The sequence below is a fragment of the Haliotis cracherodii genome, unplaced genomic scaffold, assembly GCF_022045235.1.
Source record: "Haliotis cracherodii isolate W230 unplaced genomic scaffold, xgHalCrac1.p SCAF_14, whole genome shotgun sequence".
NCBI lineage: Eukaryota > Metazoa > Mollusca > Gastropoda > Lepetellida > Haliotidae > Haliotis > Haliotis cracherodii.
Genome location: NW_027266269.1, coordinates 27,594,762 through 27,666,850, shown reverse-complemented (window position 1 = coordinate 27,666,850; position 72,089 = coordinate 27,594,762). Strand labels below are relative to the sequence as shown.

General features: G+C 42.6%; 3 protein-coding genes and 1 pseudogene across 4 annotated transcripts; all 4 read right to left on the bottom strand.

The window, feature by feature from the left end:
• Window positions 1-8,625: 8,625 nt before the first annotated feature.
• On the bottom strand, window positions 8,626-25,690 carry LOC139461155 (serine beta-lactamase-like protein LACTB, mitochondrial). The gene is made up of 7 exons (XM_071242717.1): window positions 25,297-25,690; window positions 24,783-24,849; window positions 20,760-20,950; window positions 20,330-20,401; window positions 17,138-17,288; window positions 14,114-14,279; window positions 8,626-10,417 (listed from the first exon to the last, which is right to left on the bottom strand). Exons 1-7 carry the CDS (start codon window positions 25,636-25,638, stop codon window positions 9,829-9,831), a joined length of 1,578 nt encoding a protein of 525 aa, XP_071098818.1. The 5' UTR covers window positions 25,639-25,690; the 3' UTR covers window positions 8,626-9,828.
• LOC139461269 (putative uncharacterized protein FLJ46204) lies at window positions 18,753-20,252 on the bottom strand (annotated as a pseudogene).
• A 19,594-nt stretch (window positions 25,691-45,284) lies between the features above and the next one.
• On the bottom strand, window positions 45,285-55,643 carry LOC139460663 (uncharacterized). 2 transcript variants are annotated; one of them, XM_071242142.1, is made up of 3 exons: window positions 55,548-55,643; window positions 50,387-50,566; window positions 45,285-49,481 (listed from the first exon to the last, which is right to left on the bottom strand). In XM_071242142.1, exons 1-3 carry the CDS (start codon window positions 55,636-55,638, stop codon window positions 47,161-47,163), a joined length of 2,592 nt encoding a protein of 863 aa, XP_071098243.1. In that variant the 5' UTR covers window positions 55,639-55,643; the 3' UTR covers window positions 45,285-47,160. The 2 variants fall into 2 exon arrangements, with proteins under 2 accessions (XP_071098243.1, XP_071098244.1); XM_071242143.1 differs by having other exon boundaries at window positions 55,544-55,624.
• Window positions 55,644-66,456: 10,813 nt separating this feature from the next.
• Window positions 66,457-71,167, bottom strand: LOC139460884 (alpha-latrocrustotoxin-Lt1a-like). Its single transcript, XM_071242359.1, has 3 exons — window positions 71,065-71,167; window positions 69,680-69,844; window positions 66,457-67,595 (listed from the first exon to the last, which is right to left on the bottom strand). The coding sequence occupies exons 1-3, from the start codon at window positions 71,165-71,167 to the stop codon at window positions 66,457-66,459; spliced, it is 1,407 nt and encodes a 468-aa protein (XP_071098460.1).
• Window positions 71,168-72,089: the final 922 nt, after the last annotated feature.

The window sequence follows — 72,089 nt, the reverse complement described above, 5'->3', positions numbered from 1 at the left end:
ACATCTCAAGCCAAAAGTGACGTACATGAGTCCCATCGAGCCGAACTATCAAACCAAATTGACAGATGTACGTCCTATCGCGACAACATCACATGCCAAAAGTGACGATAACTCAAGCAAGTCCGATCTCCTCGTTCCGCACGTGCTCGGACATCCCGTGCCATGCAATACTTTTTTTTCGCGAAGCAAGATGCGTTTCCGCTATCTGTTCCCTCGTGGCATGTCTTCAAACCACCACCTGAACTAGAAATAAAGCGTGTGGCAGTTTTGATACTTTATAAAATATCCAGGTACTTAGCAAACCTTTATTATGGTCTAGTTGCCCGAACACCTGTAAAACATTTTATTAATCACTCAATCAATAGGAGACCAGTGAGACCGCCGCGTCTGTATCATATTTAGTGAGTGAGTGAGTGTGTTGGGTTTAGCGCCGCTTTTAACAGTACTCCACTTATATCGCGGCGTGTCAGCTCAATGTGGGAGGAAAGCCCGAAGTCTCGGACGTTTACCACTTCGATGAAACCCACGAGCACGGGTATGGTGCTGACAAACCTAGAAACATAATCGGGGCGAACCCACAATCAAAGGACGCAACTCTGCACAGCGAATCGCCGCGCCTCAGACGACTGGGCCACCCGTGCCCCCTTCATATTTAGATCTATGCATAAAGATTCAGAGTGGCGACACACTCTCCACAAGACTGGATGACAAGAGGGATTTCCAATAGTCAACTTTCCTTGTATGTCGAGCAATATTCCGCAGCACCAGCCTTTGGTACAATCGAGCATTTCTTTCTACGAAGATTTCAAAGCGCGCCATACGATTCTTACTCGATTTGTTTTGTTTGTTTGTTGTTTATCGTCGCACTCAGCAATATTCCAGCTATATGACGGCGGTCTGTAGATAATCAAGTCTGGACCAGACAATCCAGTGATTGACATCACGAGCATCGTTGGTTGGTTTGGTCGGTTTCTTGTTTAACGCCGCACTCCAACAAAATTTAGGATCAACAAGTCAGTGAGCCTGACCACCCGATCCCGTTAGACGACAAGCACAGTCGCCTTGTCTGTCAGCGGATGAGGGTGGTTGGGTAGCCTTGTGGTTGAAGCGTACGCTCGTCACGTCATTTTTATGAGGTCGTTTTATCATTTCATTCAAGGTACAAAAAAATCAGTATTCTAATATTGCGGCCATTTTATTTTTTATATCACAAGATTGTCTGAAGATATCACAGAATAACCCTTGATATCATAATTCCATTTCGTCTTTTAGAAATACAAAAATAATTTGCGATATCATAAAATTATAGTTAGACATATCAATCAATAAATATAATAAGTGACATCTGAAAATCAACAGTATTTATTGCCGTCATAAATGAATTTGTGAGTTGTGATTGCAGTTGACCAAGTCAAGAGCTTCGAAATGGAGGTGTTGCTGTGAGGAGCTTGCCTATTTATAGCGCTGATGCGGGCGAACATTGACAATCAATACAACGTCCGCTGTCGTAAAAAGAACGAAACAAATTTCTCAGCGAGCTGTCTATCAATCATTAAGGACGAAGTTTAAGAGAAAAAACCCATGTACCACTTTTACAACGAACAAGGTCAAATAAACTGACTAACATCATCCAGTTTTTTTAGACTAGCGTCAGGGTATTTCTCACAGGTCGTGGTATTTCCACATTCTCTTACAGCGCCCGAAATACAATAGACAGCATTTGCACGGTCATCTATCTACAATATCCAAAAGGTGAGTGAGTGATTGAGAGTGGGTGACTGAGTGAATGCGTGAGTGAATGAGTGGGTGGGTTGGTGAATGAGTGGGTGGGTGGTTGAGTGAGCGGGTGGGTTGATGGAACGAGTGGGTGGGTGGGTTAGTGAATGAGTGGATGGGTGTGTGGATGGGTGGATGAGTGAGTTGGTGGCTGAGTGAATGAGTGGATGGGTGGTTGAGTGAGTGAGTGAGTGGGTGGTTAAGTGAGTGAGTGGGTGAGTAATTGAATACCAGCTTAATGTGGGAGGAAAGCAACAAGTGAGGCTACCTCAGATGTTGATGAAGGCGATGGTCCCCGAACAAGAAGTGCGGCTCCCTTGAGATACTGTTCAAAACTACACGAACCCGTCTTATTCACGATCTCCTATTCACCCGCTAATATAATCACCCTTAGTTTAAAGGAAATCATCGAACGATAGCCAAAGGCTGGAAGATCTAATCTAGCAGCTGATCTGATCACGTCACGAAGGAATTCCCGTTCTACATGTGCCACCAGCGGCATAGCCACAATTTAAAGATATATATAATAAAATAATAAAGCAGATTTTATTACTTTATCATATATTACATGTAAACCGAGTGAATCTTTGCCTCATTTTTGTATATATATAAAAATACGTGTTCGTCAAAAATATTGCATAATTTTGGAATATCATTACATGTCACTTCCTAAATTGAAACAGTATGTTAATCCAGAAACTTGCATACGTAAAAGAATCTAGTGTGAAACCAACAAACAATCAACAAGTCCTATAAATCAACAAATGTATTAACTGAACTAGGTTTACAAATCAACACAAATTACTGCACGGCAATTACAATGGCCGTACACAATAGAGCGGTAGTACAATATTCAATGGCAATATATAATATCATGGCAGTGGTCAGTATCAAATACGAAAATGCAGTGGTGATAGCAGATGTCAGTGATAATAATATATAATCACCAAGCTACGACAGTGGTCAAGCTTCCAAGATAGGCTAGGCGGGGAATCTGGGGTGGTGAGCGATCCTCACATGAAAGCTGGTTCCGAAACGATATAAAGTGTGAGAGAAGAAATGTGTGAGAAATCCCTAACCATGCTCTTGTCCCACTAGATATACAGCCTAACAAGCTACTGAAAGTTTTTATACCGTGCCCCCACCAGCGTAGCAGCACTAGAACATTACAGAACTTTCCATGTTTCCATAACATACTATCACTGTCCGCTTTATACCGTACCGGACGTTTACACACCAGACTAGCATCTGAACACAGCAACTTCCTGACGAGTCACCACAGTCCAACCACAATGCAAATACCGAATCTCAACAGAAATAACGCAACACAGCGACAATCATTGTTAAACAATGAAATACACTGCCATGTCACACTGACTGACTGAGTGAATTAGTTGGGTTTAACCCCGCTTTGAACAGTATTCCAGTTACACCACAGCGTGTCAGCTTGATGTGGGAGGAATTGTGATCTCATTTACCACTTGTGTGAAACCCACGGGTAAGGGTGTGGGGCTGACAAACCTGGAAACATCCTCAGGGCGAACCGGTATTCGAACACACGATCATCGGATTCTGGTGGGCCAAAGGGATGCAACTCTGCACAGCGATTTACGGCGCCTTAAACGACTGGATCCCCCACGTCCCTTCGCACCGACAGACTGGCGTGAGAGACGGTAACATAATGACACTACACTGTCACCTTGACTGTATACAATGCGAATTGACTACCATGGAATCCAGCTATTGGTTGATTACTCCTCTCAACATTATACTCAATAACGCCCGCAAATCTGAAAATATTATATGTATTTATTACGCACATGTATATTCAACACTCATTTTACACAAAGCACTCGTTCAAATTCAACGCTCATTCATTCAACACTCACCTACATTCAACACTCATTTGCAATCTGTCTGATTTACATTTAAATTTATAAACTCCATTTTATATCCTCATTTACATTCAATCTATTTTACAATCAGCTCTCAATCCTATTCAACACTCAACTACATTCAAACCGATACACATTCAACACTCAACTACGTTCAAACTGATACAGATTCAACACTCAACTACATTCAAACCGATACACATTCAACACTCAACTAAATTCAAACCGAACACATTCAACATTCAACTACATTCAAACTAATACACATTCAACACTCAACGACATTCAAACTGATACACATTCAACACTCAACTACATTCAAACTATTACACATTCAACACTCAACTACATTCAAACGGATACACATTCAACTACATTCAAACTAATACACATTCAACACTCAACTTCATTCAAACTGATACACATTCAACACTCAACGACATTCAAACATATACACATTCAACACTCAACTACATTCAAACTGATACAGATTCAACACTCAACTACATTCAAACGGATACGCATTCAACACTCAACTAAATTCAAACCGAACACATTCAACATTCAACTACATTCAAACTAATACACATTCAACACTCAACGACATTCAAACTGATACACATTCAACACTCAACTACATTCAAACTAATACACATTCAACACTCAACTACATTCAAACGGATACACATTCAACTACATTCAAACCGATACACATTCAACACTCAACTTCATTCAAACTGATACACATTCAACACTCAACTACATTCAAACAGATACACATTCAACACTCAACTACATTCAAACCGATACACATTCAACACTCAAATACATTGAAACGGATACACATTCAACACTCAACTACATTCAAACTGATATACATTCAACACTGTACAAAAGGTCATCGCAAAACAAAACATTTATTTGTTGTAATAACATGCGAATGAAATGTAAATACATCTACTATATGACGATCTCGTTGTGGTTTGTACTTTTTGTGAGTGAGGGAGTGGGTTGGTGGATGGATTTGTGGGTGGGTGAGCGAGTCTTCACGCCGCTTTTAGCAAAAGTTCAGCAACACACGAAAAGACCGCAAAGATCCAGCGTAGAATAGGTCTTCAAAAACCCATGCTTGCCGTAAAAAGGCGTCTATGCTTGTCGTAAGGGGCGACTAACGGGATCGGGTGGTCAGGCTCGCTGACTTGGTTGATGCATGTCATCGTATCCCAATTTCGTAAATCGATGTTCATGATGTCTATCACTGGATTGTCTGGTCCAGATTTGATTATGTACATATCGCCGTCATATAGCTGGAATATTGCTGAGTGCGACATTAAACAACAAACAAACAAACAAATTTTATGACGTCTCATGAAATCTTCAGTCCATAAACAATTAATACAGATACCCTTCAGTTGTTTGCGACAATGCGTTCATAGGGTCTACCCCATTTTGCAGACAGGTACATCCGATGGGACCAACAGATTTACCTCACAGTGCAATACAGATTTTATCTCTTTAGATTTTCTTGCAGTGTAGAGGAATGCGACCTGTGCAATGTATGCAAGTATCAAAGGTGAGGTGAGGTGAAATTGGGTTTAACGTCGCGTCCAAGATTATTGCACTTATAATGCTCTAGTCCAGACTGATGCCGATTTATAGTGCTAGCTCACTGAGATACCATGCCGCAGTTGAACATGAATACCCCACTCAGACACAGTATACTGACTCCGAGCCGACCAGTCCTTGTTTTAGCCCCTTAATGCCGAGCGCCAGACAGGGTAACAAGTACAATCTTTTAACGTCTCTTTGTATGACGCGCCCCGGGATCGAACCCCGGACCTTCCGCTCTCCAGGCGGACGCTCTACCACTAGACTACGGAGGCGGTCCGAGGATCAAAGGGATTATTATCTGTTCTAAATGAAAGATACACACACACCTCAAACCTGTTTCTTGGATAGGCATTTAGAAGTTGGAGTGCTAAGTAAGGATAAGAGTTTATGCATAAACAACCTCTTTATTACACTATTATTGTTAAAGTTATAACGAAGTTGTCCATCCATAAATTCTTATCCTCTCTCATCCTTACTTAAACGCACCCCCCCCCCCTTTTTTTATATCGAAAAAAATCTTTATTTCTGTATAAATTACCACCAAAGACAATAAATAGATCTTAATTGTGCATCCCCCCTTTTCAAAAAAGCTGTATCCGCCCATGATGGACATCTGCATGTATTACAATATTATGTGATATATTACAGTTTAAGCATTGTCGCGATGCGAAGCAAATTCTCACATGGACACCAAGTTGCAATGGCGGAGACACCAATAAGCATAGCGGAGTTATGCCCCTTGTAATGTGTGTGTGCGTATTTGTACACCTCTCTGTCGCCCTCACAAGGGATGAAGGACAATCGATTAGCGCCATGTACTGCAAACTGTTACACATCGAATGTGTAACGTTATACACAAGCATATATATCCACTTTTTGTGAAATTATGTATGGTGGTATTGTGTTCTCTAATAAAACATAAAGCTGTCCAATAAATAAAATTGCCGCATAATATTTTTGCGGTAAAAAGGGATAAAAAGGGATATTTTTTTTTACAACACTCAGCAGTGGCTGTTTTTCGAACGAGTTTCATATTGGTGCTGAATAAACACCGTCATAGAGGACAGACAAATTCTGTATAATGTTATAGATAGAATGGATCTTTAGAAACCCATGCTAGCCTTAGGCGACTATGCTTGTCGTAAGAGACGACCAACTGGATCCGGTGGTCAGGCTCGCTGACTTGGTTGATGCATGTCATCGTATCCAAATTGCGTCGATTGATGCTCATGATGTCAATCACTGGATCGTCGGGTTCAGACTGGATTATTTACTGACCACTGTCATATTGCTGGAATATTGCTGAGTGCGGCGTCAAACAACAAACAAACATATAAATAAAGTGGCCACATAAATATTTAATTATTAGGGAAATGTATGATGTTAGGAGGTAGTGCTAATAAATGTATAAACATATGCATAGTGGATCCAGGTGCAATTGAGGTCACAATAAATTAAAGCATATCATATTAACATACACAATCCAATACTTACTACAAGTAAGTATGTAATTTGTCGCCTCAAATTGGATTGCCCACTAATTAAGAATATGGACTTCGCTTGTGGTTCTCTTTTATTGCATGCATGCGCTTCTAGGATCAAAGGATGTATAGTGTGAAAAGTTAACTGGTAGAACAATCGTATTTCCGGGACTTGCCGCGGATGTTTTCAAACAGATTATTAGAACTCCATTCAGCGATAAACGGTTGATTATGCAACAGAAGCGTTATGTGCAAATGAACAATGAACAACAATACAATCATGTCTGTGTAAAACTCTCAGTATTAAAAGTGTACATGAATTTTTTGAGCCATGCGTTACCGCACATAGTAATCGAAGTAGCGCTTTATCGAAGAGGGCAATAGCGAGCGATCACTGTATTAGGTAACTGTCCCTGGAACAAGCTGAGGAAATGCCATTTGAAGTCGTAGGGAATGTATGTGTCTGGAATAGTCTTACTGTAGTAGTACATCAATTCTAGAGAAGTTTCACTGGAGCAGTACATCAATTCTGGAGTAGTTTTACTGTAGCAGTACATCAATTCTGGAGTAGTTTTACTGTAGCAGTACATCAATTCTGGAGTAGTTTTACTGGAGCAGTAAATTAATTCTGGGGTAGTTTTACTGTAGCAGTACATTAATTCTGGAGTAGTTTTATTGTAGCAGTACATTAATTCTGGAGTAGTTTTACTGTAGCAGTACATTAATTCTGGACTAGTTTTACTGTAGCAGTACATCAATTCTGGAGTAGTTTTACTGTAGCAGTACATTAATTCTGGAGTAGTTTTACTGTAGCAGTACATCAATTCTGGAGTAGTTTTACTGTAGCAGTACATTAATTCTGGAGTAGTTTTACTGTAGCAGTACATTAATTCTGGAGTAGTTTTACTGTAGCAGTACATTAATTCTGGACTAGTTTTACAGAAGCAGTACACAAATTCTGGACTAGTTTCAGTGTATGACATCACAATATACACTGTTATACACTGTATGACATCACAATATACACTGTATGACATCACAATATACACTGCATGACATCACAGTCTTTCTTCTTGGTGTGATATGTACACTGTTGACATAACACTATTCATCATAATCCATAATATACAATGTAAAACATTACAGGATAAAAATTATGTCACAATATGGACAGTATGACCTCTCAATAGAAACAGTATGACATCACAACATAAACAGTATGACATCACAATATAGACAGCATGACATCACAATAGAGACAGTATGACATCACATACACAGCATGCTGAGGAGAGGTGAAATGGGGTTTTATGTCGACTCTCAAGATTATTACACTTGCATGCGCATGTGTGTGTGGCTGCTTGTACCAGTACAGACTAATGCTGATATATAGTCCTGGCCCATTGAGATACCATGTATGCAATTGTTGTTACTGTTAATACTCTACTGTGAATCCTAAACCTACTGTATGTATTCTGTACAATGTTCCTCATTCAGTCTTGCTTGAGGATCTATAAGCATTTATACCGAAACGTCGCCTTTACAGAATTAAAGAAGTTGTTGTCCATAAATTGTGTCTACTTTGTCTGGCGCTCGGCATTAACGGCTATCTCAGTGAGCTATAAATCGGCACCAGTCCGGACAAGTACAAGCAGCCACACACACATACACAAGCATGCATGTTGCTATTAAAGTGAAATAATCTTGGACCTGTCGTTAAACCCAGTTTCACCTCACCCTCACCTCACCTCACCTCACCTCACCTCACCTCAGCTGTGGAGGAAGTCTTTTTCAATGCATATAATCAACGTGACAAGTTGAATCTGAACTACGTGCATTTACTCAGGCTGTTGGTTGGTTGGTTGTTTAACACACTCGGCAATATTCCAGGTATATGACGGCGGTCTGTAAATAATCGAGTGTGGACCAGACAATCCAGTGATTAATATCATGAGCATCGATCCACACAATTTGGATCGATGACATCCATCAACCAAATCGGCAAGCCTGACCACCCGACACCGCACAATTGCCTCATACAGCAAGCAAGGTTTGGTGAAGACCTATTCTAACCCGGATCTTCACAGGTCTACATTGAAGGACATGACACAAAACATGGCATATGGTATGACTAAATATGCTATGACATGTTCAATACACCATATATACAATCAACAGAACATTCTGTGATATCAAGACTGCATAACAACAGCTTTAACAATTGCAGCAATATAACTGTCCCACAGATAATACAAGTATCAACAGTTAAAAAACATCATGAACATATAATACTATCATTCCAGGTGTATACTGTCATATCTTGAGCTTTTCAGTTGATTCACACAAAGTTTTTGTCTTTTCACTGATTACCTCCCCTGAAACACACAAAGTGTATATAGCTTGACTGTTACCTCCCCTGAATCACACAAAGTGTATATAGCTTGATTGATTACCTCCCCTGATTCACACAAAGTGTATATATCTTGACTGATTACCTCCCCTGAATCACACAAAGTGTATATAGCTTGACTGATTACCTCCCCTGAATCACAAAAAGATATATATCTTGACTGATTACCTCCCCTGAATCACACAAAGTGTATATAGCTTGACTGATTACCTCCCCTGAATCACACAATGTGTATATATCTTGACTGATTACCTCCCCTGAATCACACAAAGTGTATACATCTTGACTGATTACCTCCCCTGATTCACAAAAAGATATATATCTTGACTGATTACCTTCCCTGATTCACAAAAAGATATATATCTTGACTGATTACCTCCCCTGAATCACACAAAGTGTATTTAGCTTGACTGATTACCTCCCCTGAATCACAAAGTGTATATATCTTGACTGATTACCTCCCTTGATTCACAAAAAGATATATATCTTGACTGATTAACTCCCCTGAATCACACAAAGTGTATTTAGCTTGACTGATTACCTCCCCTGAATCACACAAGTTGCATATATTTTGATTGATTACCTCTCCTGAATCACAAAAAGTACATATATCTTGACTGATTACCTCCCTTGAATCAAAGTGTCACATCTTCCGTTACGTCTTTTGTTTCTCCACCTTTTCAAACTCTTCTGCTATTGAAAGTGCCGTCTTGTTCAGACCTATCGAAATCATGTTGACCATGATTGCCACGACAACCCCTGAGGGTGGATTGTCTCCCCCTGACCGAGGCAACACCACCAAGACACTACTGGCTCCAATAGCGCCCCCTGTATGACCCACGTAGTGCCTCTGGTGTCTGCAACATCCGTGGTCCAGCTTCTCGGGGACGACAGCCCAGCCGAGTGCATACCCTCCATCTCTGTCCCACGAGCACTCAGTGTTCTCCGCAGGACGCCACATTTCCTTCACAGTCTCACGCTTCAGATAGCCTTTCAAATATCTCGTCTCACTGGCTTCATTTTGCTTCCGATTGGATGACGTATCCGAGTCAGGTTCAGTTTTAGTACCTGCCTCCGGACCCGGTGACTTCTCGGGCTCCTTGTGTTGATAACTGTACAACATGATGTTGCCAAACTTGCACAGGTCGGCCACGGTAGAGAGGAGCCCGCCCCCAGCCCACTTGTACGAGTTATCAACGTAGGGGGCATTGATCAGGCGACCTTTGCCGTTCTTCAAGTAATACCTGCCAAAAGAGATTATGAGTCCATTATGCTATTTTGGATTCACATTGCTTTGAACAGTTTTACTTTTACGGCACAGTTTGATGTCTGAGGTGTTGGCAAATATATAAACATAATTAGAACAAACCAGTTATCAATTCGCAAGAGTTTAGCAAGACCTGCTCAGAGGCTGATATTCAGCCCAAAGTCTGCTGCAAATGTCAGTAAAAATTCCCAAACAGGGATTAAACGTTTTGTCATTTCATGTTAATATAAACTGACGTCCAAAAGAGTGAGTGAGTGAGTTAAAGTTTTACGTCACATCAGCAGTATCTCAGTGATGAACGTCCAAAAGAAACTTTACCGACTGAAAATATAAATTTCAGACAAAGTATAATTTTTTTTCCGATGAAGTCTATCTAAAACACATAACCTAAATACAACAATAGTGTATGCAGAAAATGTTAATCGTCTCTTACATATTTGCGAGATAACACGCGAAAAAGTTAAAAACATGTGCACCACGGATAACTGCAAATGCACATGCTGGTAAGGCTATAAAACGATTGCAAAGGCAAGTCAGACATCCACAGCGATAAAAAAACACAAAAGACATGCAACGACTCACAGTCGAACAACGTGAACGAGCCTTGGGTATGGTACAGATGGGAGCCACCCACGGCCATATTGCACGAACCTTCGGTTGCTCCCGTGTTGCCGTTACCAACTTGATGCAACTTTACAGACAGACAGGGCTGACCGCTGACAGGCTAAGAACAGGCAGACGCAGGGTGACCACACCCGATGATGACCGGTACTTGCGTTCCTTGCACCTCCGAAATCGCTTCCTGACAGTGACGTCATCGGCGACAAATGCCTTAGGTCACAGGGTTAGTCGACAGACAGTGGCCAGGAGACTCAGGGCTCATGGAATCAGGGCTTTTAGACAATACAGCTATTGACAGCGCAACATCATCGTCTGCGATTGAGATGGGCCCGGACTGTACGACGTTGGCAACGATGTGACTGGCAGAGGGTTGTCTACACTGACGAAAGTCGATTCTGTATGTTTAGGGCTGATGGAAGACAACGTGTTTACCGCCAAAGGGGTAAACGAACGGCGGCGTGTTGCGTGCAGGAGGTGGTACCATATGGTGGAGGGAGTGTCATGGTGTGGGGAGGGATCTGTGGGCAGGTCACCGCTGGTCATTGTTGACGGAAACTTGACAGCTCAGCGTTACATGGATAACATTCTTCGTCCAGTTGTCCTACCATTTCTCCAACAACAGCCACTTGGTGTCATTTATCAGCATGACAACGCAAGAGCCCATACAGCCAGAATTGTCACTAACTTCCTCGCAGCCAACAACGTCAACGTCCTGCCGTGGCCTGCACGCTCACCCGACATGTCCCCCATAGAACACCTCTGGGACTTGGTGGATCGTCATGTTCGACAACGACCACACTCTCCAGCCAACCGGCAAGAACTGATCTTGGCTCTCCAAGAAGAATGGCGTCAAATCACACGTGACCTCATCAGACGACTGACATTTTCTGTGCGTCAAAGAGTTTTTGTGTATATTGAGGCATTTGGTGGTCACACACGCTACTAATGACTTGTTATTGAACATGAGGGATTGTTTATGTACTCTGCTTATTGTCCATGATTCTGAAAGCTCGAGTTTTGTACCACACCCAACTTTGGGGGGCTCTGACGTCATTCTCGGTCGCGGTATGATTGTCATTTTCAGTGTTGATTATGTTGATATATTGATCTTCTCAATACACTTTACTTCATGCATGTATCTTTGTTGTTTTTGAGCAAGAGTGATTTCAAAACTCTTGTAAAGTGTCTTTTGGACATCAGTTTAGTTTACCCAATGTTATGACTCTGTAGATCTGACAGAGGAAGAGGCTTAAAAATACCTCAGAACTTTCCCAATTTTGAACAAAATGATTTCTTCCCAGTTTGCATGCCAAGGGCACTTTAGTTTAGAAACCTGGATACAAGGACTGGGACGGGTCACTCGGGTACCCGGGTCGGCTGGGTACTGAGTAGGACCCTGGTACCCACAGGACTACCTAGACCCGTGGTTAGTCACGTGATATATTGTTTAATGACAAAAATTATCTGGAACTCTATAGTTACACTACAAGTCACTAATGTTCGCATTTCTTTCTGACTATGCACCTATTCCTTTTGGCTTTTCATATGGTTAAATAAAGATATAACCTAAGTCAACTTCAGTGTATGCTTGACCAGATCGTTCAATACATGTATCTAAATACGTTTTGCAAGTGCTGTGGTAAAAAAATTCCCAATCGGACATTTTGTATCTCTTGAGACTTACAGTGGGTCCCCGGGTAGGGTTGGGTAATAGGGGGTTGGGTAACAGCGGACTGGGTACCCGGAGAGGGTCGGGTAATAGGGGTTGGGTACCTAGGTAGGGTTGGGTAATAGGGGACTGGGTACCCGGGTAGGGTCGGGTAATAGGGGGGTGGGTACCCGGGTAGGGTTGGGTAATAGGGGACTGGGTACCCGGGTAGGGTTGGGTAATAGGGGGCTGGGTACACGGGTAGGGTTGGGTAATAGGGGACTGGGTACCCGGGTAGGGTTGGGTAATAGGGGACTGGGTACCCGGGTAGGGTTGGGTAATAGGGGACTGGGTACCCGGGTAGGGTTGGGTAATAGGGGACTGGGTACCCGGGTAGGGTTGGGTAATAGGGGACTGGGTACCCGGGTAGGGTTGGGTAATAGGGGGCTGGGTACACGGGTAGGGTTGGGTAATAGGGGGGTGTGTCTCCGGGTAGGGTCGGGTAATAGGGGGCTGGGTACACGGGTAGGGTTGGGTAATAGGGGACTGGGTACCCGGGTAGGGTTGGGTAATAGGGGACTGGGTACCCGGGTAGGGTTGGGTAATAGGGGACTGGGTACCCGGGTAGGGTTGGGTAATAGGGGGCTGGGTACACGGGTAGGGTTGGGTAATAGGGGGGTGTGTCTCCGGGTAGGGTCGGGTAATAGGGGGCTGGGTACACGGGTAGGGTTGGGTAATAGGGGGGTGTGTCTCCGGGTAGGGTCGGGTAATAGGGGGCTGAGTACCCGGGTAGGGTTTGGTAATAGGGGTGGGGGGGTCCCCGAGTAGCGTCGGGTAATAAGGTGTGGGGTACCCGGGTAGGGTTGGGTAATGGGGGGTGTGTGTGTGTCCCCGGGTAGGGTAATGGGGGGGGGTCTCATGGTAGGGTCGGGTAATCGGGGTCTGGGTCCCTGGGTCCCTGGGTAGTAAATCTGGACTCTACCGGATACATCCCATGATCATAAGTCTCTGACCACTAGCCTCCCCATTCTTACACGAGGATGTTGGACACCAGGTTTGCCCATCGCCTATGAATTAATTGTTTACCCTTATTTACCTCAATCATATTTCTCGACAAACAATCATGAGTTTCAGCTATGAGACTAGCAACTACCTAAGATACTGTATGGATGACTTCAACACAAATTGTAAAGTGTGAGATATGAACAAGACTGGAGCATTTTCACCCAAATACATATGTTTCAGCCTGAACTTACAAATCTTGATATATGACCTTGACCTTCACCAACAAAACTAACCTTGACCTATTATAGATAAGGGGAGTATTTTCATCCAAATACGTATGCTTCAGCCTGAACTTACAAATCTTGATATATGACCTTGACCTTCACTAACAAAACTAACCTTGACCTATTATAGATAAGGGGAGTATTTTCATCCAAATACGTATGCTTCAGTCCAAGGTCTTTGAACAATCCAAGCATCAGCTCCTTGAAGGTCTTGTGACTTGCTCCCTCCAGGACGGCGCTGACCAGAGTGTAGCCGTGTGTGGTGTACAGGAACTTGCTACCTACAAAAACACATTTCAGGGTCAGTGAGTGAGTGAGTTGGGTTTAACGCCGCTTTTAACATTATTCCAGTTATATCGCGGCGTGTCAGCTTAATGTGGGAGGAAAGCCCGAAGTGATGCAGGTCTCAGACATTTACCACTTCGATGAAACCCACAAGCACGGGTATGGTGCTGACAAACCAAGAAACATAATTTGGGCGAACCGGGATTCGAACCCACAACCATAGGTTTCTGGCGTGCCCATGGGACGCAACTCTGCAGAGCGAATCGCGGCGCCTTAGACGACTGGGTCAGTGAATTTGGTATTGAAATACATTCCATGGTAACAGTTTCAGCGCAAAACAGTGGTTTATATTGGCTTTCTCCATAGCAATGGAAAATGTCTTGAATAACCTGAATAAGGCCTCGTAAATCCTAGGTGGGCCACCGAGCGCTCATTTTTGCACAAGGCTTGAGTGGAGGCTTTTTCTTTGAGGTTAGTTTGTTTGTTTGTTGTTTAACGCCGTACTCAGCAATATTCCAGCTATATGATGGCGGTCTGTAAATAATCGAGTCTGGAAAATCCAGTGATTGATATCATGATCATCGATCCACGCAATTGAGATACAATGACATGCATCAAGCAAGTCAGCGAGCCTGACCACCCGATCCCGTTAGTACCGTGATTACTTGTGTACATTAGGTTTAACGTCTCGCTCAAAATGATTGCAGGGGCACGGGTGGCCCAGTCGTCTAAGGCGCCGCGATTTGCTGTGCAGAGTTGCGTCCCTTGGGCACGCCAGAAACCTATGATTGTGGGTTCGAATCCCGGTTCGCCTCGATTATGTTTCTAGGTTTGTCAGCAACATACCCGTGCTCGTGGGTTTCACCGAAGTGGTAAACGTCTGAGACCTGCATCACTTCGGGCTTTCCTCCCACATTAAGCTGACACGCCGCGATATAACTGGAATACTGTTAAAAGCAGCGTTAAACCCAACTCACTCACTCACTCAAAATGATTGCAATTACACAGCGGTGTGCATGCATATCATGTGTTGTGTGTTGTGTGTGGTGTGAATGTGAGTGTTGGTGTGTGCGTCGTGGTGTGGATGGTGTGATGTTAAGTGATATGGTGGGTGTGGTAGGTGTGATGTGGTGTGGGTGAGTGTGGTGTTGAGGGTGTGGTGTTGAGTGGCATGGTGGGTGTGGTAGGTGTGGTAGGTTTGGTGTACGTGGTGGCATGGTGGGCGTGGTAGGTGTGTTGTGGTGTTAAGGATGTGGTGTTGAGTGGTATGGTGTGGTGTGGGTGAGTGTGGTGTTTAGTGGCATGGTGGGCGTGGTAGGTGTGGTGTTGAGGATGTGGTGTTGAGTGGTATGGTGGGTGTGGCATGGTGGCTAAGGTAGGTGTGGTGTGGTGTGGTGTGGGTGAGTGTGGTGTAGGTGTGGTGTGGTGTTGAGTGGTGAGGGTGAGTGTGGCATGACATTGCATGGCATGGTATTAATCCAGAAACACATGCATTCACTACTACTATGTGGCGTGGCATGGTGCGACATGGCATGACAAGGAGTGGTGGGTGTGGCTCAGCGTGGCATGGTGGGTGTGGCGCGGCATGGTGCGACATGGCATGCCATATGGTGTGGTGGGTGTGGCTAAGTGTGGCATGGCTGGTGTGGCGTGGCATGCCATGGCGTGGTGGGTGTGGCTCAGCGTGGCATGGCGGGTGGTATGTTGTGGCGTGGCATGGTATGACATGGCATGATGGGGGTGGCTCAGCGTGGCGTGTCATGGTGCGACATGGTATGACATGGCGTGGTGGGTGTGGCTCAGCGTGGCGTGGCATGTTGTGGCGTGGCATGGTGCGACATGGCATGACATTTGGAAAATATCTGCTGACAACGAGTTGGCAGTGTTAATGCTTTCCAAATCCTGCAATCGACCGAAATGTGTACGACAGTTTACGAACCGGATTTCGATTTTGGTGCGGGATTTTGATTGGACTATGCATTGACTCGTTAGTCTAGCCAAAATGTAACTCCATAATACCAGCCTAGTTCGGCAAGGGTTGAAACTGTTTAGTCAGTTTACTCTCTTGCCTCGGGTAGATGGACATGGTGTGTTGGGTGTGGCTCAGCGTGGCGTGGCATGTTGTGGCGCGGCATGGTGCGACATGGCATGACATGGTGTGGTGGGTGTGGCTCAGCGTGGCGTGGCATGTTGTGACGTGGCATGGTGCGACATGGCATGACATGGCGTGGTGGGTGTGGCTCAGCGTTGCATGGTGGGTGTGGCTCGGGGGGGCATGGTGTGGTGTAGTGAATGCAAGTGTTTCTGGATTAATACCGGTTTCACAGTGCAAGCCCACTGATGGGTAACAACAAGTACCATCTCTAAACGGCTTTGGTAAGACACCGCTCAAACCACCAACAGAAGAATTTCAATTGTGAGCATGTGTTTATGTCTACTAGAAAACTTTTAGAAAGCTTTACTTAGGCCTTGAATGTTATAACCTTGATTGTATGACTCTAATTTTAATAACAAAGAATCATAACTTTGGTAAAATGGAATTCAAACTCTCAGTACTGGGGAGTGGTTTGTTTGTTTGTTTGTTGTTTAAGGCCACTGTCAGCAGTATTCCAGCTATATGATGGCGGTATGTAAATAATCAAGTCGAGACCAGACAATCCAATGATTGACATCACGAGCATCAATCTACGCAATTGGGATACGATGACATGCATCAACCAAGTCAGCAGCCTGACCACCCGATACCCTTCGTCGTCTCGTTCAAACAAGCATAGGCGCCTGTCAAGGCAAGCATGGGTTGCTGAAGACCAATTCTACCCCCGACCTTAATTGGTCCTGGAGAGTGGAATCCAACCTGGTTTGTGGACGAGTGGGTCGTCCTTGAACAGCTCCAGACTGGCGTTGACGGACTTGAACTGTTTCTTCAGGTAATATTCCAGGTGCTCCATCTCGGCCGTCTCCTTCCCAAGGGATGCTGTCAGAATCGACGTCTTGTCGTCCTTGCCCTGACACATGCAAATAAACATTCTCAGTAATTGATAGGATGGGTGTGGTCAGGTGGGTGTGGTCAGGTGGATGTGGTTAGGTGGTGTGGTCAGGTGGGTGTGGTCAGGTGGGTGTGGTCAGGTGGGTATGTGGATGGGTGAGTGAGTGTGCTTGGATGGGTGAGTGAGTGGGCGTGGATGGGTCAGTGAGGGCGTTGATGGGTGAGTGGGTGGGCGTTGATGGGTGAGTGGGTGGGCGTGGATGGGTGAGTGAGTGGGCGTGGATGGGTGAGCAGGTGGGCATGGCAGTGATGAGTGGGCATGGATGGGTGAGTGAGTAGGAGTGGATGGGTGAGTGAGTGGGCTTTGATGGGTGAGCGAGTGGGCTTTGATGGGTGAGCGAGTGGGCTTTGATGGGTGAGTGAGTGGGCTTTGATGGATGAGCGAATGGGCTTTGATGGGTGAGCGAGTGGGCTTTGATGGGTGAGCAAGTGGGCTTTATGGGTGAGTGAGTTGGTGTTGATGGGTGAGCGAGTGGGCTTTGATGGGTGAGTGAGTGGGCTTTGATGGGTGAGTGAGTGGGCTTTGATAGGTGAGCGAGTGGGCGTTGATGGGTGAGCGAGTGGGCTTTGATGGGTGAGCGAGTGGGCTTTGATGGGTGAGCGAGTGGGCTTTGGATGGGTGAGTGAGTGGACATGGATGGGTAAGTGAGTGGGCATGGATGGGTAAGTGAGTGGTCGTTGATGGGTGAGTGAGTGGGCGTGGATGGGTGAGTCAGTGGACATGGATGGGTGAGTGAGTGGGCGTGGATGGGTGAGTGAGTGGACATTGATGGGTGAGTGAGTGGACATTGATGGGTGAGTGAGTGGATGTGGATGGGTGAGTGGACATGGATGGGTGAGTGAGTGGAAGTGGATGGGTGAGTGAGTGGGTGTGGATGGGTGAGTGAGTGGGCGTTGATGGGTGGACATGGATGGTGAGGATGGATGGGTGAGTGAATGGATGTGGATGGGTGAGTGAGTGGACATTGATGGGTGAGTGAGTGGGCGTGGATGGGTGAGTGAGTGGGCTTTGATGGGTGAGCGAGTGGGCTTTGATGGGTGAGCGAGTGGGCTTTGATGGGTGAGCGAGTGGGCTTTGATGGGTGAACGAGTGGGCTTTGATGGGTGAGTGAGTGGGCGTGGATGGGTGAGCGAGTGGGCATGGATGGGTGAGTGAGTGAGCGTGGATGGGTGAGTGAGTGGACATGGATGGGTGAGTGAGTGGACATGGATGGGTGAGTGAGTGAGCGTGGATGGGTGAGTGAGTGAGAGTGGATGGGTAAGTAAGTGGTCGTTGATGGGTGAGTGAGTGGGCATGGATGGGTGAGTGAGTGGGCGTGGATGGGTGAGTGAGTGGACATGGATGGGTGAGTGAGTGAGCGTGGATGGGTGAGTGAGTGAGCGTGCATGGGTGAGTGAGTGGACATGGATGGGTAAGTAAGTGGTCGTTGATGGGTGAGTGAGTGGGCATGGATGGGTGAGTGAGTGAGCGTGGATGGGTGAGTGAGTGGGTGTGGATGGGTGAGTGAGTGGGCGTGCATGGGTGAGTGAGTGGACATGGATGGGTAAGTAAGTGGTCGTTGATGGGTGAGTGAGTGGGCATGGATGGGTGAGTGAGTGGGCGTGGATGGGTGAGTGAGTGGACATGGATTGGTGAGTGAGTGGGCGTGGATGGGTGGGTGAGTGCGTGGGCGTGGATTGGTGAGTGAGTGCATGGATGGGTAAGTGAGTGGGCGTGGATGGGTGAGCGAGTGGGCTTTGATGGGTGAGCGAGTGGGCTTTGATGGGTGAGCGAGTGGGCTTTGATGGGTAAGCGAGTGGGCTTTGATGGGTGAGCGAGTGGGCGTGGATGGGTGAGTGAGTGGACATGGATTGGGTGGGCGTGGATGGGTGAGCGAGTGGGCTTTGATGGGTGAGTGAGTGGACATGGATTGGTGAGTGAGTTGGCGTGGATGGGTGAGCGAGGGGGCGTGGATGGGTGAGTGAGTGGACATGGATTGGTGAGTGAGTTGGCGTGGATGGGTGAGCGAGTGGGCGTGGATTGGCGAGTGAGTGGACATGGATTGGTGAGTGAGTTGGCGTGGATGGGTGAGCGAGTGGGCTTTGATGGGTGAGTGAGTGGACATGGATTGGTGAGTGAGTTGGCGTGGATGGGTGAGCGAGTGGGCGTGGATGGGTGAGTGAGTGGACATGGATTGGTGAGTGAGTTGGCGTGGATGGGTGAGTGGGTGGGCGTGGATGGGTGAGCGAGTGGGCGTGGATGGGTGAGTCAGTGGACATGGATTGGTGAGTGAGTGAGCGTGGGTGAGTGAGTGAGTGGGCGTGGATGGGTGAGTGAGTGGACATGGATGGGTGAGTGGGTGGGCGTGGATGGGTGAGTGAGTGGGCGTGGATGGGTGAGCGAGTGGACATGGATTGGTGAGTGGATGGGCGTGGATGGGTGAGCGAGTGGACATGGATGGGTGAGTGAGTGGGCGTGGATGGGTGAGTGAGTGGGTGTGGATGGGTGAGTGAGTGGTCATGGATGGGTGAGTGAGTGAGTGGGCGTGGATGGGTGAGTCAGTGGACATGGATGGGTGAGTGAGTTGGCATGGATGGGTGAGTCAGTGGACATGGATGGGTGAGTGAGTGGGCGTGGATGGGTGAGTCAGTGGACATGGATGGGTGAGTCAGTGGACATGGATGGGTGAGTGAGTGGGTGTGGATCGGTGAGTGAGTGGGTGTGGATGAGTGAGTGAGTGGACATGGATGGGTGAGTGAGTGGGCATGGATGGGTGAGTGAGTGGGCATGGATGGGTGAGTTAGTGGGTGTGGATGGGTGAGTGAGTGGGCATGGATGGGTGAGTGAGTGGGCATGGATGGGTGAGTGAGTGGGCATGGATGGGTGAGTGAGTGGGCATGGATGGGTGAGTTAGTGGGCATGGATGGGTGAGTGAGTGGGCATGGATGGGTGAGTTAGTGGGCGTGAATGGGTGAGTGGGCATGGATGGATGAGTGAGTGAGTTGTTGAGTGACCCTGACCTTCATGTATTCCTTTCCATAATGCCTGATTCCTCCCAGATGAGAGAGCAGCTGTCTTGTTGTTATGGTAACCTGAAACAATCACATGACAGTCCACGAGTGATTGAGTGTTATCAGCAAAATTCCAGTCTACAAGAGGGCTATAACAGTGTTGTTTGTTTGTTGGTAGTTTAACGCCACACTTAGCAATATTCAAGGTCTCTAAATAATCCAGCCTGGACCAGACAATCCAGTGATTGACATCATGAGCATCGATACACGCAATTGGGATACGATGACATGCATCAACCCAGTCAACGAGCCTGAACACCCGATCCCGTTAGTAGCCTCTTACGACAAGCAAACTCGCCTTTTACGGCAAGTATGGGTTGCGGAAGACCTTTTCTACCCGGGGTCTTCACGGGTTGTTTTGGCTCACTGAGTAATTTACCTTCAGTCCATCCACCGACTTGTCTGGGAAGTGTGGGACGTAATCCTGTACCGGCCTATCAAGATCCAGGATCCCCATCTCCTTCAGTTTGCCAGCAATCGCCATGGTGATGGGCTTGCTGATGCTGGCTATCCTCATGACCGTGTCGGGGGTACAGGGGAGACGGTTCTCTACGTCCATGTAGCCAAACCCTGTCACAGAACACACAAACATCAACTTACTTTTTTTTCTTGAGTATAGTGCGCACAAAAGTATAATGCGCAACACCCTCTAGCCAATTCAGTATTTTGGAAAATGAATACAGTAAAACATGAAATTAATGCGAGCAGAATATTAATGCGAAAAATGCGAGTGACGGAAGGTCGCATTAATTTAATGTGCATTAATTTTTCAAATAACAAAGTCACCTACACAAAGTGAAGTTGAGTAGTGGTCAGTTCACATACTGTCAAGCAGCCCAGATTGGCGCCAGCCACAAATTATTCCATCAGTGTCCTTTACAAGCTTGTCAAGAGCAGACACGAACCAACGCGTATGAATGGGTTTTATGACACTAATCCGCAGGTCAACAGGTGTGTGAGGATTGTCACCTGATCGAAGATTTGATAGACTGATCTGTTTTCTACTTCTTTTCATCAAAGGGCTGAACGTATATACTAGTACCAACAGACTGTCAACTAAAACAACACCAACACAATGATAGCTGCAAGCAAACCATTCTCACGCTTGGCCATCAAACATACGCGCAATTAGCTTAAATAATATTAAAATAAGGAAGGAATCTCACACTGAAAAAACATGGACAGGGGATTTAATGTGTACAGTTATTTTATTTATCTCTGTCTACTCACAGTTCCTGCTTAAAACGTCATTTCAAACAAACGAAGCGTTTTCAGGTAAGGCTTTTATTTACGTAGGTTACAGTAATTAAAATAACACAGAACATAAATCCAGCGCATAATTTTTTAGGACAGGGTATGGGCACTCGCATTTTTAAAATGCGCATTTATGTCTAAAATCAAGAGCTCACATTATTTTCATGTCGCATTAAATTCCTGTTTTACAGTATAATGTGCAGAAAAAAGTAACATGTACCCCTTCAGCGAATTCCGAAAACAAACGGGTGATAAGAAACTTGGTCAGTACAAATTTTAAATTTGAGATAAAAAATCACCAGACATGTTGATTTACCATTAAAATTGTATTTTTTGCTATGCTAGGCATTGTTTTGCACCCAGGGATTAAGATTACCTTGTGTATTTTCTTGTGTACTAAGCCGGAAACAGCAATCAGCTGTACACACATTTCTTGGAATCTACTGGTGATTCGGTTAAAACTTACCCAATGATAAAACTTTAAAGGATAATGACACAAGGATCGGGAAAAATTGTATCTGAAACTATTTTTATATCATGAATAATATATTCCAATATCTTGTTATTTTAGTTGCAGCTTTTACTAAATATATTTAAAATAATAATAACCCTAAGGGTAGCACTTCGGTGCAGCTGATCGCTAGTACATTCTAAACAGTTATAACTAATGTTGTGACTTGTATTTCATTGAAAACAGGCCAACAAAGAAGAGGGGCCTTGGGTTGGGTTAAGCGCCTCTTTAAACAGTATTCCAGTTAAATCGCGGCGTGTCAGCTTAATGTGGGAGGAAAGCCCGAAGTGATGCAGGTTTCAGACGATTACCACTTCGGTGAAACCCACGAGCACGGGTATGGTGCTGACAAACCTAGAAACATAATGGGGGCGAACCAGGATTCAAACCCACAATCATAGGTTTCTGGCATGCCCAAGGGACGCAACTCTGCACAGCGAATTGCGGCGTCTTAGACGACTGGACCACCCGTGCCCCCTAACTACTTTAGAGCCTGGAATAAATATAAATATGACAGTGGTCATGATTGATTGATGAAGTAACAACCTCCCATACCTGCTCTTCCACAATGAGTATTACTGTGCATTGCTGGGGCAAAGTATATTATCAGTGTTCCCGCTGGCTTTTGAAAGTGCCAGTCCATCACGACTGGCAACTCTTAAAATTACCAGTCCCCGCTAATTTTTGTCAGTCCCAACTTTCAACAAATGAAAAAACGTATGAAAATTACCTGGTTTTAATTCCTTCAACTCTTTTTTAATATTTCAAGACTAAATCACTGCAAAATATATATATTTAACCTTGAAGCAAAGCGAAATGCTATTTAATAGCACAAAAAACAGACAAGGGGAACCAAGAAGTCAACTGACAAGTTGACTTTGTTCGAAATATATACTTATATGAATATCGTCAATGTTTTGTTCAACAACAAAGATTTATAAGGTACTTTATTTGCCGGTCCAGAGGGACTGGCAGTAACATGAATTACCGGTCTAAGCCTAATTTTACCAGTAAAAAAAACTAGTAATTACCGGTTAACGGAAACACTGATTATTTTTCTGCGCCCAATCTCAACATTTTGTGCATACTGGATGCACCTAGTTTTCTTAATTTCTCTGCAAAGGGCACTGGACTTGGTCTTGAATCTCAGAAAACTCCCTGCATTTATCTTCAGTGAGCCAGTGAATCACATTTCTCCATTCTGTTGTGACAAATATGCCTGACCCTTTCACCACCATGGCTTTATTTCAGAAGTGACATCATCAACTCCATTGCTCATAACGCCAACATAACGCAAAATGTCTCTCGCTCGTGAGAGCAATGTGATTGGATGGAGGTTCTTAGTATAGTGGACCACCACTGTGGTCTAGTGGTAGAGTGTCTGCCTGGAGAGCGGAAGGTCCGGGGTTCGATCCCCGGCCGCATCATACCAAATGACTTTAAAAGATTGCAATCATGTTAGCCTACTAAAACAAGGACTGGTTGATTTAGAGTCAGTATACTGTGTCTGAGTGGGGTATTCATGTTAAACTGCGGCATGGTATCTCAGTGGGCTACTAGCACTAAAACCTTGGCATAAGTACTGACTAGAACAAGCAGCCACACACACACATGCATGCACGTTGCTATTTAAGTCAGCGTTCCCGTTTATCGGTAATTACCAGTTTTTTACCGGTAAAATTAGGCTTGACCCGTTAATCATGTGACTGCCAGTCCCTGTAGACCAGCAAATAAAGTACTTTAAAAATCTTTGTTGTTGAACTAAACATTGGTGATATTCATATAAGTACATTTTTCGAACAAAGTCAGCTTGTCTGTTACCATCAGGGTTTCCCCTTGTCTATTTCTAGGTTAAATATCCATTTGTTGCGACTTAGTCTCAAAATATTTAAAAAGAGAGAGAGAAAATTGTGACTGAAGTTTGTGTAAATGACCAAAAGATCTAACTAAGTTACTTCATAGATGACATCTTTGCACTGAACATGATGTTGAAAGAATTAAAACCAAATAATTTTCAGACATTTTTTTATTTTTTGAAAGTTGGGACTGGCAAAAAATAGGGGGGACTGGTAATTTTTAGAGTTGCCAGACCACAGGGACTGTCAGTTTCCAAAGCCAGCAGGAATACTGTAAGTGCAAAAATCTTGAACACGACATTAAACATGTTTAACCACATTTCACCTCACCTCTTGAGGCACAAAACAAAGCTATTGTAGCAAATGAGTCCATTATGATTATCCAAATAGTGAGTGAGTGAGTGAGTATGGTTTTTACGCCGCTTTTAGCAATATTCCAGCAATATCACGGCGGGGGACACCAGAAATGGGCTTCACACATTGTACCCATGTCAGGAATCTATCCCTGGTCTTCGGAGTGACGAGCGAACGCTTTAACTACTAGGCTACCCGACCGCCCCTTATCCAAATAGAATCGAGTTGTAATACAATGACTTATCAAGGATGCATAATATGTTTATTGTTTAGATTTGATTGGGCACATACAGTCATGTGATTATTTTATTTACACATATATAGCTAACTTTGGTCATTTGAAAAATCAGGGTACTGGAACTACTTTTGAGTAGGATCTTTCCAGACTGCAGTGATTCGGCTACTATCTGTGTTAAAGTTGACTCACCCTGGCTCCAGACGTGTTTCCCATCCACGCTCACCCCCACTACGAGGCCCGGACTGCCAGTCTCGTCCTGGAATGAATGAAACACGTTTTGCTTTGTTTGTTTGTTTGTTGTATAACGCCACACTCAGCAGTATTCCAGCTATATGACGTCGGTCTGTAAATAATCCAGTGATTGACATCATGAGCATCGATCCACGCAACTGGGATATGATGACATGTATCAAACAAATCAGCGAGCCTCACCTCTAATCTTACCAGAAAGCATGGTCATCTTTTACTGCAAACATGGGTTATTGAAGACCTATTCTCTGCCCGGATCTTCACGAGTGTAATTAAATATATACATGTACAAAAGTAATCCATATATCATCATCAATGAAATATTTGTAAGAATATTTGCTTTGATGTCGGAGTTTGCCTAAGAAGAAGATAGCAATGAAAATAAATAGTTACGGCGTTATAACGAGGATTCTTATCCTAGATGGTAAAAATATCACTTGGTTCATGCGCGCACCTTGACCCTTTGAAGAATATCCCTCGATTTGGCGATAGCTTCTTCCAGCATTTGAGACATGTCCCCCCTGTATTCTGTCTGTGCAGCCTCTTGGTGTGTCGCCTCCTCGCACCCCGCGCTGACCAGCCACATCTTGACCCCCATACACGTCCCCAAGATAACAAACGCGCACCTGCCAAAGACTCGCTGCTTGATGCGGAGATAATCGCGAGCAGTTCCATGGCTCCCATTGTAAAATCTGCACCATGAATTTCTTTCAAACTGTGTCAAGAGCTGTGTCTTGGGTATGTTTTTGATATGCCGTTTGACATATCTCGTACAACTAAATGCATTACGCAGCATTTTGCTTGAACGTCCAGCTCCCTGTGACAAATCTGAGCTCTGCACTTCCAGGGGAAGTAACTCCTTCAAAACCTACCAAATTACCCCGTTAGACGTTACCATGTTAATGCGCTTTGTGTTGTAAATTGCTTGTGGCAGCTGGTGACATTCGCATGAGAACTCGACAGATGTAACATAAGATAATCTCAGAATAGATTTAATATGAGCTTTTGCTTCAAAAGCAAAATCCGATAGTCGGAGAAATAATTGTAGATCATGAATAAGAACACTTGACTTACATTTGCATGTGTTACTGACCGCGGCCACAGATGGGACAGATACAGTTTCACGAACACTCGGTATCATCATTCATGATGATGATTAAAAAAACATCTGCTTCTGATATGGAAACCGCGAGCTCTGGCTTAGCAAAGACATTTTGTGGTGAGTGAGTGAGTGAGTGATGTGAGTGAGTGAGTTTGGTTTAACGCCGCTTTTAACAGTATTCCAGTTATATCGCGGCGTGTCAGCTTCATGTGGGAGGAAAGCCCGAAGTGATGCAGGTCTCAGACGATTACCACTTCGGTGAAACCCACGAGCACGGGTATGGTGCTGACATACATAGAAACATAATTGTGGCGAACCGGGATTCGAACCCACAATCATAGGTTTCTGGCGTGCCCAAGGGACACAACTCTGCAAAGCGAATCGCGGCGCCTTAGACGACTGGCCGCCCATAAGTCCCCTTGACAATAACAGATTCTTGAGCCACACAGAGTGAGTAATGTACTTTATGCCACAAACGGCAATATTTCAGTTATATCATTGCAATCTGTCAAGAAGGAAACAGCGTTATGACTATCCACCGCAAGGGGGCAAGTTACTCATGTTACTAACGTCACCAATCACAGGATTGTCTGGTCCAGTCTCGATTATTTACAGACCCCCGTCATATAGCTTGAATATTGCTGACAACAAAGAAACACAAACTGAATGGCCAGTACAGGATGACCGGTGTTGAAGTGACCATTTTTCAGCCATTCTCACAGCTACATCTCCACCCGCTGTTCCACCATGATAAGGGGCGGTCGGGTAGCCTAGTGGTTAAAGCGTTCGCTCGTCACGCCGAAGACCCGGGTTCGATTCCCGACATGGGTACAATGTGTGAAGCCCATTTCTGGTGTCCCCCGCCGTGATATTGCTGGAATATTGCAAAAGCGGCGTATAATCAAAACTCACTCACTCACTCACTCACTCTCACACACCCACCCACCCACCCAACCAACCATCACTCACTCACTCACTCACTCACTCACTCACCCACCCAACCAACCAACCAGCCAACCAACCATGATATAGAAGGAACTATACTAAAGCCGTACTACCGGCCCTTGTTTGAAACACTTTCATCCAACAAGTTAAAACCTGATCTATTTATCGATGTCCCTGACCCTGTACAACTGTTTTCCTATGGACAAAGTAGCTGATACATGAATCCGGAATTAGAATGCAAATCCACACATCTGAAAACCATGGTTTAATAACAAGCAGGGGCGGTCGGGTAGCCTAGTGGTTAAAGCGTTCGCTCGTCACGCCGAAGACCCGGTTCGATTCCCGACATGGGTACAATGTGTGAAGCCCATTTCTGGTGTCCCCCGCCGTGATATTGCTGGAATATTGCTAAAAGCGGCGTAAAACCATACTCACTCACTCACTAATAACAAGCAGGGAAGGGACAGGAATAGGTTGAACAGTCTTTCTGTCGCCATCCTATGCTACGTAATATGAATACTTACTTCTAAACAAAAAAAACATCCGCCAATCTTGGCAAACTTACGTCACAAAAATTAATTCACGCACGCCCATGTCTAAAGTAAAAGGGTTTCAAAATCTAGCATCCACGATAATGAAAAAGGTGATGAACTATGAACTGATAAATCTGATATTACAAATAAACTTTGTGAAACTCTGACTCAACATTCTTCTTCTTCTTCTAATTATGTACCTTAATTCAAAAATTATTTAAAGCTGTAAGAAACGAAAACAATTAATTTTAAATCAGACAATGGGAAAGATTAAAATGAAGTTTTTTTCAATACATGAACTGTATACTACGGAAGCCTTTTAGGGCCATGGTTTTTTTTTTTTTTTCGATACTATCTTGAAATTCCAAGATACTAAGTTGAAATTTCAGGATACTATACTTCTATTTCAAGAAGTTGAAATTTCAAGATACTAAGTTGAAATTTCAGGATACTATACTTCTATTTCAAGAAGTTGCAATTTCAAGATACAGAAGTTGAAATTTCAAGATACTATCTTGGAATTTCAACTTAGTATCTTGAAATTGCAACTTATTATCTTGAAATTGCAACTTAGTATCTTGAAATTTCAACTTAATATCTTAAATTTCAACTTAGTTTCTTGAAATTTCAACTTAGGATCTTGAAATTTCAAGATAGTATCGAAAATAAACTAAAAAACCAAATGGCCCTAAAAGGCTTCCGTAGTATACTGCTCTTGGGCAAGCTCACAACACTACGCAGCAGGTGATAACATCCACTATCAGCTCCTGAAGCACTTGTAAAAGGCGAGTTTGCTTGTCGTAAGAGGCTACTAACGGGATCGGGTGGTCAGGCTCGATGACTGGGTTGATGCATGGCATCGTATCCCAATTGCGTGGATTGATGCTCATGATGTCAATCACTGGATTGTGTGGTCCAGAATCGGTTATTTACAGATCGCCGTCATACAGCTGAAATATAGCTATGTGCGACGTTAAACGACAAACCAACAAAACAAAAACGTATTTTCAACTAAACCCTAAAATACTTTTGCAAACCTTTTAGAAAAAAACAGTCTTCCAGGATGACCTTTTGGCGCATTTAAGTCAAGCCTATGTATTGATAATGTAGTGAATATTCACATGTTTTATTTAACAGACACTCTGCTGGTAATATTGGTATTATAAAATCCTTGTTAAAACACGATTTTCTCAAATTTGAAATACAGTTAATCTGTTTCCCTAAAAGTGGACGATCTTAACCTGTCATTATTTCAAGATTAAATATTAGCATCAAATAAAGCAAATGTAAAATATTTAGATATTTCTTTGAATACAGAGTTTATGCCATCATTGCAATAACGTTAAATCCTCAAATCCATGTTTATTGCATGTTCCGAGACATGTTGATGTCTTCTACTGAGAAGAAATACATTGACATCTGCATAACTCACGTGTAATCAGAAGCTGTCGAAAGCCATTTCCATATTAAAGTACACGATGAATGGTTCCTGAAAAGGGCATGAATCCGTTTTGTATTTTAACATCAGATTAAACATTGAATTATACATTTCTAAAATTACGAGTCTCTGGTTTCTATAAATATCTTCAAATATTTATGTAGTGTTTTAAATGCATGGGTTATTCATCTAACGTGGTCGTGTGTAGTATAGTTTGGATAATGCGGTAATACATGTTATTGTTTGAAGACTAGTAATGAGATTTGGTACCTCATCAAGATTTCGTGTTTGAATTAACACAGTTTGCTGATGGGACATTTGGAGGAAACAAAGACCGTCAATGACAGCTGCCTTTTTATTCCTTCACCACATTTTGCTGATGGGACATTTGGAGGAAACAAAGACCGTCAATGACAGCTGCCTTTTAATTCCATCACCACATTTTGTGATTGCAGGATTGTACTCTTGCTCCTGGAGCCTCGGCAGCAAACGATGCAAGGTGTCAGCTTCAGAGAGTCACTGCTGCTGTTGATCTGTATTCTAAAATACAGTTTTTCCACAATTTGCTCCTTGAAACGAAACGTGCCTGTTTTGTGGGACACTTGTTCTCAAGAACAACCGTTTCGAGTTTACAGTGACTTTGGTTTTCTGATGTGTGCGGAGCGGTGCGCCCTGATGTCCAAGTGCAGGGCTCTTCAGTTCAACAGAGAACACTTGCATTGTGCGCTGCTGGAACTCAACGCATCCTCTTTGAGACAGATGACACGACGAGGCGATCTTGTCATGGAAGTGGCATCCTGTACTACTGTGAGTTAACATAGATCACGGGGTGACCTTCACCAGTGTAAGATATGTCTGTTTCCTATGTGTTACAGTCTGACGGGAGTAACCACCCGTGTTAGATATGTTTGTTTCCTATGTGTTACAGTCTGACGGGAGTTCTCCACCAGTGTTAGATATGTTTGTTTCCTATGTGTTACAGTCTGACGGGAGTTCTCCACCAGTGTTAGATATGTTTGTTTCCTATGTGTTACAGTCTGACGGGAGTTCTCCACCCGTGTTAGATATGTTTGTTTCCTATATGTTACAGTCTGACGGGAGTTCCCCACCAGTGTTAGATATGTTTATTTTGTATGTGTTACAGTCTGACGGGAGTTCTCCACCCGTGTCAGATATGTTTGTTTCCTATGTGTTACAGTCTGACGGGAGTTCCCCACCCGTGTTAGATATGTTTGTTTCCTATGTGTTACAGTCTGACGTGAGTTTTCCACCAGTGTTAGATATGTTTATTTCCTATATGTTACAGTCTGACGAGAGCTCCCCACCAGTGTTAGATATATTTGTTTCCTATGTGTTACAGTCTGACGGGAGTTCTCCACCATTGTTAGATATGTTTGTTTCCTATGTGTTGCAGTCTGACGGGAGTTCCCCACCAGTGTTAGATATCTTTGTTTCCTATGTGTTACAGTCTGACGGGAGTTCTCCACCAGTGTTAGATATGTTTGTTTCCTATGTGTTGCAGTCTGACGGGAGTTCCCCACCAGTGTTAGATATGTTTGTTTCCTATGTGTTGCTGTCTGACGGGAGCTCCCCACCAGTTTTAGATATGTTTGTTTCCTATGTGTTGCAGTCTGACGGGAGTTCTCCACCAGTGTTAGATATGTTTGTTTCCTATGTGTTACAGTCTGACGGGAGTTCTCCACCAGTGTTAGATATGTTTGTTTCCTATGTGTTACAGTCTGACGGGAGTTCTCCACCCGTGTTAGATATGTTTGTTTCCTATATGTTACAGTCTGACGGGAGTTCCCCACCAGTGTTAGATATGTTTATTTTGTATGTGTTACAGTCTGACGGGAGTTCTCCACCCGTGTCAGATATGTTTGTTTCCTATGTGTTACAGTCTGACGGGAGTTCCCCACCAGTTTTAGATATGTTTGTTTCCTATGTGTTACAGTCTGACGGGAGTTCCCCACCAGTGTTAGATATGTTTGATTCCTATGTGTTGCTGTCTGACGGGAGTTCCCCACCAGTTTTAGATATGTTTGTTTCCTATGTGTTACAGTCTGACGGGAGTTCTCCACCAGTGTTAGATATGTTTGTTTCCTATATGTTACAGTCTGACGGGAGTTCCCCACCAGTGTTAGATATCTTTGTTTCCTATGTGTTACAGTCTGACGGGAGTTCCCCACCAGTGTTAGATATCTTTGTTTCCTATGTGTTACAGTCTGACGGGAGTTCTCCACCAGTGTTAGATATGTTTGTTTCCTATGTGTTGCAGTCTGACGGGAGTTCCCCACCAGTGTTAGATATGTTTGTTTCCTATGTGTTGCTGTCTGACGGGAGCTCCCCACCAGTTTTAGATATGTTTGTTTCCTATGTGTTGCAGTCTGACGGGAGTTCTCCACCAGTGTTAGATATGTTTGTTTCCTATGTGTTACAGTCTGACGGGAGTTCTCCACCAGTGTTAGATATGTTTGTTTCCTATGTGTTACAGTCTGACGGGAGTTCTCCACCCGTGTTAGATATGTTTGTTTCCTATATGTTACAGTCTGACGGGAGTTCCCCACCAGTGTTAGATTTGTTTATTTTGTATGTGTTACAGTCTGACGGGAGTTCTCCACCCGTGTCAGATATGTTTGTTTCCTATGTGTTACAGTCTGACGGGAGTTCCCCACCAGTTTTAGATATGTTTGTTTCCTATGTGTTACAGTCTGACGGGAGTTCCCCACCAGTGTTAGATATGTTTGATTCCTATGTGTTGCTGTCTGACGGGAGTTCCCCACCAGTTTTAGATATGTTTGTTTCCTATGTGTTACAGTCTGACGGGAGTTCTCCACCAGTGTTAGATATGTTTGTTTCCTATATGTTACAGTCTGACGGGAGTTCCCCACCAGTGTTAGATATCTTTGTTTCCTATGTGTTACAGTCTGACGGGAGTTCCCCACCAGTGTTAGATATGTTTGTTTCCTATGTGTTGCTGTCTGACGGGAGTTCTCCACCAGTGTTAGATATCTTTGTTTCCTATGTGTTACAGTCTGACGGGAGTTCCCCACCAGTGTTAGATATGTTTGTTTCCTATGTGTTGCAGTCTGACGGGAGTTCTCCACCAGTGTTAGATATCTTTGTTTCCTATGTGTTACAGTCTGACGGGAGTTCTCCACCAGTGTTAGGTATACTTGTTTCCTATATGTTACAGTCTGACGGGAGTTCCTCACCAGTGTTAGATATGTTTGTTTCCTATATGTTACAGTCTGACGGGAGTTCCCCACCAGTGTTAGATATGTTTGTTTCCTATGTGTTGCTGTCTGACAGGAGTTCTCCACCACTGTTAGATATGTTTGTTTCCTATGTGTTACAGTCTGACGGGAGTTCTCCACCAGTGTTAGATATGTTTGTTTCCTATATGTTACAGTCTGACGGGAGCTCCCCACCAGTGTTAGATATGTTTGTTTCCTACGTGTTACAGTCTGACGGGAGTTCTCCACCAGTGTTAGATATGTTTGTTTCCCATGTGTTGCTGTCTGACGGGAGTTCTCCACCAGTGTTAGATATGTTTGTTTCCTATGTGTTACAGTCTGACGGGAGTTCCCCACCAGTGTTAGATATGTTTGTTTCCTACGTGTTACAGTCTGACGGGAGTTCTCCACCAGTGTTAGATATGTTTGTTTCCCATGTGTTGCTGTCTGACGGGAGTTCTCCACCAGTGTTAGATATGTTTGTTTCCTATGTGTTACAGTCTGACGGGAGTTCTCCACCAGTGTTAGATATGTTTGTTTGCTATATGTTACAGTCTGACGGGAGTTCCCCACCAGTGTTAGATATGTTTGTTTCCTATGTGTTGCTGTCTGACGGGAGTTCCCCACCAGTGTTAGATATGTTTGTTTCCTATGTGTTGCAGTCTGATGGGTGTTTGTCTGACCAATGTTCTGGCGGAACCAGATGCTTGAGAACTCGTCACACAGGAGCCAAAAGAATAAAGTGTGTTCCAGACGGTGAAATATCAGGTACATTCATGACATTTTCTTTTAGTTCAATCAAAATCGAGTCTATATTCCACCTTATAGCAAGCTTTTCTCTTTCACTTGGTATTAGGCAAAACAGTATTAATAGCCGGATGACAGTATTTAACAGATAACAGGCGGGGTTGTCGAGTGAGTGAGTGTGTGAGTTGGGTTTAACGCCGCATTTAACAGTATTCCAGTCATATCATGGAGTGTCAGCTTGATATAGGAGGAAAGCCCGAAGTGATGCAGGTCTCAGACGCTTACCACTTCGGTGAAACCCACGAGCACGGGTATGGTGCTGACAAACCTAGAAACATAATCGGGATGAACCGGGATTCGAACCCACAATCATAGGTTTCTGGCGTGCCCAAGGGACGCAACTCTGCAAAGCGTATTGCGGCGCCTTAGACGACTGGATATAATTTCTTTGGCCGCTCTATTTAGAGTTTTTGTTTGGCTGTTCTGTTTAAACAGTTTGTTTGGCTGTTCTGTTTAGACATTTTGTTTGGCTGTTCTGTTTAGAGAGTTTGACAAAGGTTACTTGCCTGGCCCTTTGCTAAGAAGTCGGATTCTACTGAAAAGCTTTGAATGGTCCTTTTCACATCCTGTAGCTAAAAATGTCCACTCGACACACACAGTTACAGATTATAAACATCGTGGAAGCTCCTTCTAAAACACTACCGGGGCGGTCGGGTAGCCTAGTGGTTAAAGCGTTCGCTCTTCATTCAGTAAATGCGGGTTTGATTCCCCACATGGGTACAATGTGTGAAGCCCATTTCTGATGTCCCCTGCCCTGATGTTGCTGGAACAATTCTAAAAGCGGCGTTAAACCATTCTCACTCACTCACTCAAACATTCCGATAATCTAGACCGCCTCCGAGGTCTAGTGGTAGAGCGTCCACCCGGAGAGCGGAAGGTCCGGGGTTCGATCCCCAGCCGCGTCATACCAAAAGACGTTAAAAGATGGTACTTGTTGTTACCTTGTCTGGCGCTCGGCATTAAGGGGCTAAAACAAGGACTGGTCGGCTCGGAGTCAGTACACTGTTTCTGAGTGGGGTATTCATGTTAAACTGCGGCATGGTATCTCAGTGAGCTAGCACTATAAATCGGCATCAGTCCTGACTAGTACAAGCAGCCACACACACACACGTACATGCACGTCGCTATATAACTGCAATAATCCCATTTCACCTCACCACCTCCTATAATCCATATGCTACTGTGTCTTTCTGTAGATATTCAGGCGAGCTGCGACGAGTTTCTTGTTTATAGCAAGGGTACAGCGTTCCTGCTTCGTGCCTCCGTTGGATCTCTGCAGACACTGTACCATATTGAAAACAAAGATGTAACTTCAACTGCCTACTACAAGGACAAAAAGACGTTTTACTGGTGTGAATCTTTCTCTGGCCTCTGGTATATCTCGCTGTCTGATCCTCCCGGGGCTGAACGGAACTCACGGTTACGTAAGTTGTTTTTTACGCTGCACTCGGCAGTAGTCCATCTCTATGACGGCGGAATGTAAATAATCGAGTCTGGACCAGACAAACCAGTGATTTACATCACGTGCAATGTCCTGTTGGGGTATGAGACCGCCTCCGTGGTCTCGTGATAGCGCGTCCGCCCAGCCGATTGTTTGGCTGATCTGTTCAGATAGTTTGTTTGGCTGTTCTGTTGAGAGAGTTTGTTTGGCTGATCTGATCAGATAGTTTGTTTGACTGATCTGTTCAGATAGTTTGTTTGGCTGTTCTGTTCAGAGAGTTTGCTTGGCTGATGTGTTCAGAGAGTTTGTTTGGCTGATCTGTTGAGAGAGTTTGTTTGGCTGATGTGTTCAGTTGGTTTGTTTGGCTGATCTGTTCAGAGAGTTTGCTTGGCTCTTCTGTTCAGAGAGTTTGCTTGGCTGATCTGTTCAGAGAGTTTGCTTGGCTGATGTGTTCAGTTGGTTTGTTTGGCTGATCTGTTCAGATAGTTTGTTTGGCTGATCTGTTCAGAGAGTTTGTTTGGCTGATCTGTTCAGTTGGTTTGTTTGGCTGATCTGTTCAGAGAGTTTGTTTGGCTGATCTGTTCAGATAGTTTGTTTGGCTGATCTGTTCAGAGAGTTTGCTTGGCTGATGTGTTCAGTTGGTTTGTTTGGCTGATCTGTTCAGAGAGTTTGTTTGGCTGATCTGTTCAGATAGTTTGTTTGGCTGATCTGTTCAGAGAGTTTGTTTGGCTGATCTGTTCAGATAGTTTGTTTGGCTGATCTGTTCAGAGAGTTTGCTTGGCTGATGTGTTCAGTTGGTTTGTTTGGCTGATCTGTTCAGAGAGTTTGTTTGGCTGATCTGTTCAGAGAGTTTGCTTGGCTCTTCTGTTCAGAGAGTTTGCTTGGCTGATGTGTTCAGTTGGTTTGTTTGGCTGATCTGTTCAGATAGTTTGTTTGGCTGATCTGTTCAGAGAGTTTGCTTGGCTGATCTGTTCAGAGAGTTTGTTTGGCTGATCTGTTCAGATAGTTTGTTTGGCTGATCTGTTCAGAGAGTTTGCTTGGCTGATCTGTTCAGAGAGTTTGTTTGGCTGATCTGTTCAGATAGTTTGTTTGGCTGATCTGTTCAGAGAGTTTGTTTGGCTGATCTGTTCAGATAGTTTGTTTGGCTGATCTGTTCAGAGAGTTTGCTTGGCTGATGTGTTCAGTTGGTTTGTTTGGCTGATCTGTTCAGAGAGTTTGTTTGGCTGATCTGTTCAGATAGTTTGTTTGGCTGATCTGTTCAGATAGTTTGTTTGGCTGATCTGTTCAGATAGTTTGTTTGGCTGATCTGTTCAGAGAGTTTGCTTGGCTGATGTGTTCAGTTGGTTTGTTTGGCTGATCTGTTCAGAGAGTTTGCTTGGCTCTTCTGTTCAGAGAGTTTGCTTGGCTGATCTGTTCATAGAGTTTGCTTGGCTGATGTGTTCAGTTGGTTTGTTTGGCTGATCTGTTCAGAGAGTTTGCTTGGCTGATCTGTTCAGAGAGTTTGTTTGGCTGATCTGTTCAGATAGTTTGTTTGGCTGATCTGTTCAGAGAGTTTGCTTGGCTGATCTGTTCAGATAGTTTGTTTGGCTGATCTGTTCAGATAGTTTGTTTGGCTGTTCTGTTGAGAGAGTTTGTTTGGCTGATGTGTTCAGCGAGTTTGTTTGGCTGATCTGTTCAGAGAGTTTGCTTGGCTGATGTGTTCAGTTGGTTTGTTTGGCTGTTCTGTTGAGAGAGTTTGTTTGGCTGATCTGTTCAGATAATTTGTTTGGCTGATCTGTTCAGATAGTTTGTTTGGCTGTTCTGTTCAGATAGTTCGTTTGAATGTTCTGTTTAGAGAGTTTGTTTGGCTGATCTGTTCAGAGAGTTTGTTTGGCTGTTCTGTTCAGATAGTTTGTTTGGCTGATCTGTTCAGATAGTTTGTTTGGCTGTTCTGTTCAGAGAGTTTGTTTGGCTGATGTGTTCAGAGAGTTTGTTTGGCTGATCTGTTCAGAGAGTTTGCTTGGCTGATGTGTTCAGTTGGTTTGTTTGGCTGTTCTGTTGAGAGAGTTTGTTTGGCTGATCTGTTCAGATAATTTGTTTGGCTGATCTGTTCAGATAGTTTGTTTGGCTGTTCTGTTCAGATAGTTCGTTTGAATGTTCTGTTCAGATAGGGGGTCACGGGTGGCCCAGTCGTCAAAGGCGCCGCCATTCGCTGTGCAGAGTTGCGTCCCTTGGGCACGCCAGAAACCTGTGATTATGGGATCGAATCCCGGTTCGCCCCAATTATGTTTCTAGGTTTGTCAGCACCACACCCGTGCTTGTGGGTTTCACTGAAGTGGTAAACGTCTGAGACCTGCATCACTTCGTGCTTTCCTCCCACATTAAGCTGACACGCCGTGTTATAACTGGAATACTGTTAAAAGCGGGGTTAAACCCAACTCACTCACTCACTCGATGTGATAGATCTGGTATAAAGCTGGCTGTAGGGTTTGGATCACCTTCAAACTTCTATACGTTGTCTTTAAAGTGTTTTTATTTCAAATTCAAACATTGTGTGGTGACTATGTATAACTCATGTTACAGTTGATAGGATGGGCGTGGTCTGTGTAGACACTGTACAAGATATTGTCTTCTTCTATGCTGGGCGTAAGGGACGTCACAATCACCACTTTCAAAGAACACGACCAGGACGCGTGCAAACTTTACTGAAGGCCTCTTCCAGGACCGCACTAGAGTCCTGTGCCCTGGACACAACAAATAGGTGAGATTTCCGTGACGTATTTTTTTCTTTGAGGGTGAGTTTGTGTGAGATATGTATTCCCCGCAGGGCGTATTTGTGTGAGGTATGGATTCATTTGAGGGTGTGTTTGTGTGAGATATGTATTCCGTGCAGGGCGTATTTGTGTGAGGTATGGATTCATTTGAGGGTGTGTTTGTGTGAGATATGTATTCACTTTAGGGCGTATTTGTGTGAGGTATGTACTCCTTGTAGGGTGAGTTTGTCTGAGGTATGGATTCATTTGAGGGTGTAATTGTGTGAGATATGTATTCCCTGCAGGGCGTATTTGTGTGAGGTATGGATTCATTTGAGGGTGTGTTTGTGTGAAATATTTGTATTCCCTTTAGGGCGTATTTGTGTGAGGTATGTATTCCTTGTAGGGTGAGTTTGTCTGAGGTATGGATTCATTTGAGGGTGAGTTTGTGTGAGGTATGTATTCCTTGTAGGTCGAATTTGTGTGAACATGAGGTATTTATTCATTTGAGAGTGTGTTTGTGGGATGTGTTTGTTCGTTTGAGGGTTAGTTTGTGTGAGGTATTTATTTCTTTGAGGGTGGATTTAAGGGAGGTATTTATTCTTTTGTAAGTTTGTGTGAGGTATTTATTCGTTTGAGCGTGAGTTGGTGTGAGGTATATATTTCTTGTACGGTGAGTTTTTGTGTGGTATTGTTCCTTTCCTGGCGAGTTTGCATGATGTATATATATTTATGTGAGGGGGAGTTTGTGTAAGATATTTATTCCTTTGAGAGTGAGTTTGTGTGAGGTATTTGTTACTTTGAGAGTGAGTTTGTGTGAGGTATTCGTTACTTTGAGTGAGTATCTCAGACTTATGTATTTTCCCTTGAGGATGAGTTTGTAAATGTGTGAGGTATATATTCATCGAGCGAGAGATTGCATGATGTCTTTATTCCTTGGAGGGTGAGTTTCTGTCGGGTATGTGTTCCTTTGAAGGTGAGTTTGTGTGAGGAATGTATTCATTCGAGGGTGAGTTTCCATGATGCATTTATTCCATTGAGGGTAAGTTTGTGTGAGGTATTTATTCCTTTGAGGGTGAGTTTGTGTGAGGAATGTATTCCTTCGAGGGTGAGTTTGCATGATGTATTTATTCCTTTGAGGGTGAGTTTGTGTGAGGTATTTATTCCTTTGAGGGTGAGTTTGTGTGAGGAATGTATTCCTTCGAGGGTGAGTTTGCATGATGTATTTATTCCTTTGAGGGTGAGTTTGTGTGAGGTATTTATTCATGTGATGGTGAGTTTGTGTGAGGTATGTAAATTATCTTTTACTATTATATATTATTATGTACAGATTAAATAAAATAATTGCAGCAAAGATGCACTGGGTGATCCTGGCACAGTCATCATCAGCTCAGGGTCCTTGCCCCCTCTACACGCAGCGAATGGGACTTCTCCCAGGAAGTGCTGCTTAGTCCAACCCACCCAGAACCTTTCGGTGAATGGGAAGACTCCCCAACACTGCAGCCTTCTGCATTACCAGAAGGGCTGTACTCCTGGTAACAAACCCGGGTACTCTCCCAATGTCAGTCATCAGATTGGGAGGTAGCAACAATTGGGATTCGGACAATTTGGTACTTGGGATGTAAACGTGACATTTCAAAAGCGAGGTCCGCACACATGCCATGTTTTTCCTGAACCTTGTCAATCCCATTAGTTTGAAAGGGACAGAAAATTCAATGAGAAAGATGATTTCATTCGATTTGTCAAAAAGGACAAGATCAGGCTTGCTGGTTCTTCTTCCTTTTATTGTTATTATATGATGCAATACTATTGCGATAGTGTTTTAGATAACGCGATACCAAACGTCATGTCCACTCATACCGGTCTGTTTCCATTTAGACAGATCTACCTGGGACCTGTGAAAAACGCCATTATCAGGATAAATTATGAAGGTTCAAACAAGGTCGAGGTCACAAAATGCCATGTTACGGCCATGTTCCTTCTTCCTGGAGGTAAGGAGCAATCAGAGTTGCAACATCACATAGCAAGCAACGGAAAATACAAAACATTTACAAAGGAGTAATTGAGTGCTTTTAGCAATATTCCATCAATATCATGGCGGGGGACACCAGAAATGGGTTTCACACATTGTACCCATGAACCCTGGTCTTCGGCGTGATGAGCGAGCGCTTTACCCACTGGGCTACCCGACCGCCCTATTTACAAAGGTTGATTGATTGGTTGATTTGTTGTATAACGCCACACTCAGCAGTATTCCAGCTATATGACGTCGGTCTGTAAATAATCGAGTCTGGACCAGACAATCCAGTGATTAATATCATGAGCATCGATCCACGCAATTGGGACCGATGACGTGTATCAATCAAATTAAATACGTTCGTGTTATTTATTAATTAACCTTTAGCACTGTCCATATCCTTTGAAATTTGACAAGATGTTTCGGGGTAAATGTCGAAAATAGTAAAATCAAAATAGTTTTTGTTGATAGTAACATATAAAATTGTCTGTACACTAATTATGATTACAAACATGTTAAGCTGCGATGGTCACTGTTCTGGAAAATGTGAGATCTAGGTCTTTGTTGATTGTGATGTAACGCTCAGACCCCCAATTGGACGTCCAGTCGCTATGCAAGTTGATGCTTAACGGCGACACTACTAAGGTAAAAGAGAAGTGTGTCCTCATCGACACGAGTGTCCGCCGTACTGTCCTGGTGGAAGAGGCCCTACAATGTGTGTTTTGAGCCTAGGGTAAATAACTTGGTTTGGTTTGGTTTGTTGTTTTACGCCGCACTCAGCAATATTCCAGCTATATGACGGCGGTCTGTAAATAATCGAGTCTGGACCAGACAATCCAGTGATTTACATCATGAACATCGATCCACGCAATTGGGATCGATGACATGCATCAACCAAGTCAGCAAGCCTGACCACCCGATCCCGTTAGTCGCCTTTTACGACAAGCATGGGTTGCTGAAGACCTATTCTACCCCGGATCTTCACGGGCATTAGGCCGAAGTGACTCCCCGAGCTCAAATCAACCCCTCACTATTGCAAATGTCCATGTTTGATTGTGCGTTCCTGTATGTTTATGTTTACATTTATAAATTCATTGGAGGCGTATGTGGTTGGTGTTGGGTGTGCGTGTTGTTTGAATGCCACATGTGCCCATGTTGTTGCGTCTCTTTCGTAGACACGTGCTTCACGGTTTTGTTTTTTTAACGCCGCACTCAGCAATATTCTAGCAAAATGACGGCGGCCTGTAAATAATCGAGTCATTTGTTGTGTCTGGTGACAGGCTGCACTACATCTGGGGCGGTCGGGTAGCCTAGTAGTTAAAGCGTTCGCTCATTACGCTGAAGACCCGGGTTCGATTCCCGACATGGGTACAATGTGTGAAGCCCATTTCTGGTGTACCCCGCCGTGATATTGCTGGAATAGTGCTAAAAGCGGCGTAAAACTATACTCACTCACTCACTCACTCAGGACTCTTGGTCAGAAGTCTTTTGATCAAGGTTACAGCATTCAAGGCCTCAGTAAAGCTTTCAAAACATTTAATGGTTGACATCTGGAGGACATGTCCAAATTTGACGCATCAGTGACAAAAATTATGTCCGATGCAATTCCCTATTTTGACTTGTACCTTATGTTTCCATGTTTTTTTTCAGGTGAACAGTTGACTTGCCTTTGCATGTGTTTGTGACGGGTGACAACGGTAGACTGGTACAATTTACTGATCAGTCAGTAGAAATTACTATGCATTTTACAAAGAATCCTCTTCTCATAATCGGGGCGTAGGTTTAACCTAGTGGTTAAAGCGTTAGCTCGTCACGCCAAAGCCCCAGGTTCGATTCCCGACACTGTGTAAAGCCAATTTCTGGTGTCGCCCGCCGTGATGTTGCTGGAATATTGCTAAATATTGCGACTCACTCATGCGTCAGAGTTTGACATAACACGAATGTGATTATGATTAGAAAAAAACTGAATTGGAATCAGGGTGACTTAGAACCTAACTACAGTAAACTACAGTAAACTACGGTTATAACGAACTACTAATTTTAGTTCGTTATAACCGTAGTTCGTTATAGGATATACAGCACAACTACAGCGAATAGTCGGGACCAAAAAAAGTAAATTCGTCATATCCGTCAGTTCGTTATAAGCGTGTTCGTTATAACCGTAGTTGAGAGCTGTAACACTTTTCCCCCTCAGGTTCTACGTTGTATTGGGCAGAGACTTATAAAGGTTCCACAAGGATCGCGCACACACACGTGCACGTCAATATACCACAGAAGCTGACCATCAATTACACATCGACGGAATGTAAACGATGTGGCTCATTCGTTGTGTCTGGTGACAGGCTGTACTACATCTGTTCCAGGGAAAGGTAAATGATGTCCAAGTGAGTGAGTGAGTTGGGTTTAACGCCGGTTTTAACAGTATTCCAGTTATATCGCGGCGTGTCAGCTTAATGTGGGAGGAAAGCCCGAAGTGATGCAGGTGTCAGACGTTTACCACTTCGGTGAAACCCACGAGCGCGAGCATGTTGCTGACAAACCTAGAAACATAATCGGGGCGAACCGGGATTCGAACCCACAATCATAGGTTTCTGGCGTGCCCAAGGGACGCAACTCTGCACAGCGAATCGCGGCGCCTTAGACGACTGGGCCACCCGTGCCCTCCGATGTCCAAGTGAAGGTTGAGAATGATATGTTTGTTTGTTGTTTAACGCCGCACTCAGCAATATGTGAGCTATTTGACGGTGGTCGGTAAATAATCGAGTCTGAACCAGACAATCCAGTGATTGACTCTTAGGCATCGATATACGCAAATGGGATGCGATGACATGCATCAACCAGGTCAGCGAGCTGGACCACCCGATGCCGTTAGTCGCCTCTTACGACAAAGGTTTAGTATGAAACTGGTTAACACGAACTTAGATCGATAAATCCTCCCAGAACCATTGTTTAATAGTTGACCCCCGCTTGTCTCGAGCAACGAATAGCTCGACATACATCTTCTATTCGTATGTATGTAGTTTAATGCCGCACTCAGCAATATACCAACTATATGACGACGCCGTGAAAAGATCGAATCTATCCAGACGCTCCAGTGACGCTTTCTTACAAATCTTTACAAATAAGACCGCCTCCGTGGTCTAGTGGTAGAGCCTCCGCCCGGAGAGCGGTAGGTCCGGGGTTCGATCCCCGGTCGCGTCATACCAAAAGACGTTAAAATATGGTACTTGTTGTTACCCTGTCTGGCGCTCGGCATCAAGGGGCTAAAACAAGGACTGGTCGGCTCGGAGTCAGTATACTGTGTCTGAGTGGGGTATTCATGTTAAACTTCGGCATGGTATCTCAGTGTGCTAGCACTATATATCGGCATCAGTCTGGACTAGTACAAGCAGCCACACAAACACACACACGTACATGCACGTCGCTTTAAAGTGCAATAATCTTGGACGCGACGTTAAACCCCATTTCACCTCACCTCACCTTTACAAATAAAACATTTCTTTTCTTTTCCCAGGTACGTCTCCGTCAGAACATTACAGGGAACCTCCCTGCCTGACATTGGTCAAGGGATATCTGGGGATAAACTGGACACGATCTTCATCTACAGGGAGAAGGTCACGTGTCCTTCCATCACAGACACAGCCGCTCTCCTGCTCCAGATGTCTATATAGAACCCCGATGTCTCGATGTACAGTAAACTACGGTTATAACGAACACGCTTAAAACGAACTGACTTACTTTTTTGGTCCCGACTATTTGCTGTAGTTATGCTGTGTATATGCTTATAACGAACTACGGTTATAACGAACTAAAATGAGTAGTCCCTTTGAGTTCGTTATAACCGTAGTTAACTGTACAGCCCTTGGATTTCCTAAAGCTATTGTGACTATGTACTACAACACTTGATTCTGATATGTGTTGACTGTCTATGCTGTCTATTTCAAATGGTACTGTGAGTGAGTGAGTGAGTGAGTGAGTGAGTGGTTTAACGCCGCTTTTAACAGTATTCCAGTTATATCACGGCGTGTCATCTTAATGTTGGAGGAAAGCCCGAAGTGATGCAGGTGTCAGACGTTTACCACTTCGGTGAAACCCACGAGCACGGGTATGGTGCTGACAAACCTAGAAACATAATCGGGGCGACTGGGATTCGAACCCACAATCATAGGTTACTGGCATGCCCAAGGGACGCAACTCTTCACCGCGAATCGAGGCGCCTTAGACGACTGGGCCACCCGTTCCACACCATAACGAATTTATTATGCCGAAAAGTTTACACTCTCCTGTATCCATTTCGCACATTTTGACTTTTCGCAGAGTTTTCCTCATCGGTGCTAACAGCAAAGCGTTTGACAGCCATTGCTGATGTCAAAGGGAGACCACTCTTCAAAGCTTATTGGCCAAACCCTGTTGAAATTTTTTAACTATAATCTAAAAAATAGATTAATGTCCTTGCACATAAAATTATTGATAGCAAAACACAAAAAAGTGTCAAATAACGAGTTTCGGCACCAGCATTTCCATGTGAAATATGTGAGGTGGGTGATGGAAAATTAAAAATGGATGTTATTGGCGGTATACGGTCTCATATTAGGTCAGTAATAACCATCTTGGATTTTTAATGACGTTATACGGGCTCATGTGGGGTTAATAGTTCTGCTCTCTGATTGGTCAATCTCACTTTGAGTCATAATAAGTGTTAATATACCATGTTTATCATGTACTATAATGTTCCTTATTGATTCAATAATTGAGCTATAATTTATGCAATAAAACATACTGATGCACTTTACAGATTTTTTTTTCAATATGATTATACAGTGAACATACTTGGAAGCAGAATATAGTTTAATCTCCGACTGTTTTAATTCCCATAACCTGGATATGATTATTATGAAAAGATAAAAAGAATTTGAGAGATCTGACAATTTATAGAGCAATACATCTTTTCAGAATTGTAACTGGCGATTGATTTGTTTGTTGTTTAACGCCGCAGTTTGAAATTCACCCCATGTCTGATCATAAGATTGATCAAGGAAGTGTGCCCTTTCTGTGCTGCCAACATTAACGGCGTTCTACCATACTGACCCCTGGAATTGGTCTCTCGAGAAAGAAGATCTGTTACGATGTCTGAATTCCCTCCAAGGCAAGCTATGTGAAGAAGGTTGTTACTTTGTTTGTCACGTACTGACAAATCAATACCAGGCGTTTGAATAAGGCGATCAAATTCATTTTTGTCCCCATCTCGAGCAGCAAGCATTATCGGGGTCCGACCAGTTTTCTTAAATTTCTCCTTTGCTTCTGTATCACTTAAGTTAATGGTCTACAGAAACAATTGAATGTATTACATTCCTTTTGCAGTAGATGGGGATGGCAAGTTAATTTGTCAAAAACAAATGTAATTGTTTTCAGAAATGGAGGTATCATTGCCAAAAATGAAAAATGGACATATAGTAATTTCACCTAAGAAATGTTGCTTATTTTAAATATTTAGGCTTGACGCTATTATCTAAACTATTGTTTTCCCGTTACTTATGGGATAACAAGACATATTCCTATCCTGAAATTAGAAGGGAGAATTCCGTGAGTCAGTGATCAGTAAAAGAGATGTTCCAGTATGTATTGTGAGGTTCAATGTGTTGATATAAAATCACAGACCTCTTTTTATAGTCTAAAAAGTACAGGAAACACCACTGATCAACGTCGGAATTCCCTTGATTGGCCAAAACATACAATGTGTTCTTTAATTACAATTTTGGTTGGTTGAAATAGATTAGGTAATTTACTTATAGGAATTTGATTGGACAGGCCGAAATGAGTTCTTATAGGATGTGTCACGTGACCGTGACATGATGGTAATTGCGGTAATTACGTCAGATTAAGTAAAGTTTGTTTTTACAGCCACTGTCTGTATGTCTATCCAATGGTCATTAAGGTAATTTACAGGTCAAGAAATCAATAGATTGAATTTTTAAGTAGACACTGGCGATAGCATATGGTTGATGTTAATTAGTTTTGCTAGGTCCGCTTGGCCTTGACATGATGGGTAATTAAAGTGACATTTCAATGTTACATGAAATATATGGCAAATATGTGCAAAATATATACATACAAATAAAGTATAGAAATAGTTATATAAAATATATGGCAAATATATGCAAAATATAAACATACAAATAAGGCATAGAAATAATTACATGAAATATAAATGGCAAATATGTGCAAAATATAAACATACAGATTAATATAAAAATGTGAAATATTTTATAATAAATTGTGCACTGTCACACTATCAAGGTCAGTTGTGTGCAAACAACTAACATCGCAAGCATCAAAAGCAATTATACCTATCTAAAAAATTTCAAGCAAAATATATATGTATCCTTTTCTACAGCTTGTACTATATCGGGTGCCAAATATAATGACGCTATTGAAAAAGTACATGCTACCTACTTTAAGCTCTTTTAGTGGTTGGAAAAAATGTTTCCAAAAAAGCAACAGGACGTTATCCTCTTCATGTACTTAGTCAACTTCGAATGACAAAATATTGGTTAAAATTACTGAGGATGGAGCCACAAAGATATCCTTACTGGTATTATTTCAGTTACAACTGAAAGCTCTCGATGACAAAGGCAAAACGAATTGGGTGTCCAATGTCTGATATTTATTATTTTTATGTGGCTATTCATTTGTGTGGATATCCCAATATGTGGGGGATACAAATTTGTTCTTATACTCTTTTAAAGAAATGTTACAGGATATGTATAGTCAAAACAGGCCTGATGGTATATCTTCTTCTCGTTTCCTTAGCCATAACAAGGATATCAAGTCTGCTAATAGAACCAGAGAAGTAAATAAGTATGTTAGATGATAAATCGCTTATTGGGGCAGTATGTAAACTCATCAGGGTGTCATAAAACATTTTCTGTGTACGTTTAAGACGTAGATGTGTAATATGGGGCGTTGAAATGGGTATCTGTAAAAAAATGCCATTTAGGAGAAATTGAGGATGAATTTCATGTTTTAATAGTATGTGATAAGTATGAACATCTTAGAGAAACATATATTCCATGTTTAACTTAAAAACAAGATGTTAATGATCAGTCTTATAAAATCCAACAACTGTTGTGTTACACGTTCATTAGCCATGTTGTTGAAACAAATATTCTCTGTCCGATAGTTTTTATATATCATGTATATCACGTGACTAAACCAATGAAACTGAAAATGTCAACTGTACAATGGGCCATGTGGCCTTAAATACCGAATAGAAAAATCTATCTATCTATCTATCTATCTATCAAAATCATTACAACGTCTCACATACTCTTCCTTGACATAGCAGATTTATGTAAAACTTACACTTTCTAACTAACGTTTTCGGTGCTTGCAAATAGCTTCGATTTTCCTGTGTATTCGGATGAAAACATATCGAATTTAAGATCAATAAAAGATCATTATTGTCATCTTGCAGTTCTTCAAAATACAGTGTACCACCTTAATCAACACTGTATATATTATTCGGGGGCACAGGTGGCCTAGTGGTCTAAAGTGGCGCGATTTGATGTGCAGAGTTGCGTCCCTAGGGCACGCCAGAAACCTATGATTGCAGGTTCGAATCCTTGTTTGCCCCGATTATGTTTCTAAGATTGCCAGCGCCATTGCCAGCGCCATATCCATGCTCATGAGTTTCACCTAAATTGTAAACGTCTGAGACCTGCATCACTTTGGGCTTTCCTCCAACATTAAGCTGACATGCCGTGATGTAACTGGAATACTGTTAAAAGCAGCGTTAAACCCAACTCACCACTCTGTTGCCTCCCCTTTTGTTGTCTAATGGGGCTGTCGGGAAGCCTATTGGTTAAAGCTTTCGCTCGTCATGGGTTCGATTCCCGACATGGGTACAATGTGTTAATCCCATTTCTGGTGTCCCCTGCTGTGACATTGCTGGAATACTGTTAAAAGCGGCGTTAAACACAACTCACTCACTGTATTTATTATTCAGACATTGCACCCACGTGGAGAACTGAACCGAGGTGCATGTCATTGGCATGACAAGCTAAAGCTTTAGCCATTGAACATCTTATCACTCCTGTCGTAAAAAGTCAACTGCTGTAGTCTGGAAGTTATATATGCTACAATTCTTTCATTTCCACTTTGTGAAGCATAAGAACGACAGTTTCGGCCGTCTGTGTCCAAACTGTTCAGATCACAGTTTTTCTCAACTAAGTAACGCACTATATCTTCATAACTTTTCTCAGCTGCAATCATGACAGGGGTCATTCCATTCTTTCCTTTTTCATTGACATCAAAACCTTCTTTTTCCACGAGGTACTTCATAACATTCAGTTCTGCACCAAGGCACGCCATGTGGATTGCACTGTTTCCGTCTCTGTCAACAAGTTTGGAATTCACCCCATGTCTGATCAGAAGATTGATCAAGGGGGTGTGCCCTTTCTGTGCTGCCAACATTAACGGCGTTCTACCATACTGACCCCTGGCATTGATGTCCATCTCTCGAGAAAGAAGATCTGATACGATGTCTGAATTCCCTCCAAGGCAAGCTATGTGAAGAAGGTTGTTACTTTGTTTGTCACTTACTGACAAATCAATACCAGGCGTTTGAATAAGGCGATCAAATTCATTTTTGTCCCCAACTCGTGCAGCAAGCATTATCGGGGTCCGACCAGTTTTCTTAAATTTCTCCTTTGCTTCTGTATCATGTTGTTTGCTGTCGATGCCGTATGTTGTAATCTGTGCACCTGCATCAGGCACTGTGTCTACATTTTTCTTTAGTGCATCGACAACTGTGGTAAGTTCAGCAAGTTTTGAACGGAGTTCCTCCATTTCATCCACTACTTGCCTTGATGTACTTGCCATTTCTTGTTTCATTGTAGCAACAGTGGAACTAGCTTCAGAAGCCTCACGTTTAGCCTCCTTTATTGTATCGGTCACTCTGTTAAGTTCAGTAAATTTGGATCGGAGTTCCACCATTTCATCCACTACTTGCCTTGATGTACTTGCCACTTCTTGTTTCATTGTAGCAACAGTGGAACTAGCTTCAGAAGCCTCGCGTTTAGCCTCCTTTATTGTATCGGTCACTCTGTTAAGTTCAGTAAATTTGGAGCGGAGTTCCTCTATTTCATCCACTACTTGCCTTGATGTACTTGCGACTTCTTGTTTCATCGTAGCAACAGTAGAACTAGCTGCGTCAGCCTCATTTTTAGCCTCCTTTAGTGTATCGGCCACTGTGTTAAGTTCAGCAAATTTTGAGCGGAGATGATCCATTTCATCCACGACGTGGACGTTACTTGCCACTACATCTTTTAACGTGGCAATAGCAGAACTAGCTTCAGAAGCCTCGCGTTTAGCATCTTTCAGTAAACTGTGTATTTCTTTAGGTGTCACCGCTTTTATTATTTCCAGAATCTCATCTTGCTTGGCATTTATTTGAATGAATTCCCTTGAGGGATTGGTTTCTTCCACTGTTTTATTCACCCCCTGTCTTCTTGTTCTTCTAACATTGTCTTTCTTGGTCTCTGGCGTCACATTACGTGGTTTGGCATCACAGTCTTCATCTGTAGCAGACACGGTGGAGTCTCTTGTGGCACCACTACCTGTTCTGTCTAGACAAGACAAATCTGGGTTTGCTGTAATTGTAATATTCGCCATTTGTGTATTCGACAATGAGGAGTCTGTGACAGACGTGTGGTCCTGCTTTACCGTATTATTTGTTATGACGGTTCTGTTGGTTATGTCCTGTTGCTTCTCGGAAGCATCATCTGAGTCTGTTTCAGACAAACGCCCACTTGCAGACAATGGATTCTGGATTGCTTGTTGAACGTTTTCACTGATATTACCTCGACCTGTCACGACATTGTCACGAATGGTCGGTTCATAGTTGATATCACGTCCAGCTGCAAATGCTTTGCCGACAATGCCACCTGAGACTCCAGTAACGACAAGCCTGGTTTGGGCATCCTCGTTTCTCGTCGAATTTTGAAAGGCACTTGCAAATACTTCATCGGCAATTCCACCTGAAACGCCAGTAACGTCAATTCTGTGTAGGGAATCCTTGTTCTTTCTTGCTGAATTTTGAAAGTCACTTGAGTCATCTCTTTTTGTATGATTACTATGAACCGCCTGTCTCACGTTATCAATGTCATGGCTTTTTTCAGCAATCTCGTCCTTTTTATTGCTCTCAGTTCCTGCAGTAGATTCCTTCCCCGGTTCCACACTATGATGAGTAGAACGAGGTTCAGTAGCCACTAAGGTTATGACAGACCATAGTCCCGGTAGACAGATGCAGATATTATACCATCCAAACCATGCACGCACTGGTAACACCCAAAGCAAAACTTCAACGAGAAGCATTGCAATTCTCCCATCTGAAAAACAGATGACATTGCACTATTTTAACATGCAACTGGAGTTATCTTTTGAAAGAAAATGATAATATCTGTAATAAAAATAATAATTAAATCTGCATAATTTCGAATTGGCGAATCTAGCCAAGTCACATCACAACACACCGCAATATGAATTGTATCATAGTGAGTGAGTGAGTGAGTTAGGTTTAAGGTTGCTTTCAACAGTATTCCAGTTATAACGCGGCGTGACAGCTTAATGTGGGAGGAAAGCCCGAAGTGATGCAGGTCTCAGACGTTTACCACTTCGGTGAAACCCACGAGCACAGGTATGGTGCTATCAAACCTAGAAACATAATCGGGGAGAATTGTATCATAACATGTATTGACCAAAATACAGCCCTATGCAATTCCTTATTTGGACTTGTACTATATGTACCAATGTTTTTTCAGGTAGACAATTTACTTTCCTTTCATGTGTTTGTGGCGGTTGCCACTGGTGGTACAGGAAAGGATAGTTTTGCAAAAACATGGTATCATCACTATTTGATAGTGATTCATAAACACATTCGGGGGCACGGGTTGCCCAGTCGTCCGAGGCGCCACGATTCGCTGTGCAGAGTTGCGTCCCTTGGCCACGCCAGAATCCTATGATTGTGAGTTCGAATCCCGGTTCGCCCCAATTATGTTTCTAGGTTTGTCAGCACCATACCCGTGCTCGTGGGTTTCACCGAAGTGGCAAACGTCTGAGACCTGCATCACTTCGTGCTTTCCTCCCACATTAAGCTCACACGCCGTGATATAAGTGGAATACTGTTAAAAGCGACGTTAAACCCAACTCACTCACTCACCATAAACACATTCTTGTGAAGCAGTCGTAAAATTAACACAGAAAATTATTGAAAGGGTTTTCAACTTTCATATACCTTGCGTTGAACAATTAGCCATAGACCAGATAGCTATAGCATGGTATTTCATCATGTCAATGGGAAACATATAGATGAAAGGCGTCATCAAACAAACAGTACGTGCTGTATCCCAAAGTCTTGACGACCTTGGACTCTGTGATGGGGTGAACAGGTTTATGTAGTGCAGGACCATTATAGCTGGAAAAAAACAACCAAAGTATAATTATCTTTTTGTTGAATCTTGAGCAATGTCGTATGTATTATTATACAGTTTACAATGTGTTAGACCCGTGAAGATTCCGGGGGTAGAATAGGTCTTCAGCAACCAATACTTGTCGTAACAGGCAACTATGGTTGTCTTAGGAAGCGACTAACGGGATCGGGTGGTCACGCTCGCTGACTTGGTTGATGCATGTCATCAATTCCAATTGCGTGGATCGGCGCTCATGATATTAATCACTGGATTGTCTAGCCCAGACTCGATCATTTACAGACCGCCGTCATATAGCTGGAATATTGCAACAACAGGTGTGCAACAACAGGTGTGCAACAACAGGTGTGCAACAACAGGTGCAACAACAGGTGTGCAACAACAGGTGCAACACACCAGAAAAGGGAAACGGCAATAACAGGTGCAACACAACAGAAGGGAGGAATTGTTGTTGTTGTTGAGTGCGGCGTTAAACAACAAACAAACAACCAAGTACAATGTGTGAAAGGGAGGGACACATATCTCTTCCAGGTGGTGTATGGAAAATACTATTGCATTTCCTCATTGTTGGACGATGAAGTGACTATTGGTATCATCAACACACCACAAACAGACCTATTGCATTTCCTCATTGTTGGACGATGACGTGACTATTGGTATCATCAACACACCACAAACAGACCTGGGGTGGAATATGTCACGAGCACCTCATTGCTCCCCTGTGTCGGTAGGGGGCGGTCGGATAGCCTGGTGGTTAAAGCGTTCGCTCGTCACGCCGATTAACGATGACATGCATCAACGAAGTCAGCGAGCCTGACCACCCGATCTCGTTAGTCGCCTCCTTTGACATAGTCAGTCGCCTTTTACGGCAAACATGGGTTGCTAAAAACCTATTCTTCCCTGGATCTTCACGGGTCTTCTATTTAGTATACTGCTTGCGTGTACTATCTAAGTGTGCTCTTAGTCTTGGCCAAATAATGTTTTACTTAAATCCCAAATGCATAGTTTCAATTGCTAATTTGCCTAGAGTCGTATGCCCAAAAGGTGGTAGTTCATAGGACAATCTGCTGGATTCTATTCTGCTGCTGGAGTATTACATTCCTGTATGCCTATGGTGTTAGTGTGCTAGAATACTGCTTACATTTGACATCGCCCTTGTTGGCGCTCCATGATGGGCAAGGAACGGGTTTGCTGAACCACATTAAATACAACCATGGGGGAAGAAAATACGAAAACCCAAACGGCAACTATCAGAATCTGATTCTGAACTTGATTTATCTGTAGAGGAAACAGTCACGAGGTAATTGTATTCCGAAAGAGGTACTTGGGCTCGGTTCTTGTCATGGAAGCTTAGGGGGATCGAACTATAGCGTCACTTTCATCATTTCTTTTAGAAAAGGGACTTAAAGGTAAAGCTGGTGAGTTGAAGGATGTCCAAGAATTGCGTTCTGGTGCTCATTTCATAGGATGTACTAGAAAACACAAGCCATCAATTTGATGATTTTAACTAAAATTAGCTAATATCCTTGTATGCTGTGTTGCACACCATGCCCGATATATAAGCAAAGGCTTAATTCGTGACCTTGATTGCAGTCTAGCTGATGAAACCATTGACGGAATTGTATCAGAACTTCGAGGGCAAGGTGTTATTGAATTCAAATGACATATTGTACATATATTGCAAAGATGGCCGTGTATTTCAATTCGACACACATATTTTTTTTATACTAAAGTACTACCAAGTTCACTTAACGTTTCTATTTTCTCCACATTCCATGACCTACTCGCTGTTTCAAGTGCCAGAAATTTAGGCATGGACAGAATTCATGTACGTGCAAGGATACTTGCTTCAGATGTGGTGAAATTGATCATGATGGAAATACCTATACTAAACCTATGAAATGCCCCAACTGTCTTGTTGATCATATACTAAGCCTCTAAAGAGACTCATGTCAAGTTTTTTGTTTGTGAAATTATTCCTTGGGTAAATGAACTAAATAGTATTTTGTAAAGCGACGCATTGAAGAAACACTGTTCACTATTTATATCATTCATTTTGAGCAGGGGCGGTCTGGTAGCCTAGTGGTTAAAGCTTTCGCTCATCACTCCGAGAAAGACCCGTGTTTGATTCCTGACATGGGTACAATGTGTGAAGCCCATTTCTGGTGTCCCCCGCGGTGATATTGATGGAGTATTGCTAAAATTGATGTAAAACCAAACTCTTGCATGTTTAGTGCAAATCAAGTGCAAAAATGCACGCATTTTCTCCCTTGCCCATCCTTTGTCCACCATATAAAAATCCATCAAGCATTTCAAATTCGATTTTGAAAAAGGACAGAAAACATGGCTTTATTAACTGAACTCAAGAGAGGCGTTGCCATTGAGATGCTTCATTCAGGAACAATGTCAAATGCAGTGGCGAGGCACTTTGGATGTCATATGTCTAGCATCAACAAACAGGCAGTGTCCAAGACCAACCTCATTCTGGACAGTCGAGGGTCACTACTCCAGCGCAAGACCGTATTATATGGGTGACACATCTGCGTGAGCGACAGGGACGTGCAACACAGGCAGGTGCAACCATTCAAGGTCCACGTCAACACATGTCAGCCAACACCGTTCGTCGTCTAACAGCAGCAGGAATCAGAGGTCGTCCATCAGTCCATTTTCTCATTCATTGCCCTGTCTTCAGCCAATTTGACATGTTCTCGGCTCATCCAATTCATCTTGGATATATTGGAACTATACAATGGTTATGCCCGCACCAATATTGACGTTTTCTTTTGTTGGTTGCCCAGCCATGTGGGTATCACGATGTCTGATGCTGCAGCGAAAGCCTCTCTCAACAAATCTGTGACACCACCTCTTATCCGATACAGTGACCATAAGCCTGTTATCAGGTATTACATCATTGTCATTGAACCAGGTTCCATATGTTTCAAGTTGAAGATCATCCGTTTTCAATATCTTGTATGGCCACCATTAGAGTCCAAAATAGTGGCCTGGGGAATGGTCACCCACTCTTCCTGCCTGCAATGCTTGTGCCAACTGTTCTGTGGTTGTTGCTGACATGGTCTCAGTCGTTGATCCAGTGCGCTGATCAAGAGTGTCCCATGTCCCATAGGACCTGGATGTTGTGATTCCTGAAAATGGCTGTTCGGTTTGGGCGTTTTCTTGTTGGAAAATGACTTTCGCTTTTTGCATAATGGGAAGAACGTCTGCCCGAAGAATCTCAACCGTGTAACGTTGTGCCGTTAAATTCCCCAGAAATTGCACCTGTTCTACCAGTGTAGGAGATGACTGCCCACATCACACTGCCACCACCAAATCTGTCCTCTTCCTGTATGCAGTTTCAGGCATAACGTTCCCAACGATGCCTGTAAACATGATGTCTACAAACAACACGCATGGGGAAGCATGAAATGTGATTAATCAGTCAACAAAACTTGTCTCCATCGCATTTGTGGCCATACTCTGTGACCTTGGTGGTTCTTTCACGTGAATGTTTGTTTTTGTAATTTGTTTGTTTGTTGTTTAACGCCGCACTCTATATGACGGCGGTCTGTAAATAATCGAGTCTGGACCAGACAATCCAGTCAATGACATCATGAACATCGATCCACGCAATTTGGATACGATGAAATGCATCAACCAAGTCAGTGAGCGTGACCACCCGATCCCGTTAGTCGCCTCTTACGACAATCATAGTTGCCTTTTACAGCAAGCATGGGTCGGCAAGACCTATTCTGACCCGGATCTTCGCATATGAATCTGTCTTGTGCTCCAGTAGTTATACATGGTCGACCGGATCTGGGAAAGTCGGTTGCCTGGTAACAGTTCCACAGTCTTGTAATGATGCTTAATGGTAAGTGGAAAAACCTGGGTACGGCCGAAGATTTGCCTGTATGCAATCGGCCGGGAGCGTTGTTGTTGTTGTTCCGTCAGTCGTTGCATATTTTCGCTGTTTACTTGCTGTAGGACTGTGATAGCATGCAAATGAAACCCAACGTTTTCATAGCCCAACAAGTGATGGTGCACGTGCATGTCATGTTGTTGTGTTTCGGCGCCAGGCGCTCACGTGTGTTTTTGCGATTTTTCTGCAATACCTAATTTTCTCCATACCAATCCATGCAGAAATGTCAGATATGTACAATTTCACAGTCATTATATCAGATATTTACAATTTTACAACTTTTGCTTTTCTTATTTCCAGAGTATAATAATAACAACAATGATATATTTTGTGTAAAATGTTTGATTAATTGATTCATGGAATAGAATTGAATAGAAATAGAATTGATTTAACAGTTTTGATGTACATAGTTATTTATTTTTAAATTGGTAGTGTATAAATTATTAACTCAGTTTTTGGTGGCTGTGCCCTAGACTGGGGTTGACGTAATATAAAAGTGTTGTCCCCCTGAGATTGTATCGTAAGACCATGTCGTTCAAAGAATTCTTGAAACTACAACTAAGTTTAATCGTAGTACACATGTTCATTTTAATTTGTCATTACACTGCATACCAGCAGCTAGAGGCATGGTGTAAACCTAGGGGATCCATGCAGGTAGCACGCGTACCGTAAGTCCCTATGGACCCTAGTACAGTCCCGTGGCCTAGTGTCCAGATTTAGTCTACTACACAGCCCACTGGCTCCAATTAAGGGTCCCATCAACGTTAAGTGAGTGAGTGAGTGAGTGAGTATGGTTTTACGCCGCTTTTAGCAATATTCCAGCAATATCACGGCAGGGGACACCAGAAATGGGCTTCACACATTGTACCCATGTCGGGAATCGAACCCGGGTCTTTGGCGTGACTAGCGAACGCTTTAACCACTAGGCTACCCGACCTCCCCCATCAACGTTAAGAAAAGGGAAACAGTTATTTTTTGTCAAGTGTAGTTGGCCACGAAAGATACCTTATCATAACGCGTCCTTTCAAAAGTATTCGCATTGATTGCTTACGTACTGACAGGTATGATCATCAAGTCCCGGAACTCTCCCATGTTAAGGTACGTCACGGAAATATCCATTGGAAAATTTGCATCAGTCCAAAACATGATGCTAGACCTGAAAACAAAGAAAGAATAATGTACTCTCAATTAATGTTGAACGCGACTTCAAAACCCAAATAACCTCACCGGACTTGTGCGAGTATCCAAAATTATTTCGCTATGCATGAAGGAATTAGTATTTTGATTAATATATATCTCACCTAATTTTGTTCATGGTAAGGACAATCTCGATGTGTAAAACGGGCAAAACATAAATGCTTTGAAATAATGAAAACAATGTCTGGAATAGATTAACAATTAGTGTTTCCGTGTATCGAAATTGAACGAGACATGCGCCTATTTGGAATCAATTTTACGTAATCAAATCCCCGAAAGAATACTTCAAAACAAATGAAAAATGTTGGACATGTATTGGTTGGCTATTATGTGGTTATTTCTCCTCATCTCGTCTCAGAATGATAGAATAAAAGTGGGCAGGGTGGCCCAGTCGTCTAAGGCGCCGCGATTCGCTGTGCAGAGTTGCGTCCTTTGGGCACGCCAGAAACCTATGATTGTGGGTTCGAATCCCTGTTCACCCCGATTATGTTTCTAGGTTTGTCAGCACCATACCCGTGCTAGTGGGTTCCCACTTTCAGCTGACACGCCGTGATATAACTGGAATACTGTTTGAAGTGGCGTTAAACCCAACATTCACTCACATAGAATAAAAGGTGCGAAGAAAGCTCCATGGTATGGAGTTATCAGGATAATCGTATAAGGTTCCACTAACAGGGTACATGGCACGGTTTATATTTATTCATATGTTTTACACATCCTTGGAGAAATTTAATAAACAAAAAAAGAGAAACCCCTTGATAATAGGAATACAAAACAAAAAAAAGTAAATCGTTTGTGACTAACACGCACCTGGCAAATCCTTAGACATTGCTGTTCTGTCTATCGAACGACATGAAGGACAATTCCAAGACCAAGACAATTCATCGAAAGATATGTGCATATATATTTAACAAAAAAGAGTGACCATTTTGTTAAAGTCATATATTTAGTTTTAGTTCAAAATAAAGCGAAACGGCTATTCATTAATCTGTTTATATTAATAATTATTACAATATTGACCATTACGCTCAAAAGGAAATACGTACATGCTGCAGTACAATTTACATTTCATCTCATACACTTGTATAAGGAAATAAATATCGCATACCACACTATATAAAACGTATCCATTTCTTAGGTTAATGTTCAAACAACGGGAGATTATCAAAGAATAATAAATATGTGGCATATATCTCCGTATTATATCATTTTGAACATTGATAAGTGTCAATAGTAAAACTATTTGTGCGAAAAAACATTGATCCAGTACAGATACATGAAGGAGAATAAATATACGTGCCTACTCACCACCAAGCTTAGCTTTAGCTTTACTGTTGTCGTCTTAAACGTGTGAATGCTTTTATACAACATTGTCATGTGAGTTGTGACCCGACCCTGAGATACGACATGTTTGGATATCAACAGCGACAGCTAGTTTCACTGTCTCGCTGTGTATTCAACTGTTACGTTATTTTTTTCACAGTGAGTAGAAAAATATTTGTTTACGTCTGTAGAGCTCAACAGTTTCGCGGGAGCTTGTAGTTCCAGGAAAGGGTGTATCGCTGACCTAGATTTGCACGTCATGTATGTATGTATGTATGTGTGTGTGTGTGTGTGTGTGTGTGTGTGTGTGTGTGTGTGTGTGTAAAGAAGTGAGGTGAGATGAGTTGGATTTTATTTCACTTACATAGCGACGTACGCACAGCGTGTGTGCAGCCGCTTGTACTAGTCCGGACTGATGCCGATTTATAGTGCTAGCCCACTGAGATACCATGCCGCAGTTTAACATGAATACCCCACTTAGACACAGTATACTGACTCTGAGCTGACCAGTCCTTGTTTTAGCCCCTTAATGCCGAGCGCCAGACAGGGTAACAACAAGTATAATCTTTTAGCGTTTTTTTGGCATGAAGTGGACGGGTCATTTATAAGCATTTTTGACCTAATATCGTTTAGATATATACAATCATGGTTATCTTCGAGTGCAAATTTTACAACTTTCACTCTTCAAATACAATTTCGTATCTATTACCGCAGGTAGGGTTTAGAGCATACATCCTCTTCTTCATGTTTCAATTCAACAGTTCTCTTTTTGTATATATCTCGAAAAATGAATCTAATTTAATTAATTCAATTATGTATTTACTTTCTACCTTCGCACTGATGTGTGTCGGGCACTTTCGGGCGCTGAAATTACTTCATACGGGCCTGGGTGAACAAGTGTGAGGTTTACTACCGAGGCTAAAAAGAACATAAGAGATATACACATAGGTATACAGTATACACCATATAGTCGTATGCATGATCAATCAACATTGATATCTCATACTGATGTCATTCATTATAAAAACATTCATTGGCTAGGAAGAGACCGCCTCCGTGGTCTAGTGGTAGAGCGTCCGCCCGGAGAGCGGAAGGTCCGGGGTTCGATCTCCGGCCGCGTCATACCAAAAGACGTTAAAAGATAGTACTTGTTCTTACCCTGTCTGGCGCTCGGCATTGAGGGGCTAAAACAAGGACTGGTCGGCTCGGAGTCAGTATACTGTGCAAATTTAGGTCAGCGATACACCCTTTCCTGGAACTACAAGCTCTCGCGAAACTATTGAGCTCTACAGACGTAAACAAATATATTTCTACTCACAATGACAAACATAACGTCGGAGTCAGTATACTGTGTCTGAGTGGGGTATTCATGTTAAACTGCGGCATGGTATCTCAGTGAGCTAGCACTATAAATCGGCATCAGTCTGGACTAGTACACACAGCCACGCATGCACGTCGCTATATAAGTGCAATAATCCTGAACGCGACGTTAAACCCCATTTCACCTCACCTCACCTAGGGAGTCTTTCTCTCTGGCCATTTTTTGATAATACGTACTCCCTGTCGATTATAAGTATCAAATTAATTACTGGTAAACTACACCACAACAAGCATGAGGTAAGCTTCTCGGGGATTTTGAAAACGGTGACCGGCTGAGATAACCAGCGAGCCTTTCTAGGTGATGTAATCCTGTTGTGCCATTTGAAATTTGAGGGGGGCACAGGTGGCCCAGTCGTCTAAACCGCCGCGATTCGCTGTGCAGAGTTGCGTCCCTTGGGCACGCCAGAAACCTATGATTGTGGGTTCGAATCCCTGTTCGCCCCGATTATGTTTCTAGGTGTGTCAGTGCCATACCCGTGCTCGTAGGTTTCACCGAAGTGGTAAACGTCTGAGACCTGCATCACTTCGGGCTTTCATCCCACATTAAGCTGACACGCCGTGATATAACTGGACTATGTTAAAATCGGCGTTAAACCCAACTCACTCATTTGAAATTTTAGAAATTGACTGTAAGCCTGCTCAAACTATGCCTTTACCAGCAAACAAACCAAAGTAAGATATTCGAATCTCTTGCAATAATATCAGAACATGTGTTACAGTATGAGAACCCATAATTGTTAGTTTATTCATATTTTCTATGTGGAAGTATTGTTTCCAATAACTTAAACCTGAACGGAAGCCCACTTTGTGATAATTTTTAAATATGCTCTGCAGCTAAGCCTCTTTGTTTTCGGTGACAGTACTATCACATCCTGATATTTTCATCTCTTGTCCTCTGTGACATCCCTGTTCTGTTTCTGATCAAGGGATCACATAAAACGAATATTTTGTTCCATGGTTTTAGTAATCAAATAAAGTAAATTCTTCGCTCGGTCAGATACCATAGAAAGTCCACTCGTTTCGTAAAAATGGTATCTGATGAGAATGAGTGTAGTATTCTCTATATATTTATTATAGGATATAACTTTACCGTAAGGGATGTGCGACAAAACGTGATAATTCGCTCATTTAATTATGCTCATGCCTTTTTGATGTCTTTACAGGCATATAAACTATCATGGATGAAAGGACTATAATAACAGGTCTGTGGTTATATTTTTCTACAGCGAAGAATTAAGTGTAACTTATGTCGACCAAAACAGCATTGTATTACTGTTGGACCTGCTTCTTTTCACTGTAACATTATCACGTTTAGAATATCTCGGCAAGCCCCATCACATTCCGTCTGACCCGTGAAGATCCGGGGTAGAATAGCTCTTCAGCAACCCATGCTTGCCGTAAAGTAAGTGCTTGTCGTAATAGGCGACTATGCTTGTCGTAAGAGGCGACTGACGGGATCGGGTGGTCAGACTCGCTGACTTGGTTGATGCATGTCATCGTATCCCAATTGCGTGGATCGATGCTTATGTTAATCGGTAACGGTAACTGAAGTTAACAGACTCGTGAAGATCCGGGGTAGAATAGGTCTTCAGCAACCCATGCTTGCCGTAAAGCAAGTGCTTGTCATTAGAGGCGACTAAAATGATCGGGTGGTCAGGCATGCTGCACGTCATCGCATTTCAGTTGCATGGATCGATGCGCATGTCAATCACTGGATCGTCGATTATGTTACCGTTATTATTATTATTATTATTATTATTATTATTATTATTACCGTCATTTAGTTGGAATAGTGCGGCTTTAAACAACAAACAAAACGTGGTAATAAAAAGAGGGAGTTGGTATTCTGTTCATCCACTCTTCTCTTTTTTTGTTTTAGGTTCGCTTCAGTGACTTGACCAAATTATGGTGGATAGTTCACTTAAATGTTGTCATTCATTGTTTTTACGTGTTGCTTATGCGTTTAAGCTGGAGTATACTTTGGACTGTAAGTGAGTGAGTGAGTTTGGTTTTACACCGCTTTTGACAATATTCCAGCAATATCATGTCGGGGGACACCAGAAGAGGGCCTTTGGACCGTGAATATGTTTAATATGTATTGTTGACATCTAAATGATGGGATGTGCCGCATATGTTTCACTCTCACACATTTTATGCTCACACTCCCTGTATGGTGGCGAGGAGGCCTAGTCGTCTAAGGCGCCGTGATTCGCTGTGCAGACTTGCGTCCCTTGAGCACGCCAGAAACCTATGATTGTGGGTTCGAATCCCGGTTCGCCCTGATTATGTTTCTAGGTTTGTCAGCACTTTACCAATGCTCGTGGGTTTCACCGAAGTGGTAAACGTCTGAGACCTGCATCACCTCGGGCTTTCCTCCTACATTAAGCTGACACGCCGTGATATAACTGGAATAATGTCAAAAAGCGTTAATCCCAACTCACTCACTCACTCGAACCCAAGACCCTCCGCTCTTTTATAATGTATTCTTATGTTTAGTGATATACTTTTATGGTTATTTACTAGTTTTAAATAAATTATGCGATAAGTCTTGTTATTTTACTGTCCTTCCTTATTTTACAACTTTTTTTATAGTCACAATAGGGCTAAAATGTGTATTCAAATTTTAACTCACTCACTCACTAGACCACAGAGGTGGTCAAGTCTTCATGCAGCTGTTCCAATGACATCATCACACAGCACAAGGACAGAAGTTGTATACGTTTTATTAAAGAACATTACATAATCTTATGAAAGGAGGTGCTATTTTATCATTGGCACGTTACAATTCGTTGCTGAACAATCATGCAATAAGTATTACTTACTATCAACATGAATTGCCAGCGGCCAGGAAGTAAAAACGCTTGACGTTTCATCAACTATCTTGCTGCAGGGTGAGATCTTTGCTATAAGTGTACCATGCTTACAGTAAAAGGCGACTATGCTTGTCGTAAAAGGCGACTAACGGGATCGGGTGGTCAGGCTCGCTGACTTGGTTGACGCATGTAATCGTATCCAAATTGCGTCAATCGATGCTCATGATGTCAATCACCAGATTTTCTGGCCCAGACTCGATTATTTACAGACCGCCGTGATATAGCTGGAATATTGCTGAGGGCGGCGTTTAAACAACAAACAAACTAACAAATCATAAGTGTAAAAGCGGCATACAAAGGAATGTCTAATTAAAAGGCTGCATAATAATTGAGTGAGTGGGTTAAGATTTAACGTTAACGTCACATCGGCAGTATTTCAGCCATATCGTGACGAGAAGTACATTAATGATACATATATTTATACAATATAAAAAGCTGTCAACGATGGACAGTACAATAACTGGAATAGCACAGAGACTATTTAAAACTAGTTGAGAATATATAAAAGACAGAAGTATTATTGAACAACACAAGATAAAAATGGGCTAGAGATCGTCAGTAACTAAAGGGAGATCACCATACTAGGGACCATGGGGACTTACAGTGCCTTTGCTTCCTGCATGGACCCCGGCAGGATTTATATCATCAATTCAGTCACTGGCCATAGTTTACCAGTTGAGCCTGAGATTAAAATGACAAAAACGCTACGTTTTAAAAGTCTGGTGTGCATAAAAATACTTTGAATGATTTGGGACTTACATACCCTCTTAGGGGGACAATAACTTTATGCTACTTCAACCCCCCTCGAGGGTACAGCTACACACAATCTAAGTTAGCGCTACCAATATATACCAATATATAAAATAATACATTCAGTACATCAAAATTTATGAACAAGTTCTATTTCTTTTAAAAAGTTTAATATCAAATGAGAATTAACATCATTAAAAAGGTCCTTAAGTGTTTTGACACTAAAATATTTATCCTTTGTGATTGAAAAATCAATGCAGTCAAGCAGGACATGCTTGACCGTGATTCCTTCATCACAAGGGATACAAAACGGAGGATCCTCACCTTTTAACAACTACTCATTTGTATATCTAGAATGGCCAATACGACATCGTCGCATAATGACCTCTTCAAATCTGGACTGACAGCCCAAGTAGGTATAACCGATATTTGGTTTAATTTCATGTAATTTATTGATACCTACTTGGGTGTCCCACTTCTTTTGCATCAGATCACGAATATAAGATCTGATTACAGGTTTATAATCAGTGTATGGGATAAGAACCGGTGTCACAGAATTGTTGAGTGCTGCTTTTGCTGCATCATCAGCCATTGTGTTGCCTTTAATTCCCACATTACTGGGCAACCAACAAAAGACGATGTCGTATTGGCCAGTAGAAAGGTCATTAAATAATTCAATAATTTTGATTAAAAGTGGTTGTTGACATGATATGTTATGGATAGCCTGCAGGCAAGAAAGAGAATCGGAAAATATGATAAATGTCTTATATTTTGACGGTTTACTGATATATTGTAAAGCTGTTAAAATGGCATTGGCCTCTGCTGTGAAAATAGAACTATTATGGGGTAACCAGGAGGAGATAGTCCTGGATGCAATGACAGTGGCGCTGGCAACAGCGCCACTATCCTTGGATCCATCAGTAAATATAGATTTGTAAGTATTATATGTGTTTCTTAATTCATTATATTTTTGTTGATGAATACGTTGGTTTGTTTCCGATTTCTTTAATTTAGTTAATGTCAGATCCACCTTTGGCTTTATTAACTGCCAAGGTGGAGAAGACAAAAGCTGCGTGGGGGCTATAGCTTCAAGATTAATTTTAGCGGCTGAAAAATCAGATTGAAGTCTTATTCCAATCGATGATTTTTTATTATAGAGATTTTAAAAAAAGGTCATATGCTGGATTCGAGTTATTAGAGCGTAATTTAGAGACATACTGTAAGGATAATTTAATTCGGCGTTGTTTAAGAGATGGCTCATCAGCCTCAACGTACAGACTGTGAATAGGAGAAGTTCGGAAAGATCCAAGACCTAGTCTTAGACCTTGATGATGGATAGTATCCAACAGTTTAAGGTTGCTTTTGCAGGCTTCACCATAGATGATGGAGCTATAATCCACTTTAGAGCGAATTAGAGCTCTGTATAATTGGAGTAGGGTTTTCTGATTCCCTCCCTACTTGGAATTTGAAATAATTTTCAGTAGGTCAAGGGCCTTCAGGCATTTATTTTTCAAATATTTTATGTGTGGTAAAAAGGCTAAATGGTGATCAAAATAAAATACCAAGGAACTTAGCCTCTTTTAAAACTTTAATTGGAGTGCTATCTAAAACTAGATCAGGGTCTTTATGAGGTTTGTATTTCCTACAAAAATGTCTACAATTTGTTTTCGATTTTGAAAACTTAAAACCATTTTCCAACGACCATTTATTTATCTTATTTAGACACATTTGTAATTGTCTTTCGATAGTATGCATGTTTTTACCACGACATGAAATGTTAAAATCATCCACGAATAGAGATCCATCAATGGAGTCATTTAAAACCTTAGAAAGGCTATTTATTTTAATACTGAACAATGTGACAGACAAAATACTGCCTTGTTGGACACCCTGATCCTGATTATAATGATCAGACAGGGTAGAACCCACGCAGACTTGAAATTGTCTGTCAGTTAAAAACCTGGATATAAATTGAGGCAAACGACCTCGCAATCCAAAGTCATGTAAGTCTTTTAAAATACCGTGCTTCCATGTAGTGTCATATGCTTTTTCTAGATCGAAAAAGATAGACACTGCATGCTGCTTATTTACAACGGCATTCTTAACGAATGACTCCAGTCGAACAAAGTGGTCAATGGTACTGCGATTTTTACGGAATCCACATTGGATATTTGTGATTAAATTATTGGATTCTAAGTACAAGGTAAATCTGTTATTGACCCTGCGTTCCATGGTTTTGCAAACGCAACTAGTCAATGGAATTGGTCGATAATTGGAAGGATCAGTATAATCACGTCCAGGTTTAGGTATGGGAACTATTATAGCCTCACGCCATGAAGAAGGAAATTCTCCTGACGTCCAGATTTTATCAAATATCATCAAGAGGGTTTCTAAACAGGATTGCGGTAAATGTTTTGATAATGTATATTATCAGACCCTGTAGCAGTATCATGAGCTTGCCCAAGGGCAATGCTGCATAATAAAATAAAAGTTACTCGGGCACATCTCCTGAAAACTGAAGAGGGAAATAAGACTTTAAATGTTTAATGAATGCAAAAGTAATGAGGGAAAACTCTTGATTCCCCACTCAGTGAGTGAGTGAGTGAGATGGGTTTAACGCCGCTTTTAACAGTATTCCAGTTTTATCACAACGTGTCGGCTTAATGTGGAAGGAAAGCACCACGTGTATGGTGCTGACAAACCTAGAATCGGGGTGAACCGGGATTCGAACCAACGATCATAGGTTTCTGGCATGCCTAAGGGACGCAACACTGCACAGCGAATTGCGGCGCCTTAGACGACTGGGCCACCCGTGTCCCCCCTTCCCCTCCTCACTTAGAAAACACAACTGAAAACACACAAGCTGGGCAAGTTGTATAAACTGCATGAGATACGGGACAATCAATAGTGAAACGCATCACATAGGTTCAAAGTGCAAGCTTGGTAAGTTGTGTAAGCTACACGAGATCATCTTCCCGAGGGGGCGGTCGGGTAGCCTAGTGGTTAAAGCGTTCGCTTGTCACGCCGAAGACCCGGGTTCGATTCCCGAAATGGGTACAATGTGTAAAGGCCATTTCTGGTGTCCCCCGCCGTGATATTGCTGGAATATTGCTAAAAGTGGCGTAAACCATACTCACTCACTCACTCATCTTCCCGGGGCAAGGGAGTTAACTGATTGTGGAACTGGACCTTTATAGTCAGTTAACTCCCTTTCCACGGATTCCAGTAGAAATTAATATATTTCTACAGGTGCTCGTATTTCATAGTCCCAAATCACATCACCTCCACAGGGACGATATTAAATACGTTCGTTTAATGGAAGTTAATAAGTTACATTTTAACGTCGCATCGGCATTATCTCAGCAATATAGAGACGAGAACATTTATAATATCTACAAGCACGTTATATAACTACACAAGTCATAATCAAAAGCAAATTTGTGAAATATTTGAACATAACACTACTATTTACAACTGTTTGAAACGGCCGAAAATCGACACCAAATCTTCAAAAAAACAATTAGTTATTCAGATACAGTCTAGTATTTAAAATTTATGATACAGGCCAATTCTTTCAAGTCGTTAAGGATTATTTTTAGATTTTCCGTTTGATAATCCGAATCCCTTGCAATTGCAAAGTCCACTCAGTCAAGGTTCAACGAAAGTTTGCAACAATCAATATTTTCTGTAAGCTTGTTTAACGTTGTTTGTTTGTGGTGTATTTCTGCACAGCGATTTGCAGCGACGACTTAAGTTCAAACTGACTTCTTTAAGAATGTCAAGTGTCGATGATATATCATTTTGAAGTAGACACTCTTTTTACAAAGTACCTAAACATCTCTTCGTACCCTCGCTCCGCTGCAATCACGAAAGGCAACATATTGTGCTGAGCCTGAAGTTGTGAAGATAAGCCCTCATACTCCACCAGATGTTTGACAATATCTAAATTACCACCCAGACATGCCAGTAGTTAAGGATGAGATGTCCACTCAGTCAAGGTTCAACGAAAGTCTTGCAACAATCAATATTTTCTGTAAGCTTGTTTAACGTTGTTTGTTTGTGGTGTATTTCTGCACAGCGATTTGCAGCGACGGCTTAAGTTCAAACTGACTTCTTTAAGAATGTCAAGTGTCGATGATATATCATTTTGAAGTAGACACTCTTTTTACAAAGTACCTAAACATCTCTTCGTACCCTCGCTCCGCTGCAATCACGAAAGGCAACATATTGTGCTGAGCCTGAAGTTGTGAAGATAAGCCCTCATACTCCACCAGATGTTTGACAATATCTAAATTACCACCCAGACATGCCAGTAGTTAAGGATGAGATGTCCACTCAGTCAAGGTTCAACGAAAGTCTTGCAACAATCAATATTTTCTGTAAGCTTGTTTAACGTTGTTTGTTTGTGGTGTATTTCTGCACATCAAATTGCAACGATGGCTTAAGTTATGAATGTTTTCTTTAAGAATGTCATGTATCGATGATATATTATCTCGAAGTAGACACGCGCTAAGGCACATTTTTTAGAAGAACAATTGTGGTACCAGCCTTCATAGTGGTGATGCATGTGGCCCTGGTCAAGACCATCCAGATTAGTGTCTTTTTTTACAAAGTACCTAAACATCTCTTCATACCCTCGCTCCGCTGCAATCACGAGCGGCAACATATTGTGCTGACCATTACGTTGTAAGGATAAGCCCTCTTTCTCCACCAGATGTTTGACAATATCTAAATTACCCCCTAGACATGCCAGATGAAGAATGGTGTTGCCCTTATAGTCTGTCTTTTCCGAATTTATTTTTTGTGTTTGTAGCAGCTTAAAAAAGTCTTCTTTATTTCCAGCTCTTGCGGCATTCATTAAGGGCGACCTGCCACGTGCGTGCTTGCCCTGGGGTGCATGCTCTGGTGTAGTTTCACTACGATCTGTGGACATGGGATCGTCAATATCACGAGATGAGTTGCCTTCCTCTTTCTTCAGAACAATGTCATACAGTTGATTAATTGTTGTTGTCAGGATATCTATCTTAGCTTCAACCTCAACCAATGAGGACGATGTATGATGTTCTTGCATGTCGGTCTTCCTGCCAACTGTTGTCTGCTCAGAAACACCTTTGCCAATGGTCACATTTTGCATGTTGATTTTAGCTCCAGACATATTCTCCAACAAAGCACTTGTGATAGTAGAATCAGTTATTGCGAAATCATTATCTTTGACATCTGTTTTGACGTTCACGTCACGTAATTGATCAGATTTAATGGAAGTAGATGTATGACCCTCCCCAAGCAAACCGTTGCCCATCTGTCCGAGTCCACTCATATTACCAGACACGTCCACTTTGTTTCCACTTGTATTTTCAGTAGTTGTTATGTTGCCGTGTACAGTGCCTGCCGCGATAGCTACCCCTGCTGTTCCCCCAGTCACGGCAGTCGTGGAGCCTTGGTTACACCCATGTCTACCACGGTCAGAAGGCCCCGAGTCATTTTCACCATCAGCTTCTCTCATGTTGGGTTGGCCATGAATGATTAGGATTAACGAATAAAGTATAGCTACCACTTTCAATATAGTCGATATCATGTCACCTGAAACGATGAATATTAGTTTTCTGAAAAATGATGAATCTACAAAAGTACTATATTACTGACATTATCATCAACATATACATCATCGTTTTCAATTATATGTTCTACAGTTCTATAAAGAGTTGTGTTTAACATGTTCAGGTTCGTCTGACTGTCGGTCTCGGTGCTTCTTTGTTGGACGAACAGACAGTTACTGGTACACGTGAAGATCCGGGATGGAATAGGTCTTCCGCCACTCATGCTTGCCGTAAATGACGACTGTGCTTGTCGTTTTTGTTTGTTGTTTAACGCCGCACTCAGCAATATTTCAGCTGCATGGCGGCGGTTTGTAAATAATCGAGGATTGACCAGGCGATCAAGTGAATGACATCATGATCATTGGTCCACGCAATTTGGATACGATGACATGTATCAACCAAGTCAGCGAGCCCGACCACCCGATCCCGTTTGCCTTACGGCAAGCATCGGTTGCTGAAGATCAATTCTAACCCAGATCAACACGGATACAATGGGTATGCGTTCCCCTTCCTCCCATAACGCATGCCCGAGCTGTTGTTCGCTGTCTGGCAGGTTTGGACATTGTCTTATATTCGGCCCAAGATGGCCCTAGAGTTGTTCTTGTGGTGTGGGGCAACAAGGGTACGTTATTGATGGTGAGTAAGTCTTGAATCGAGCAGTTTGGGCCGGGCATTGTGCTGTTGAACCAGTATCCCTGTGGCTGACTTCAGACATGGTCCCCAGTATGGTGATCTACCTTCAATTGCTGGTGATTTATAGCCTTTTTTATTATGTATTGTTATATACGCATGCATAAAAGTTAAGCGCCACTGTATTCATAGTCTCCTAAATTCACGTGTGGGAATCAGAAATACGAAATATGATTATGTATGACTGAATTAGGCTTCCATAGTTTCATGAACCCAAATTTGTCCAGATACCACAAGGAAAGCCTGCTTTACGTGTTGCTGCAGTTCCCCTGTCGTGATATGGGGTTGTGTTTCCTTTGGCTGCAAACTTCCGCTGGTGACAATTCGTGGAAACCTGAATGGCCAACAATACCAAGATGCCGTTCTTCGTCCCGTGGTAGTCCCTCATTTTGACAACCATCCTCTTCAGACAAGACCTGTTTACATGGACGACAATGCTAGACCACACAGATCTCGTGCAGTTCTGGCTTATTTGCGTCAAGAAGCTATTGCCACTCTTCCTTGGCCGACCTGTAGTCCGGATCTTAATCCGATTGAGCATCTCTGGGACATTCTTTGTCGGAAATTCAGACATCGTGATCCCCCTGTTGGACTTGAAGCCACACTTCATGAAGAATGGATCCGTTTGCCTCAGAGAAGCATTCAACGACTTGTAATGAGTATGAGGCGTAGGTTGAAGCTGTGGTCAATGACCGTGGATCATACACACGTTACTGTCGTTTCTGTCTTGCAATAGACTCTGCACTCCCTAGGGTGTCTATGTGACACCTGATATGGTCTGCTGATATCATGACAGTTACATGACAAAAAAAGATATTCATTTTTTCTAATCCTTCAATTTCTGGTCTTCGGTAATATTCCTCTCTGCTCATATTCTTTTGGAACACAAGATAAACTTGCTTTGGGACAACTGTTGCATCACATGAGGTTCACATATACGGCTTATAGCAATCGTACATCTCGTTATAATAGTCATCATTAAGTGCCAAAAGTAACAGCTCACAAATATGGTGGGTGGCGCTTAACTTTTGTACATGGGTGTATATATAGTGATATGTTTTTATGATTAGAAGCTAGTTTTAGATAATAATCTGTGATATTCTAGTTATTTTATAGTCCTCTGTTGACATCATTCTATAGTTTCAATGCATTTCTTTTGTATAACATTTTATAATCACGATATGGCTGAAATAGTGCCGATGTGATTTTCAACATTTAACTCACTCAAATTGCCACGTATCCATCGCCATCGCCTCCGGAAGGGACACGCTAGATGCATCCCCGAGCCAATCGTTCACAGATGCGAGCCAAGGTTTGTACATGTGGACATTGGCGGTTCATTCTATGAACTTTATGACATCTTCATGATATACTTACCTTCGTCTACAAACCACAGCACAAATCCAAGTACTATGAAGCTCTCTGTGACCATATCACCATTCAGGAATGCTGCTGTTATAAGCAGCAGGTATCCAGATGCTAGTGCGATGTCACCGACATTTGAGTCCCTTGACAATGTCATTAATCCAAAACGCACTTCACCTGAAAAAGAGGTAATGTGAAGGGAGAGCTTATGGAAAATATAACTAAGATAAGTGAAAATAATAACGGGAATAGCATCTAAGTGGAATTGTGAAGTAAAATAACTAATATACATGGATTTTCTGTTCCTTAGGTGGAGCACGGGTGGCCCAGTCGTCTAAGGCGCCGCAATTCGCTGAGCACGCCAGAAACCTATGATTGTGGGTTCGAATCCCGGATCACTCCGATTATGTTTCTTGGTTTGTCAGCACCATACCCGTGCTCGTGGGTTTCACCGAAGTGGTAAACGTCTGAGACCAGCATCACTTCGGGCTTTCCTCCCACATTAAGCTGACACGCCGTGATATAACTGGAATAATGTTAAAAGCGGCGTTAAACCCAACTCACTCACTCTGTTCCTTAGACAGATGTTTACACCCAACTAAACACTAATATCAAATTAATAGAGGTTATTTCGTGAGTGTGTTTTAGGATGGTGAATATCATGTTGTATATAGCGAGTCTCAGCGATTTAACGTGATCACTTCTCTATCATAATTATGCTGGAGACCTTTAATACGAAACAAAAAGTGTCATTTCTCCAAAACGGTACCTAAACATCCCACATTTTACCAGGAATATGGGCATTAATATATTATACAAGGTCAAAGATTAGTCAGACAACAGTCGGACGGCGGCTAAAGTCACAACAGACAGTACTGTTCCAAGTTAAACTTGTTTTTTAGTGGCTATACTACCATATCGGGAAAAGACAGTTGCCTGCACATAATGTTCATAGTATTGGTTAAAGCGCAGAAATAACTTTGTCAGTGGTCGTCTTTCGCGTCAATACAGGGGCGCTCGCGAAAGTAAAAACCACTACTGAGCATGAAATTTCGTTTAGAGTATGTCTGTCTAGAGTCACTGACAGGACATAACGAGATGCTAAACGTGTGAAGATCCGGGGTGGAATAGGTCCTCAGCAACCCATGCTTGTTGTAAAATGCGACGAACGGAATCATTATCTTTCGGCACCACTGAAAAAATACGTCGTGTCGACCACCCCACACTCCCCCAAACAAACAGCCTTACCCCAAGACATACAGAACATTTAACATGGGTTCCCTAAGTTCTATCCATGTCTTAACCTCTTGCGGATCAATTGCTTGATAAAGGTACAAATATAATTGTTGACCTGTGAAGATCCGGGGTAGATCATTTTAAGGAAATATTGATCTTACCTGCAAGAAATATGCCCTGATTCCGACCTAAATATAGGATCACTCCGATCTCGAGAAGAATAAAAGCAACACCCATGATGTAATATGCCACCGTCGAAATCATGATGATAATCTGAAAGAAAAGATGTAGTGAGTTTGAGTATTAAATGTAATTAATTTTTTTGTTTTCTCTTTGGATATGCATCATGTACATATTGCTACGATTCCAGATTCCATGTCTTTATGTTACCATAAATCGCAAGAGAAGGTCGCTCCCACTATCGGACCAGAGGCTGATAATGTGTGTGGATTGGGCATCCTAACGCTGATTTTGTATTGCTTTTTACAAGTGTTTTTAGTTGTTATGATTAAATAAGTAGTCTGTGAAGTTATTATTGCTGAAATATTAATAAATCCGCGTACAAATATAGTGACGTCTATGGACTATAAGTTTCTTATCCCGGAGTGCATAAATAAAACAAATGCTTATAATTCAATCGTTTAACGATGCGATAAGCATACTGGTAGAAGAACTTTCATCATCTTGCTTGTCTGAACCTGGATACTGTTAGCTTGGCGACAGCTTTGGTGGTACTCGGACACAGTGGGCTGTACCCGGACAGCAGAGAGGCAGAAGTCGGAGACTTCATACGTTGTTCTTTTTAAAAAAAAATATGTATTGGTATTAAACTAATGTCCAAAAAAAACGATACCACACATTTTTCTAAATATTTTATTATGAAGAGTTAATTTTCGTCTGAAAAGGTACTTTTGCGTATCCTACGTTCCAAACCGAACGTATTCGGTCGATAAAACGGGGAACATTTGATCAATTGAGAAAAAAGCGTGCAATTTGCCCAAAAGACGTTCCGTCCCGTTACACGAAATGCACGTGCATATCTTCTGTATAAAACTGCTGATCCGACACGTTGGAATCACAGCAACAAAAAGCACACAAAAGAAATGCCACGTTTGACAGCGATTGAGAGAGAGAGAGACGTAGGAATGCTCCAACAGGGAGCTACGCACCGCGACGTCGCAAGAAG

What these genes read in the sequence shown, in the direction of transcription:
- LOC139461155 (XM_071242717.1), bottom strand. Translation starts at nt 25,638, where the DNA reads ATGCTGCGTAATGCATTTAGTTGTACGAGATATGTCAAACGGCATATC. An exon ending in GAAACACGTCTGGAGCCAGG is followed by an intron (nt 20,951 to 24,782) that starts GTGAGTCAACTT and finishes GTTCTGTGACAG; the next exon opens with GGTTTGGCTACATGGACGTA. An exon ending in ATGGAAAGGAATACATGAAG is followed by an intron (nt 17,289 to 20,329) that starts GTCAGGGTCACT and finishes TGCATGTGTCAG; the next exon opens with GGCAAGGACGACAAGACGTC.
- LOC139460663 (XM_071242142.1), bottom strand. Translation starts at nt 55,638, where the DNA reads ATGTTTTGGACTGATGCAAATTTTCCAATGGATATTTCCGTGACGTAC. An exon ending in CTTGATGATCATACCTGTCA is followed by an intron (nt 50,567 to 55,547) that starts GTACGTAAGCAA and finishes GTTTTTTTCCAG; the next exon opens with CTATAATGGTCCTGCACTAC. An exon ending in GGCTAATTGTTCAACGCAAG is followed by an intron (nt 49,482 to 50,386) that starts GTATATGAAAGT and finishes TCTGTTTTTCAG; the next exon opens with ATGGGAGAATTGCAATGCTT.
- LOC139460884 (XM_071242359.1), bottom strand. Translation starts at nt 71,167, where the DNA reads ATGATTTCGACGGTGGCATATTACATCATGGGTGTTGCTTTTATTCTT. An exon ending in TCAGGGCATATTTCTTGCAG is followed by an intron (nt 69,845 to 71,064) that starts GTAAGATCAATA and finishes CCTCTTTTTCAG; the next exon opens with GTGAAGTGCGTTTTGGATTA. An exon ending in GCTGTGGTTTGTAGACGAAG is followed by an intron (nt 67,596 to 69,679) that starts GTAAGTATATCA and finishes TCATCGTTTCAG; the next exon opens with GTGACATGATATCGACTATA.